Source organism: Hordeum vulgare, chromosome 6H (genome assembly GCF_904849725.1).
Source record: "Hordeum vulgare subsp. vulgare chromosome 6H, MorexV3_pseudomolecules_assembly, whole genome shotgun sequence".
Taxonomy (NCBI): domain Eukaryota; kingdom Viridiplantae; phylum Streptophyta; class Magnoliopsida; order Poales; family Poaceae; genus Hordeum; species Hordeum vulgare.
Genome location: NC_058523.1, coordinates 401421991 through 401481795, shown reverse-complemented (window position 1 = coordinate 401481795; position 59805 = coordinate 401421991). Strand labels below are relative to the sequence as shown.

Genomic DNA, 59805 nt, shown 5'->3' with positions numbered 1-59805 from the left:
CTCTCTATCTGCTGCCGTGGTCGGCGACTGAGTCTTACTCAATCTCATACCTTGCAAAACTGGCAAGAACCCTTTCTTTGAGTTTTCCATATTGAACTTCTTCAATATCTTGTCAAGGTATGTGCTTTGCGAAATACCTATGAGGCGTCTCGATCTATCTCTATAGATCTTGATGCCTAATATGTATGCAGCTTCTCCAAGGTCCTTCATTGAAAAACTCTTGTTCAAATAGGCCTTTATGCTCTCCAACATCTCTATATTATTCCCCATCAATAATATGTCATCCACATATAGTATGAGGAAAGCTACAGAGCTCCCACTCACTTTCTTGTACAGACAGGCTTCTCCGTAAACCTGTATGAACCCAAACGCTTTGATCACCTCATTAAAGCAAATGTTCCAACTCCGAGATGCTTGCACCAGCCCATAGATGGAGCGCTGGAGCTTGCACACTTTGTTAGCACCCTTAGGGTCGACAAAACCTTCTGGTTGCATCATATACAACTCTTCCTTAAGGTTCCCGTTAAGGAACGTTGTTTTGACGTCCATTTGCCAAATTTCATAATCATAAAAGGCGGCAATTGCTAACATGATTCGGACTGATTTCAGCTTCGCTACGGGAGAGAAAGTCTCTTCGTAGTCAACTCCTTGAATTTGTCGAAAACCCTTTGCGACAAGTCGAGCTTTGTAAACGGTTACATTACCGTTCGCATCAGTCTTCTTCTTGAAGATCCATTTATTTTCTATGGCTCGCCGGTCATCGGGCAAGTCCACCAAAGTCCATACTTTGTTCTCATACATGGATCCTATCTCGGATTTCATAGCCTCAAGCCATTTGTTGGAATCTAGGCCCGCCATCGCTTCTTCATAGTTCGAAGGTTCACCGTTGTCTAACAACATGATTTCCATCACAGGGTTGCCGTACCACTCTGGTTCGGAGCGTGCCCTTGTGGACCTTCGCGGTTCAGTAGTAACTTGATCCGAAGCTTCATGATCATCATCATTAACTTCCTCTTCAGTCGGTGTAGGCGCCACAGGAACAGCTTCCCGCGCTGCGCTACTATCCTGTTCGAGAGGGGGTGTAATTACCTCATCAAGTTCTACCTTCCTCCCACTTACTTCTTTCGAGAGAAACTCTTTCTCTAGAAAGGATCCGTTCTTGGCAACAGAGGTTTTACCTTCGGATCTAAGATAGAAGGTATACCCAATAGTTTCCTTAGGGTTTTCTATGAATATGCATTTCTCCGCTTTGGGTTCGAGCTTTTCTGGTTGAAGTTTCTTCACATAAGCATCGCAGCCCCAAACTTTAAGAAACGACAACTTAGGTTTCTTGCCAAACCATAGTTCATAAGGTGTCGTCTCAACAGATTTAGACGGTGCCCTATTTAAAGTGAATGCAGCAGTTTCTAATGTGTATCCCCAAAATGATAGCGGTAAGTCGGTAAGAGACATCATAGATCGTACCATATCTAATAAAGTGCGATTACGACGTTCAGACACTCCGTTGCGCTGCGGTGTGCCAGGCGGCGTCAGTTGTGAAACGATTCCACACTTCCTTAGGTGTGTGCCAAACTCGTGACTCAAATATTCTCCTCCACGATCAGATCGTAGACATTTAATTTTTCTGTCACGTTGATTCTCAACCTCACTCTGAAATTCCTTGAACTTTTCAAACGTCTCAGATTTGTGCTTCATCAAGTAGATATACGCATACCTACTCAAATCATCGGTGAGAGTGAGAACATAACGATAACCACCGCGAGCTTCAACGTTCATTGGACCACACACATCAGTATGTATTATTTCCAATAGGTCGGTTGCTTTCTCCATTATTCCTGAGAATGGAGTCTTAGTCATCTTGCCCATGAGGCACGGTTCGCATGTGTCAAATGATTCAAAGTCAAGAGACTCTAATAGTCCATCAGTATGGAGCTTCTTCATGCGCTTAACGCCGATATGACCAAGGCGGCAGTGCCACAAGTATGTGGGACTATCATTATCAACTTTTCATCTTTTGGTACTCACACTATGAATATGTGTAACATTACGATTGAGATTCATCAAGAATAAACCATTCACCAGCGGAGCATGACCATAAAACATATCACTCATATAAATAGAACAACCATTATTCTCTGACTTAAATGAGTAGCCGTCTCGCATTAAGCAAGACCCTGATACAATCTTCATGCTTAAAGCTGGTACTAAATAACAATTATTAAGGTTTAAAACTAATACCGATGGTAGATGTAGAGGTAGCGTGCCGACGGCGATCACATCGACCTTTGAACCATTCCCGACGTGCATCATCACCTCGTCCTTGGCCAGTCTCCGCTTATTCCGCAGTTCCTGCTTTGAGTTGCAAATGTGAGCAACAACACCGGTATCAAATACCGAGGAGCTACTACGAGCGCTGGTAAGGTACACATCAATAACATGTATATCACATATACCTTTAACGTTGCCGGCCTTCTTGTCCGCTAAGTATTTGGGGCAGTTCCGCTTCCAGTGACCCTTTCCCTTGCAATAGAAGCACTCAGTCTCAAGCTTGGGTCCGTTCTTTTTCTTCTTCCCGGCATCTGGCTTACCGGGCGCGGCAACAGCTTTGCCGTCTTTCTTGAAGTTCTTCTTACCCCTGCCTTTCTTGAAACTAGTGGTCTTGTTGACCATCAACACTTGATGCTCCTTCTTGATTTCTACTTCTGCAGACTTGAGCATCGAGTACAACTCGGGAATGGTCTTCTCCATCCCTTGCATGTTGTAGTTAAGCACAAAGCCTTTGTAGCTTGGTGGGAGAGACTGGAGGATTCTGTCAATTATAGCATCATCCGGAAGTTCGACTCCAAGTGAAGTCAGACGACCGTGTAACCCATACATTTTGAGTATGTGCTCACTGACAGAACTGTTCTCCTCCATCTTACAGCTAAAGAACTTGTCAGAGACTTCATATCTCTTGACACGGGCATGAGGTTGAAAAACTAGCTTCAGCTCCTGGAACATCTCATATGCCCCGTGTTGCTCAAAACGCCTTTGGAGCCCCGTTCCTAAACTGTATAACATGCCACACCTGACCAGAGAGTAGTCATCACTCCGCGTTTGCCAGACGTTCAGAATGTCCTGGGCTGCTGCGGGAGCGGGAGGGTCACCCAGCGGCGCATTAAGGACATAAGCCTTTTTAGCTGCTTCAAGGATGCGCTTCAAGTTGCGAACCCAGTCCGCATAGTTGCTACCATCATCTTTCAGCTTGTTTTTCTCTAGGAATGCGTTGAAATTGAGGTTTACGTTGGACATCTACAATATTTATAAAGACAACTTTTAGACTCAGTTCATGACAATTAAGTTCATTTAATCAAATTAAGTATGAACTCCCACTTAAATCGACATCCCTCTAGTCATCTAAGTGATACATGATCCATCTTGACTAACCCGTGTCCGATCATCACGTGAGACGGACTAGTCACCATGGTGAGCAACTTCATGCTGATCGTATTCAACCATACGACTCATGTTCGACCTTTCGGTCTCTTGTATTCGAGGTCATGTCTGTACATGCTAAGCTCGTCGAGTCAACCTAGGTGTTTCGCGTGTGTAAATCTGGCTTACACCCGTTGTATGCGAACGTTAGAATCTATCACACCCGATCATCACGTGGTACTTCGAGACAACGAACCTTCGCAACGGTGCACACTTAGGGGAATACATTCTCGAAATTTTAAGAGGGATCATCTTATTATGCTACCGTCGTTTTAAGCAATAAGATGTAAAACATGATAAACATCACAATGCAATCATATAGTGACATGATATGGCAATTATCATCTTTGCTCTTTCGATCTCCATCTTCAGGCATCGCATGATCATCATCGTCACCGGCGTGACACCATGATCTCCATCTTCATGATCTCCATCATCGTGTCTCCGTGAAGTCGTCACGCCAACTACTACTATCGCTACTACTATAGCTAACCGTTAGCAATGAAGTGAAAGTAGTAAGCACATGGCGTTGCATCTCATACAATAAATTAAGACAACTCCTATGGCTCCTGCCGGTTGTCATACTCATCGACATGCAAGTCGTGAAACCTATTACAATAACATGATCATCCCATACATCATACATGCAACATCACAACTTTGGCCATATCACATCACATGTCAAACCCTACAAAAACAAGTTAGACGTCCTCTAATTGTTGTTGCAAGTTTTACGTGGCTGATTTGGGTTTCTAGCAAGAACGCCTTCTTACCTACGTAACAGCCACAACGATGATATGCCAAAGCTATTTACCCTTCATAAGGACCCTTTTCATCAAATCCAATCCGACTAGAGTAGGAGAGACAGACACCCGCTAGCCACCTTTATGCACGATGTGCATGTCTGTCGGTGGAACCAGTCTCACGTAAGCGTACGTGTAAAGTTGGTCCGGGCCGCTTCATCCCACAATAGCGCCGGAAAAGAATAAGACTAGTAGCGGGAAGCAAATTGACAAATCATCGCCCACAACTTTTGTGTTCAAATCGTGCATAGAATCTACGCATAGAAAACCTGGCTCGGATGCCACTGTTGGGTAACGTAGCATAAATTAAAAAATTTCCTACGCATATTCAGATCTTCCTATGGAGAGACCAGCAAAGAGAGAGGGGTAAGAGCATCTTCATACCTTTGAAGATCGCTAAGTGGAAGCGTTGCTAGAACGCGGTTGATGGAGTCGTACTCGCAACGATTCCGATCTAGTGCCGAACAACGACTCCTCCGTGTTCAACACACGTGCAGCCCGGTGACGTCTCCCGCACCTTGATCCAGCAAGGAGGAGGGAGAGGTTGGGGAAGAACTCCACCAACACGACGGCGTGGTGTCGATGGAGAGACGAGGTCTCCTGGCAGGGCTTCGCCAAGCACCGGCAGAGAGGAGGAGGGAGAGGAGCGGGGCTGCGCCGAGAGAGAGGAAAAACCGTGTGTCTCAATGGCCAAAAGTGCCCGATATATATAGGGGGAGGGGAGAGGGGGTGCCACCCCTAGGGTTCCCACCCTAGGGGGTGCGGCAGCCCCCCCAGATGGGAGGTGCGGCGGCCAGAAGGGGGAGGAGGGGGTGGCGCACCATCTGGTGGGCCTTAGGCCCACCTGGCCTAGGGTTTGCCCCCCCTTTTCTCTCCCTTGCGCTATGGGCTGAGTGGGGAGGCGCACCAGCCCACCTAGGGGCTGGTTCCCACCCCCACTTGGCCCACCTTATCTCCCGGGGTCGTTGCCCCCCTTCGGTGGTCCCCCGGGGCCACCTCCGGTGGTCCCGGTACGTTACCGATGACGCCCGAAACACTTCTGGTGTCCGAAACCATCCGTCCTATATATCAATCTTTACCTCTGGACCATTCCGGAGATCCTCGTGACGTCCAGGATCTCATCCGAGACTCTGAACAACTTTCGGTAACCTCGTATAACAATTCCCTATAACCCTAGCGTCATCGAACCTTAAGTGTGTAGACCCTACGGGTTCGGGAGACAGGCAGACATGACCGAGACACCTCTCTAGCCAATAACCATCAGCAGGGTCTGGATACCCATGGTGGCTCCCACTAGCTCCACGATGATCTCATCGGATGAACCACGATGTCAAGGATTCAATCAATCCCGTATACGATTCCCTTTGTCTGTCGGTATAGAACTTGCCCGAGATTCGATCGTCGGTATACCTATACCTTGTTCAATCTCGTTACCGGTAAGTCTCTTTACTCGTTCCGTAGCACGTCATCGTGTGACTAACTCCTTAGCCACATTGAGCTCATGATGATGTTCTACCGAGTGGGCCTAGAGATACCTCTCCGTCACACGGAGTGACAAATCCCGATCTCGATTCGTACCAACCCAACAGACACTTTCGGAGGTACCCGTAGTGCACCTTTATAGTCACCCAGTTACGTTGTGACGTTTGATACACCCAAAGCACTCCTACGGTATCCGGGAGTTGCACAATCTCACGGTCGAAGGAAAAGATACTTGACATTAGAAAAGCATTAGCATACGAACAATACGATCTAGTGCTAGGCTTAGGATTGGGTCTTGTCCATCACATCATTCTCCCAATGATGTGATCCCGTTATCAATGACATCTAAGGCCCATGATCAGGAAACCATGATCATCTATTGACCAACGAGCTAGCCAACTAGAGGCTTGCTAGGGACACATTGTGATCTATTTATTCACACATGTATTACTGTTTCCTGTTAATACAATTATAGCATGAACATTAGACGATTATCATGAACAAGGAAATATGATAACAACCATTTTATTATTGCCTCTAGGGCATATTTCTAACACCTATAGCCAGTAATAATCCTTTGTGGGATCAACTCATCCTTATCATTAGGGACAACGGTAATGCCTCCCTTCTTAGGAATGCAATGCACCGGACTCACCCAATCTCTATGAGCAACAGGATAGATAATACCCGCTTCCAGGATCTTTAGTATTTCTTTTCTTACTACTTCTTTCATCTTAGGATTCAATCTCCTTTGATGATCAGCAACTGGTTTGAAATCAGGATCAGTTTTAATCTTGTGCTGGCATAGAGTGGGACTACTGCCCTTAAGATCATCAAGAGTATATCCAATAGCAGCACGATGCTTCCTCAGAGTTTTTAGTAACTTCTTTTCTTCATGCTCTGAGAGGCTAGCACTAATGATAACAGGATATATCTCCTTTTCATCAAGATATGCATACTTAAGAGTATTAGGCAACTGTTTAAGCTCGAACACAGGATCACCCTTTGGTGGGGGAGGATCCCCAAGCAGTTCAACAGGCAAGTTATTCCTAAGGATAGGATATTATTCTAAGACAACTCTATCTATTTCATTCCTTTCATCCATATGCATATCATTTTCATGCTCAAGCAAGTATTGCTCTAAGGGATCAGTAGGAGGCACGTCAATAGAAGCTAAGGCAATAGTTTCATCCCTACTAGGCAACTCCTTTACGTGAGGTTGTCTACCAAACTTAGAGAAATTGAACTCATGTGACACACCTTCAAAGCCAACAGTGACAGTTTGATTCTCACAATCAATATGAGCATTGACGGTATTGAGAAAAGGTCTACCAAATATGATGGGACAGAAGCTATCTTGTGCGGTAGCAAGAACGAGGACATCAGCAGGATACTTCGTTTTACCACACAAAACTTCAACATCCCTAACAATTCCCACAGGGCAGATAGTATCTCTATTGGCAAGATGAATAGTGACATCAATAGGCTCTATCTCAACAGGTGCAATCTCATCTTTGATTTCATCGTATAAGGATTGAGGTATTGCACTAACACTAGCACCCACGTCACGTAAACCATGATAACAATGATCTCCTATCTTAAAAGAAACCACAGGCATGCCAACAACAGGCCTATGTTTGTCTCTAACGTGAGGTTTTAGCAATTCTAGCAGCATCTTCACAGAAGTGAATATTATGTCCCTCAACTTCTTCAGACAGAAGATCTTTGATAATAGCAATGCTAGATTCAACTCTAATTTGCTCAGGGGGTGTAGGTGTTCTAATGTAGCCTCTACGTATAATAGTTGAAGCTTTAGAATGATCTTTTATCCTAACAGGGAAATGTGGTTTCTCAATGTAAGCACTGGGTACCACAGGATCATTATAGGCAATGACTTTCTCTTCAACTGGAGTGGGTTTAACTACATTGACTTCTAACGGAGGATGATATTTAAACCACTTCTCTTTGGGAAGATCAATATGAGCAGCAAAAGATTCACACAATGAAGCTACTATCTCAGAGTCAAGTCCATACTTAGCGCTAAAGTCACAAAAAGTATTTGTCTCAACAAAGGATTTAACGCAATCAAACGTGAAATTTATACCTGACTCCTTACCTTCTTCAAGCTCCCAATCTTTAGAGTTGCGTTTAATTCTCTTCAATAAATTCCACTTGATGTCAATATCTCTCTTCATAAAAGAACCGGTACAAGAAGTGTCAAGCATGGTGCGATCATCATGAGAAAACCGAGCATAGAAGTTCTGAATGATAATTTCTCTCGAGAGCTCATGATTGAGGCATGAATATAGCATTTATTTAAGCCTCCCCCAAGCTTGAGCGATGCTTTCTCTGTCACGATACCAAAAATTATAAATATAATTCCGATCACGATGTACTAAGTGCATAGGATAAAACTTTTGATAAAATTCGTATTTCAATCGATTGTAGTCCCATGATCCAGTATCATCACATAGCCTATACCATGTCAACGCCTTATCCTTCAAAGATAAAGGAAAGACCTTCTTCTTGACATCATCCTCGGGAACACCTGCAAGCTTAAATAAACCACAAACCTCATCTACATAGATTAGATGCAAGTCTGGATGTGATTTTGCATCTCCTGTAAAAGGATTAGCCAGCAGTTTCTCAAGCATACCAGAAGGAAATTCAAAGAAAATATTTTCAGTAGGTGCAGCAACTTGAGGAGCAACTCTTTGTGCTTCCGTTCGAGGTGAAGATACCCCGAACAAGCCCCTCAAAGGATTAGTATCCACAGTGACAAGCGACAATAAATTTCAGCACACTATATGAATGTTTCCTTACCAAGTTCCACTTACCAAAGGCGGTTCACTCCCCGGCAACGGCGCCAGAAAAGAGTCTTGATGACCCACAAGTATAGGGGATCAATCGTAGTCCTTTCGATAAGTAAGAGTGTCGAACCCAACGAGGAGCAGAAGGATCTGGCAAGTGGTTTTCAGCAAGGAAATATCTGCAAGCACTGAAATTATCAGTGACAAGTGATTGTGTGGTGCGATGATTCGTAGCAAGCAACAAGTAACAAAAGTAGCAACGGTGCAGCAAAGTGGCCCAATCCCTTTTGTAGCAAGGGACAAGCCTGGACAAAGTCTTATAGGAGGAAAAACGCTCCCGAGGACGCACGGGAATTTCTGTCATGCTAGTTTCATCATGTTCATATGATTCGCGTTCGTTACTTTGATAGTTTGATATGTGGGTGGACCGGCGCTTGGGTACTGCCCTTACTTGGACAAGCATCCCACTTATGATTAACCCCTCTCGCAAGCATCCGCAACTACGAAATAAGAATTAAGACAAAGTCTAACCATAGCATTAAACTAGTGGATCCAAATCAGCCCCTTACGAAGCAACGCATAAACTAGGGTTTAAGCTTCTGTCACTCTAGCAACCCATCATCTACTTACTACTTCCCAATGCCTTCCTCTAGGCCCAAATAATGGTGAAGTGTTATGTAGTCGACGTTCACATAACACCACTAGAGGAAAAACAACATACAACATATCAAAATACCGAACGAATACCAAATTCACATGACTATTATTAGCATGACTTATCCCATGTCCTCAGGAACAAAAGTAACTACTCACAAAGCATAATCATAATCATGATCAGAGAGGTAATGAGTAGCATCAAGGATCTGAACATAATCTCTTCCATCAAATAATCCAACTAGCATCAACTACAAAGAGTAATCAACACTACTAGCAACCTTACAAGTACCAATCGGAGTCGTGGGACGAAGATTGGTTACAAGTGATGAACTAGGGTTTGGAGATGAGATGGTGCTGATGAAGATGTTGATGGTGACGAGTCCCCTCCGATGAGAGGAGTGTTGGTGATGACGATGGCGACGATTTCCCCCTCCGGGAGGGAAGTTTCCCCGGCAGGATCGTCCTGCCGGAGCTCTAGATTGGTTCTGCTCAAGTTCCGCCTCGTGGCGGCGGCGAAACCACGAAAAAGCTCCTCTGTGATTTTTTTTTCTGGACGAAACCCTCTATATAGCAAAAGAGGGGGCCAGTGGGCCAGTGGGCTGCCCACAAGCCCCCATGGCGCGGCCTGGGGGGTGGCCGCGCCGTGCAGGCTTGTGCACTGCACTCCCCCTGGTGCCCCTCTGGCACTTCTTCGGCCGAGTATTTTCGATAAATTGGGAAAAAAATCCCCGTTGATTTTCACGGCGTTTGGAGTTGCGCAGAACACGTATCTCAACTTTGCTCCACTTTTAGGCCAGAATTCCAGTTTCCGGTATTCTCCCTCTTCATGTAAACCTTACAAAATAAGATGGAAAAGGCATAAGAATAGTACCGTGAAGTGAAATAACAGCCAAAGAAGCGATAAATATCAACATGAAAACATGATGCAAAATGGACGTATGAGACTACTTCGCGAAGAATCCGACATATTCTCCGCATCTCTTTCAGAGAAGGTATCATATGCGCCGATCCCTCTTCATAAAATTTGTGCAAGCTTGCAAGGCAAATTCTCGGTTTTTTACTCAAAGGAGAAACACCGCTGGCATGAAGGGTTTAGAGCATATCAAAAAATCTTGGCAGCTATGCGAGTGATTGCATATGGCGTTCCGGCTAACTATGCCGACGAATATCTTCGCATTGGCGAAGATACTGCAATTTCAGTGTGTAGGTTCGTCAAAGTGATCGTCCGTGTCTTTGGCCATGTTTATCTTCGTGCACCCAACGAGGTAGACATAAAAAAGTTGATGGCAGCAAGTGAGAGGCGAGGTTGGCCTGGCATGCTAGGAAGTGTTGATTGCATGCATTGGACTTGTAAAAACTGCCCGAAGGCATGACACGACAGTATTGTGACAAGTCTCATGATGCAATAATTGTGCTAGAAGCCGTAGCATCCGAAGATTTCTCGATTTGGCATTGCTTTTTTGTATGTCGATATTCTCAATGATATTAATGTGTTGCAATGGTCTCATTTGTTTGTTAGATTTGCTAGTGTTGATGCTTCTGCTCGCAATTACATGGTGAATGGACATGAGTACACAAAGAGATACTATCTTGTAGATGGTATTTATCCTCCTTGATGTACATTAGTCAAGAGCATAAAAAAACAAGCACTAGGAAGCATATTGAATTTGCAAAGATACAAGAGGCTGCCCCAAAAGATATTGAAAGAGCCGTTGTGGTTTTGCAATCAATGCTTGTCATTGTTCCTGGTCTTGGTCGTTTATGGAACAAACGAACCCTGAAAAACATCTTGAACTATTCTGTGATTCTTCACAACATAATCCTTGAAGATGAGAGAGACATGAACTTGGAATTCTTATAAGACAATGTCGGTAGCTGTGTCAAGCCAGTTAAAGACCCAGATCGCTTACAAGCATTCCTTCAGACATATCGATAGATTAAGGACGCAAACATCCACTATCAATTTCAGAAGGATCTCATTGAGCAATTTCACAAGGATCTCATTAATCATCATTGATAAAGGATGGACAATAGTTACTGTCATTTTTTCCCCTTCATTCCATTTAATTCATGTGTAATTCGTATCATTAGTGTATTCAGAACAATTTATGTATTGAATTATTACTTTAATCCTATGATTTCAATAATTATTGCAATCTCAATGATTGTTATATTATGATTTGGATAATTGACATAGATTTATTTGATCTTATGTTTAATTCATACTACTTTTGTGTTATATAGTTTTGCGATGTGTGGTCTCCCTAAAATATGTTTTGCGCAGACCGTAAATTTACGTGCGATACGGTCCACGATATAAGGGGTATGTTAGAGTTGCTCGTACACCTCACCTCAGAGTAAAGAAAACATTTTTTTATTAAAAGTTCCATCTATAATCAATTAGAATACCTGCGCATTTCTGATTTGATGTGGCAGGGCGGTCGCTTTCTGGGTGAGAGAGAGTCGTTTCCACCACCCCCATTCGGCCGCCGGGCCACGCATCCACAACTTCCTTTTCTCGCCGAACCGTCCTCTCCCCCGGCGACAGCCGCGCCTCCCGCGTCATTTTCCCGCTGCCTCTTTCTGGTCTCTGCGGCCCGCGCCACAGTGCCTAGACGAACGAACGGTCGACACGCCGGGTAGCGTCCAAAGCAGCAACAGACGATACGAATCACCCCGTCTGGTACCGCGACAGCGACGCTCCTCTCCTCTCCGGTGCATGCACGTTCTGGTTCGATCGGTCGCTCCCCTGCCAGAACACAGGAGCGGATGTATATGGGTTCTAGAGCGACATGGGTAACTGGTGAAAAACGTTCTCCATAGGTAACAGTGATTCTTTCTGTTTTCGTTGGCGACGGCGCGACGGGAACCACATGAGTGACAGCCGCCAGACACGGTTTCACATACATGAATCCCAGAGTCGACGGAGCAGATCGTCGGCCGGGCGGCGGGAGGATTACTCGCGTGTACATTTCGTGGGTGCTTGCATGTGGAATCCCTACCTATCTGTTCTACGATTCTACCTGACGGCCCGATCGACATGAGCGATCTACATGGTCCGGACCAAGCAGCTAGACAAGCCAGCAACATCATCGACGTACACAGATGTAGTATTTGCAACCTTGGGTCATGCCACTGAGTTCCACTCCACCAGCGGCCATGACGTCTCCCACAGCTCCGGGGTGGCGCAGAACGGCTCGTGCAGGTCAACCGCATACGCCAGGTGGTCGTCATACTCGTACCACCCTGGAGTTGAGCCGTCCGAGACGTCTCCCGCCGGCGCCGCGCTCTCATCCTTCTCCACGGCGCAGCTGGTAAAGCTATTCCTCTTGTCGTCCACGTCGGCGACGGCGCAAGAGCCGCCGCAGCTGGCGCTCTGGTCATGCCGCTCGTTCAACTTCTTCTTCAGCTCTTCCAGCTGCACATCGAGCAGGCGCCATTAGCATGCATGCGACTCACGTACTTGTATTGTAATGGAGAATGTCCGTGTGCTTGCTGATTAACTACCTGCGCGGCGAGGGTGAGCTTCTCCTGCTTGAGCGACTGGACGCGGGCGTGGAGGGCGTCGTAATGGGCGCGCAGCTCCGCGAAGTCCTGCTCCAGCTGCTTGGTGCGCCACCGGGCGCGCTTGTTCTGGAACCAGATGGCCACCTGGCGCGGCTGCAGCCCCAGCTCGCGCGCCAGATCCGCCTTCTCCCGGGGCTCCAGCTTGGCGCGCCGCGCGTGGAACGTGCTCTCCAGCGACCGCACCTGCTCCTCCGTGAACCGCCGCTTCCTCTCGCCGCCGCCGCCGCTCAGCTGCTGCTGCTGAAGGAACTGGCCGTCGTCCCCCGCCGCGGCGTACATGCGCGGCGGCGGCGGCAGCAGGAACTGGCAGTCGCTCTCCATTTCGGAGCCGTCGCGGGATCGAGATCGAATCGTCACAGACAGAACTCCACTGGAGCAAGCTATAGCTAGCGCGTGCACCTGTGACATTTGGAACGTGGTGCGCCGGCCCGGTTTTATACCCGGTCGATGCACACACGTGGCGCGGATCAAGGCCCGCCGTCGCTTTATCGGGCCGTCCAGGTGTCGCGCAACGGGCCGGTGGCCCGCGGGCATATGCACGGAATGGTTATCCGTCTCGAGATCGACTTGGGCCTCGCCCGGGCGGGACACGTGGTGTGCGCGCATGGCTGGAGTGCGAGATCATCTCTCTCGTTTTGCACACTTTTGTTCGTTCAAGAAGAAGGAAATGTTGGAGGATGCCACGGTTGTAGGGAGGGAGGGAGGGAGGGCCAATCGCTGGAGGCTGTAGCTAGGTCGACAGCGTCCACGTCAATCGGCCCAGGGGTCGTACGGCTTCTCCCGAAAGAGATGCCGAGGTGGCAGGTGAGGATGTCCGTCTTCTCGCTGGCTAGGCTCCCTAGGTCTGGGTAGGGCGTCGCTGTGCAGGCGACGCGCTCACGGCTCGAGAGAAGAGTTCCATTCCATGGACATCTTCTCTTCGTCTTTGGATCGTTAAAGCTAGACGAGCTTATCTCCAGTTCGATTGGCGTTGCGCTACGTGCCCCTCCAGCTGCTCGCCGTCGACCAATTGATAGATGCCGACCGATTCATCATACATGTGCGTTGTGCTAGAAAAAAAAATCGTTCCTGTCAATGAGGTCTTGTGCTTGTGACGTTATCCAGTTTTATCTGTGGACAGAGTTGCTTAACGCCGGATCCTACACTCGATCAGTTGGACTATTAATCCGCTTATATAGGTAGTACAAGGGGCAAAGCGGCGAATGAGTCGCCCCGGACGCAGTGACCGCTGCTCGTGTAAGGTGTTCCTTTGCTCAAGAACAATGACGTCCCATCTGCAAATAACAACCTAGCTGACGTTTCTTTTTTGTCGATCCAACCCTGTTGTCAAGTTTTGGTAAGCGTTCGCTCGTGATCCGGTCGGCCAGGCAGGCTGAGTATATACGTTGAGTCATCGGGGCGCACCTATGTCAGTACAGTACGTAACGGGAGGCTCGATCCTTGTGGGCGCCTTCTGCAGGCAAAGCTACAGGTCCAAACCAAACCCTGTCTTAACTCGCTACAGTTAACTCCGTACTAGGGACCGTAAGAGCATCTAATGAGATTACCGTACATGCAAGCAAAACGAACGCAACCCCGTGTGTGATAAGCGTGCCAGACCGGACCTGCGGTTCGGATGGCTTGGGCGCCGACACGTCCGCGTCCTCCATAGCTCACGAGCAGCGATTAAGGATGAGCTGTCGCGGGATTTGACGTATGGTTAATGGCGACAGATATGGTGGCCGGGTCAAAGTCGATTGGGCCTGGAAGAGGGAGGGAGGGAGGGTGGGAGGCTCGCTCACACGCGCGACTTCGCCGACGCGTTGTGCGGCGGCTTTGGCATGCGTACGTGGCGGAGAGCGGTGGCGCGGCGGAGGGTCTACGTCCCGCGCGTGGTCCTCGTGCGGGTGGTGCGGCCGTCGATGCATCGGCGGCGCGGGGGACGGCCGCCAGGAGCCCTCGCGCTCCGGCGCGTGGCCGCGCGCCCGCCAACTACTTTAGGGTGCGTTTGGTTATGTTGCGTAGCTAGGTAATAGATCGGATAGCCCATCTAACCAGCTTACATTTTGCCAGCCTTGCCTCGTCAACCAGTTTGGTTGATTTGCTTTACCCACCTTTGTCAAACAAAAAAACCGTTCGCATGATTGAGTCACCGGTTTTCTCGCACGAGAAGTTTGCCGTCGAAGCGAGCCGATTTGGCTCTCCTGAGCTAGCAAGGATTTCCTAGCCCACCCAAGGTAGCTCGCCCACGAAAACTAGAATATTTTAACAGTTCCAAACACCTAGCCTTGCCCGGCAGGGCTATAACTAATTTTGCCAAGGATCCAAAAACCGCTCCCCCTCGCTAACGAGAAATGCTACTGTAACCCTCCCCTATGCTGGAACCGCTCCCGACGTCGCTCGGTGCCGCCCCCGCCCCTGCGCGCTCGCCGCCGCTCCCGACGTCGCTCGGTGCCGCCCCCGCCCCCGCCCCGCCCCACGCGCTCGCCGCCGGCCCCATCCCCTTCGAGATCCGACAAGGACCAACATGCACGAACCACCAACCATGGACGCAAGCTGGAGCGGCGGCGTTAACCTGAACGCCCCTCCGCCCGCCGGAGGCGACTGGCGCGCCGAGCTCCAGCCCGAGGCGCGCAGCAGGGTCGTCAACAAGATGTATGTAGGGACTCTCGCCGATCTACTCTGCTTTCCCCTTCATCTAATCCATATTCATTCGATCCTTCTTCCGCGTCTGCTTTCGGTCTCCCCAGGGAATTTCCCGCGTGTTTGCGGGTCGATTTCCTCGTCGATCCATCCGATAGAGCTTCGATCTAGCCATATATCCTCCTTAGCGGCAGCAAAAGGTCAACTTCCTACTGCACCTGCTCTGCTTTCAGTCCAGCCTAATAATTACAGTACTTCATTTAACTAGCATTGAGTTATGTCTGAACAATTTAGCGCAAGTTTACTCACCAAGAGGTGCAAATTTTTTCATTGCGCACAGCAATTCAGTAGCATGACACACATGTCACAGCTTTTGATCTCCTAGGGGAAACCATGCTACATTAGAATTAGTACTGTGTCGGGATACAATTTTGTTCTGAAACTAGAGTTCCTCGTACGCAGCATGCATGCTTCCCCAAGTGGATATATACTCCTCACACGATCACACGCCATGATCAAATCGATCCCCGCAGCACCTCCTTGGTCTTAGCAACGTCGAAAATTACGCCTTGCCCATAGGAATGGAGCGAGCATATGATTGATTGGGGATTGGAGATCTACCTCAACCGGCTGCTCTTCCCGCTCGTTCCACCTTACTCCACGCCGTTGAAAGCAATGCATGCCAACAAAGTTATTCACATTTTGCATCATACGCGCAAAATGGAATCTCTGAAGAAGCATCTGCCAGTTTTGGTGCCAGAGGGGCTGAACAAGCTTCAAATCATCGTTGTGCGATTCGAAGAGAAGATGTATGCTGCAGCGACCAGCCAGGTAATATAACCTATCTTGGTGGCAACTCGGGGCAGAGCACATTTTATTTATTTTTAGTTATGGAGGTCATACAAGGTTTATGGGTTAGAAATAGAGCATAACCGTTTCCAAATGTCGTACTCCCTCTGATCCAAATTATTTGTGGCAGTTGTGACAATTAATTTGGATCGCAGTAGATGTATTTTCGCCCCGAGTGGCCTCAGAGCCCTTACACACACTACATTCCAGAATATAACCCAAAAAGTTATATGCGGAATATGGAATTGAGCAAGTATATTTTTAATCTTTTTTGTCACTATTTTGATTTGTATTTTCTATTCATATCGCTTATTTGGGGCCTATTTTGATTTGTATTTTCTGTTCATATCGCTTATTTGGGGCAGTGTGTTTTGCTACTTAGATGGCCTTTTATGTATAACTATGATTCAAATATTTAAAGTTGAAGCACCTTCTTGAGCATGCTAAACTGCTAATCAACCAGAACTGTTGGTTGCAAGCTACTATTGGTAATTTGGTATAAAATTTACATTGTTTTCCTTTGTATTACCCAACCTGATTATTTACAGAAGATCTCTCTTAAAATGTTATCTATGGAGACGAAGACACAGCAGGCTCCTGGAAATGCTCAAGTGATTCCAAATCAAAACAACCCCGGTCAAGGTACCATATGTAGTAAACTGAGTGTTGCACATTTTATCATTTTCGCTTGGATATTATTTTTATCACATCAAGCGCTGAGATTGTGTGCTTATGCATTAAATCAACCCCCACCCTCTGTAGCATCATGTTTAAGAATGTCCGACGGAACCCCCTGACGGCACACCCAGGGGTCAAACCCCGCTGTAGTCGCCACTGCCGGTGCAAATCATGACTAGAGTTTCTCATATGCTACCCACAGTGATATTCCTCACATGATCACAAATCATGACTAATCAACCGACGCAACACCTCCTTGGTCTTATCAAAGCAAAAATTACGCCTTGGCTAGAGGAATGGAGGGTGTATATGATTGAGAACTGGCTGCTCTGCCTACTCATTCCACCTTATATCTCAGATGCCAGATATTTTATTGCACACAACCGTTGAAAGCAATGCCTCTCCCAATTTAGTAGAATTTTGCATTATACGTGTAGAATGGTATCTCTGCAGATATTTCATTGCACACAACCGTTGAAAGCAATGCCTCTCCCAATTTAGTAGCATTTTGCATTATACGTGTAGAATGGTATCTCTACAGATATTTCATTGCACACAACCGTTGAAAGCAATGCATCTCCCAAGATGGATGGTTGTTGTAGTATCCTCTCAGACAATATAAAAGCTTTTGCTATGATATTTCTTTCTGCAGCTTCATACAACATTCCAATATGAAAGCTTAATTTTGTATGTTGTTTCCATGTTGAAACTTCTCCACCAGCCTTATATCATAAAGAGAATAAGTTCGGTGGGAGAATCCGACTGACATTCAGTTAGAAGTTAAAAAGCATAGAAAATTTGGCACATGAAGGAGCCAGAATAAAAGCATCGAGACTTCGTTCTAAATTATGTGTCCATACAACAGAATTTCAGGAGAATTGTGTGATTTTTTTGTTATTTATACACGCATTGTTTTAATTGTTTATTTTCTATCATCACTAATTTGAATAATTCATGTGTGCATTGTAGCTTTTTCCATCATGTCTAATCAACATTTGGTTGCTTATATTACCGAAGAGAATAGACGAAAAAAAGAAAGAGGATATTATTAGCAAAGAAGTATTTTGAAGTGTCATGTCTAGCATTTGCTTATCTTAGTTCTCATCAGGCACCGAGGAACCTTGGATGCTTCGATGATGACGAGGAAAGAATTGCATATCGGAAGGTGCTAGGACAGGAAATAAGTGTGCTCAAGAACCACAAGACACGCCCGCTGTTGAAGGAACTCCTGAGTTGCCTCCAAAAAGGCAACGCACAGGGGATGCTATCTTGTCAATGATGGGAAAAATGCAGATGTCCTTTGATGATGCTTTGAAGACAACCGAGCCAACTCCGATGCCAAAGGTGACTCCTACAACTGAAATCCTTGCTGCACTTAAGAAAGTACAGGGTTTGGAGGATAAGGAACTGCTGAGAGCTTATGGGAAGTTGATTAAAGATGAGCGCATGTTTGAAGCGCTCATGGCACTCCCCGAAGATTTAAGGAAGCCATGGCTCTTGACCTTGGAGTGATGGTTGCTATCGTGTTTGGTTGATGTATGAACTTCTATGTACTTTTATGTTTGCGAACTATAAGCTTCTGCTATGTGTACGAGACATAAACTATCCACCGATGCTATATTTTAGAGACATAATTATTATCCATATCATGTTGTTGGTACTTCTAAATTATTTTGTCTCATGCTTCTCGGACGTGTTTTGCATAGTTATTCGTACTTATGTTGTTAATACTGACCTTATTTGCAATATTTTATATGTTATTATATCTGCAAAATAATATATAAACACTCAAATATACACGTACTATTTTTTTTTTCATGCATGTGCATATGTTTATATTGTCCAAAGTCGAAAAAACACCAAAATCCATGTTGTGTACATCCAAACAGGAATTGGAATTGGGTCACACCCTTTGATTCCATCAGAAAATTCCAGGCACAACCAAACAGCAGAATTGGAATTACATCTCATTTCCTTTCCAGCTTGGATTTGGAATTCACAGTCCAATTCAATTCCAAGTAGTTTTTCCTACATCCAAACAGGGAGTCAGTGAATTGGATGTGGCCTGGGTCATGTGATTCAGTAAGTTTCCGAGCAAGCTCTCTTGTTTTCCTTTCATATTTTATATCCACGAGTCACATGGACTGCTGAGTAGCCAAGTCTTTCTTCCTGGTTCATATTGACATTTATATGCATTGGTTTCACCTTTTAGTATCAACATTGCCTTTTTCAAATTCAGAGACCATTCCTATTAAAACAGCGGCCAATTGCATTTCCTTCTAGAATGTAATTATGCACCGTGCAGTACTAGCTTAATTATGATAGATGTACTGGTCACAGAAAATAGTGAAAAGCATTACAAATTAAAATTTACAAGTGTGAGTAATCTCATCTCTATTATTAAAGGAGGTTTTGCCGTCGTGATGGTTCAACCAGGGATGGTTCGACCTCTAGATACGCTAACGCTGGCAACCCTTCCATCCATGTACCACCATCGATTTTTATTCAACCCTTCAAAAACCAGTCGGTTTAATTAAAAAAATCGCCAACCCCAAAGGCGAATCGACCCCCCACTCCTAATCGCCGCAACCGCACCACCAGCGCCGCCCTGATTCGCTAACCCCAAAGGCGAATCGACCCCCACTCATAATCGCGGCAACCGCACCACCAACACCTCCCTGATCGGCACCGATGGCGGGCAATCCGACCGGCGGCGGCGGCGGTGGCTCCGCGGCGGGCAAGGGTCCCCGCTCGTCGACGCGCCACCAACAGTTTCGCGACCGCGCCAAGACCCGCGTGAACGACCTCTAGGAGATCTTCTTCGGCCTCCAGTCCGCCCGCAAGGAGAGCCGCTCCGCCGACGCTGCCGTCCTCAAGGAGCAGGTCCAGCGTCGCCTCCCCCACATCCTCCCTCCAGGTGGCCCCACAACATCGCGGTCGCGCGTAGCCATGATCGGCGCGGGGGCGGCCGGCCTGCTGGCGGCGTGGGAGCTGCTGCGCGAGGGCCACGCGCCCGTCGTCGTCTTCGAGCGCGCTGCGGCCGTGGGCGGCACCTGGCGCTACGACGACGCGGCGTCCGCGGACCCGCTCTGCGCCGGCGGCGTCCACGGGAGCCTCTACGCGTCCCTCCGCACCAACCTGCCCCGCAAGTGCATGGGCTTCCTCGACTTCCCCTTCCTCCCTGTCCCCGGCGATCCGCGAAGGTTCCCCGGCCACCGGCAGATGCTCCGGTATCTCGAGGACTTCGCGCGGTGGTTCGATCTCCTCAGGCTGGTCCGGCTCGAGATGGAGGTGGTCGGCGTCCGGCGCAGGGGCGCGAGTAGCTGGACCGTGTCGTACCGCTCGAGTAAGCTCGCCGGCGCCGGCTGCGACGGACTGGAGGATGAGGTGTTCGACGCCGTGGACGTCTGCAACGGCCACTTTACTGAGCCCCGCCTCGTCGACATCCCTCGTAATTGCTCCATCCATCTCACCTAATCATCTTTCATATGTGAATATATTATGAATATTTTACGTGGATAGAAATTATGAACCTTATATGTTTTCTCAAGACAAGGTTATAACTTTGTTGAACATTCCCATGCTACTTCTGCTCATTTTGTTTGCTTAGCTACACTTAAGAGTTTCCTGTTGTCATGGGGTTACTCAAAATTTCACAAAGATACCAGTGACTGAGCACCTATGTGCACCCAAGATTTGAAAAAAATGCTTACCTCGTTCGTCTTGTTTACAACATCGAGGTCGGGCCTGGCGCTAAAGCACTCCATCGACGCCGACTACCGGGCCCGGTGGGCATCGCGCTCTTCAACCTCTTGGAGGCGGACTTTGCGGTGCGGTCGGGCGACCGCGTCGTGTAGATGATCGTCCAGGTGATTGCAATGCCCGAGGTCACCGAAGTGAAGGACCTCGACGCCACCCTTCGCGGGGATCAGGGAAACGGCACCAGACTGGCAGAAAAAGGGCGCCCTCTTGATCGATCACGGAAGGACGAGGTGCTATGGTCGACATTCTTCTGAGTACATCATTATTCTGTCTCTATCATGAAATTGATTAAGCTTCCATATCAAATTGCCTTAAAACAGATATATTTCCATCATTAGATTGCTTTGAAACTGATACATCTTAACTTCCATCAGCAGTTGATATTATGTCTAGGGGAAAAGGGCAGTTGTCTGAAGATTACAGTTTCAGAATGCTGCTCTTTCTATTAGTACAAAAGAGTGTCCAAAAAAAAAAGTTCAGAAAAGCGGGTCAGCCACTAGCCCCTCGGTACACAATCCAGATCATAAATAAGTATTGTGCTCACAATTTGACAAGCATCAATGATAAGCTCTTACATTGGTATCATTCATATACAAGATAAGCTTTTACATTCATATACAATCTTCAGTTTATTCTGAGTTCTAGATTCATGACAGAAAAGAAATACAGTTTCAACATCTGAAACTTTAGTTTGGGCTCTTGCTAGCTCATGCTGCTCAAGTACTGTCTGGCTCCTCCAGCGTTGCAATGCAGGCCGTGTCTATGTGGTTGTCGCCCTTCATCCTTGGCTGCTTGCGCTCAGCAACGCCACACTCACTTGGTACGTCCCATAGTGGCAGCGAGCTCAACGGTGCGCTGGAGTCATGCGGTGGTGGCGGCCATGGCGTTGCTAGCCACTCTCTCTCTGTCTCTTGATGTGACGCTGGCGGCAGCTGTCGTCACACTCCCACGCTGGTGCGACGATGGTAGCGGTGTTCGCCTTATGGCGAGCAAATGGCGATAGGGAGTAAACAGATCGGTGATTTTTTTTTCTTACTGAACTGAGCCGGATCTCTTCACGGCTCATGGCTGCACGCTGCTCCGCATCAGTGTTTTCGTCGTTTCTGGCTGCTGCCGTCGGATGCCCAGCGAACGGTGATTCTGGAAGGACGTCCCTCGGTAGTACTTTGAAGTACGTTAGAGGATCGTGTTCCGAGCTCTTAACCTTGTTGTTGATGGATTGATCTAGATAAGTTAAGAGTATCTGTTTAGTCTATGACTCATGTCACATGACATTTTCTTTGATAGGAGGATAAAAGGTCGTGCAAGGAGGTTGAGTGTCCTCTCGAAAAGAGGGAGGGGAGAGGATACCACTTTAGGACCATGAGATATCATCACATGTGAATAGTCTATGACTCATGTCACATGACATTTTCTTTGATACACAAATTTTGTTATCTCGCGGCAACGCACGGATATCGACATGATGTCTTTGCCCTACTACACTCCGTTCAACGGCATCACCGCAATTATGTGTGGATACAACAAGGTTAGTATGCGTACAAAGATGCATTGGAGAAATGGTTAGGCAAGCTCGAGGGGTTGAGCGTGGGAAGGCAACCGGAGAACGGCTATGGTTGATGTTCCACTTAGAGGTTCAGGTTGTGGGGTCATGGTAAAATTCCTCCCTTATTTTAAAATTTGTAGGAGATAAGAAACAAGGCTATCTTGTATATATGATGACACTTGGTACTCCCTTGTTATGGTTACTAAAGGTGCCGGTGCTCCTGCTTGTGTTAACAGATAGTTTTGTCGGAGGGGAAAGCAAATCTGTTTGAAATGAACCTGCATATTGTAGAGTTTCATTTTAGTTCTTATTTTGTTTAATTTTTTTAGTTGTAGCTAGCCAGATGTAATCTTGCAGTTCCCTTTTTATAATATTGAAATAAAGCCATACTTTAGATAAATAGTTTGTGTATCACTGACTCATTTTGTTGTGTGATGTTTGTTGCATAAGCTTAATCTCCATTAGACAATCTTCTTGTGAACTAATAAATGATTGCATGGTATCTTTTTATATGTTGCATGACATTTTGTTGTATTTGATGTGCATGATGCAAAGAGAAAACTAAAGCTAAATAATGGAGTTCTTTTTTTTACACTCAAGAGGAATGCATTAGGAAGTAAATATTTTTTGTTTGAGTAACAATCATGTGAAGAATCGAGCACAGTTTCCATCTTTAATTTATCATGACCATTGATACCAATCGTGTAGAAGCAGATGTTGCCGTCAGATGTCTAAATTTTCATTATCCATGTTAATGTAAGGATTTTAGCATGATCATATTGTTTGTTTCCTACCTCAATACTCGAATGAGAGCAGAGTTTAAGAGGAGATGACACACGATAACTGTCATAATTTAATCGCTTATTGCCTTTATAAATGTTTCTGTCCCGTGACAACGCACGGACAACCAACTAGTACACCTAAATGTCAGAATAGTTCAAAAACTAAACCATACCTTAACCGACAGCAATAAACGTGGCAACCCAAACCAAACTAAACCGAGTTGATATTTATGTGAGCCCAACCAAAATCAAACCAACTCGACTTTGTATCCGAATTAATCTGAAACTGAGTGCTTACCCGTGGTTGAAACCAATTGCTGAAATGGTTTGAAAAACCATTCGAGTAGTGATAACAACCATCCTTGTATGTCATATCCCTTATATCTCACTGGTACTGACAATCTTGTTGTTTCTCGCTGAAAAATGAAAATCGCAGCTGAGCAGCCACGCGGTTCACGCCCAAACTTGTCCAGCGAGCAGTGGTTGCCGAACCTGGCCAGAGAGCCGCGGAGGCGGAGCCGACGGGCAGCCGTGGAGGCACGGAGGCTAGTCTGACAAGCGGCACGAGGGTAGTGACTGCAGAGGCGGGGCCGGGGAGCCGCACGTGAGCAACGCCTGACGACAGCAGCTAGCCACGCGGGGCGATGGCGGCCACGGAGGCAGGCCCAGAGAGCCGCGTGCAAGCGGCGCTCCACGATAACGGCCACGTGGGCAGGCCCAGAGTGTTGAATTGTAACGTACAGTATTCTGTTGTAACTACTAACCCTAGTTTGAAGGAGTGACCCTAGTTTAACGTCACCTTCAAGGGTAGTGCCCTCCATGTAGGGACTTTCCCTCTATTTATGTAACCAAGTCCATCAAGGCTAAACACACAATCAATACATTGTTCAGCTTGGTAATCAGAGCCAGCATGTCCGCTCCTCCCTCCCCTAAGCGCGCGGCTGAACCGGATCTCGCCGCTGCTGCTGACGCCGCCGCGGCTCCTGCCGCCGCCATTGCCGTAGACGCCTCTGGCTCCACTGACCTGCGCTCACGCGCTCCTGCCTCTTCTGATGAGGGTCCTGGCTCCGGTGATCTCCCTCTGGCCACGGCCGCACCACCCATCGCGGCTCTGCCATCCTCCTCCACTCCTCCACCACCGCTTTCGGCGAGCCTTGCCGGCATCCTCGACTTCAAGCTCTCCCTCGACGGCACCAACTTCACCCGCTGGCGCAACTACATCCATATGATGTTGGCGCGTCACCACGCCGAAGACCACATCTGCGACGTCTCCCCACGCCGCATGGCCGATCCTGCGTGGCACGACGACGACAACACCGTCGTCCTGTGGTTCTTCACCACCATCGCCGGGGACCTCCTCAACATCGTCGCCCCGGCTGACTCCACCGCCTACACCATCTGGACACGACTGCACGAGTACTTCCTGGCTAACGAGGCCGAGCAAGCGATGCATCTTGGCCAGGAATTCCGGACCTGCGTGCACGGCGACCTCACCGTCAACGACTACTGCCGCCGCCTACAAGGTATCGCCGCCGCTCTCGCCGACGTCAACGAGCCGGTCTCGGATCGCACCCTCACCCTGCAGATGCTCGACAGGCTCGGACCACGGTTTGCGATGCAGGCCGCCATCCTCCAGTCCAACGTGCCGCTGCCCACTTTCAGCCTGGCCCGGTCTCGGCTCGTCCTCGCCGAGCTCTCCATGGATCGGCGCGCTCGCACGGAAGGCGCCCAGGTGTTGGCCGTCCACACCGACGACCGTGGTGCCGATCGTCCCAACGATCGTGGCGACCGCGGGGATCGCGGCGGTGATCGCACCGGTGACCGTGCTCCTGCCGGCGGTGGTGGCCGCGGTGGTCAGCTCGGAGCCGGCCGCCATCAGCGCGGTGGGCGCGGTCGCGGGCGCGGCCGCGGGCGCGGCGATGCTCCCGACGGGCGCGGTGCGGGCAACCAACCATGGCTGGGCTACTTCGCCCCCATGGGAATGCCCTTCCCCCCGCCGCGCGCTCCCTGGATTCCTCCCAACTCCAGCGGCATCCTCGTCCCTCGCCCCGGTCTACCGACGCAGGCCTACCCCGTCCTGTACTCGACGCCTCCTCCGCCTGCTGCTCCATCGCCCTACGCTGCACCACCAACCGCCTGGGATGCCTCTGCCATGTTCCACGCTGCCCCCAGCTACGGCTCCGCGTTCCCCACCGGCGCCGATTGTATCATGGACACCGGCGTGGCCTCGCACGTCACCGGCGACCCAGGTACCTTGTCCACGTTTCGTCCCTCGTTAGCTCCTTATACTCGTCACATTATCGTCGGCAATGGCTCTCGCCTCCCTGTCCTTGGCACCGGTACTGCCGCCCTCCCCCCAAAACCCTTTTATATTCGCCACATTTTGCTCTCCCCGAACATTGTTAAGAATCTTATTTCGGTTCGCAAATTTACTCGCGATAACTTGTGTTCCGTTGAATTTGACCCACTTGGTTTTTCCGTGAACGATCTAGCTACAAAGGAGGTTCTTCTGAGGGTCAACAGTGATGGCGATCTCTACCCCTTCACTTGCAATAACGGAGCTTCCCACGGCGCCTTCACGATTTCCACGCATGATCTCTGGCACCGACGGCTTGGCCACCCCAGCTCATCGACTTTTTCTCGGTTTTCTTTAGATTTTCTCTCCACATGTAATAATGAACCTCGCCCCTCCCCCTTATGTACGGCGTGTCAGCTTGGCAAACACACTCGCCTCCCCTTTCCCACCTCTACCACCTACACTAGTTCTCCTTTCCAGTTAATTCATTGCGACTTGTGGACCTCGCCTATTGTTAGTCACTCTGGTTATAAATACTATCTTCTTGTTATGGACGACTACACTCATTACTCGTACACCTTCCCTCTTTGTGCTAAATCTGACACATGTGACATGCTCCTTCGTTTCTTTCGCTTTGTGCATACTCAATTTGGCGTCCTCATCCGGTGTGTTCAATGTGATAACGGTGGGGAATTCCTCACCACCGCCCTCCGCACGTTCTTCTCCTCCCATGGCATCGCTCTCCGCCTCACATGCCCTCACACCTCGCCTCAAAACGGGAAAGCCGAACGCCAATCCGCACCACCAACGACGCCGTCCGTACCCTCCTCCTCCAAGCCTCTCTACCCCCTCCTTTTTGGGTTGAGGCCTTGCACACCGCCACCATGCTTCATAACATACGCCCGTCCCGCGCCATCCACCACTTCACGCCCCACTTCCTTCTCTATGGTGTTCATCCCACCTACGATCACCTTCGGACTTTTGGCTGTCTGTGCTTCCCCAACATCTCTGCCGCCGCCGCCCACAAGCTATCTCCCCGCTCCGTGCGCTGCGTCTTCATCGGCTATCCCCGTGAACAGAAAGGCTACCGCTGTTTCGATCTCTCCTCTCGCCGCGTGATTGTCTCTCGCCACGTCACCTTTGATGAAAATTTCTTTCCCTTTTCCACAACCACCGATCCGCCTGCCACAGAAAATCCACTGCCACCCTAACCGTCCCGCCTGATCCACCTCGATAGCCGCACCTCGTACCCACCTCCTGCGACAGATTCGGTCGCCACCTCTCCCCACCCGCCAGCTGTGCCTGTTTTCCCGCACACACCCGCCGCTGCCACCCCTGCGGGCCCCGCCACCACCTCTCCCGCTCATTTGCATGCAGCCAGCCCAACCGCGCCCTCGGGATCGCCCCGGTCCCCCTGCCCCCGCCTACGTCGCCTGGCTCCGCCTCGGGATCTCTCCCACTACCCGACACAACCGCTACCGCTAGCTCGCGTCCCTCTCTGTCACCCTCCCTCGCACCCGCTTCCGCTCCTCCCCCTCTGCCCGCTCATGCCGTTCCCATCACGCCGCCTGCCAACCCACACCCCATGCGGACTCGCAGCAAGACTGGCTACGCCATGCCACACCAAATTCTTGATCTCCACGTCTCCGACGCCCCTCTCCCATTCCATCTTCGTACCGTGCTGCACTCCAGGACCCGCATTGGCGTGCCGCGATGCTTGACGAGTATAATGCGCTAATTCGGAATGACACGTGGTCTTTGGTTCCTTGTCCTGCAGGTGTGAACGTGGTGACTGGGAAGTGGATATTCCGCCACAAGCTTCATCCCGACGGTACCCTCGCCTGGTACAAAGCTCGGTGGGTGGTCCGTGGCTTCACTCAGCAGCCGGGCGTCGACTACGGCGAGACCTTCAGCCCCGTCGTCAAGCCGACCACCATCCGTGTCGTCCTCAGCATTGCCACGGCCAACGCTTGGCCCATTCGGCAAATGGACATCAAGAACGCGTTTCTACATGGAGATCTTGCTGAAACCGTCTACTGCCAGCAACCTTCCGGTTTCTCTGATACTACCCACCCCTCCCATGTTTGTCGTCTCCGCAAATCTCTCTACGGGCGCAAACAGGCCCCTCGCACGTGGTTTCTCCGGTTCACCAAGTTCCTCCACTCCGTGGGCTTTGTCTCCTCCCGGTGTGACACCTCTCTCTTCATCCTACAGCGCGAGGGTGCCCTTGCCTATCTCCTCGTCTATGTTGACGACATCATCCTCACCGCCAGTACTCCCGCTCTCCTCCAGTCCCTCGTCGCCTCCCTCACCAGTGAGTTCTCGATGAGTGACCTCGGTGACATCCACCATTTCCTTGGGGTCAACGTCCACCGCACCACCACCGGCATCTTCCTTTCCCAGGAGTAGTACGCCCTCGAGATCCTTGACCGTGCTCGCATGCTTAACTGCAAACCCATTTCCACCCGTGTCGACACGAGCTCTAAGCTCTCTAGCTCCGGCGACACACCCTACTCCGATCCCTCCCACTACCGTAGTATCGCCGGCGCTCTTCAGTATCTCACCCTCACCCGCCCCGACATCTCCTACGCCGTGCAGCAACTCTGTCTGGTCATGCATGCTCCGCTGGATACCCACTTTCAGCTCCTTAAGCGCGTCCTTCGCTACGTTCGCGGCACCACCCACTTCGGGCTACAGCTCTATCGCTCCTCCTCCCATGATCTTCTCGCTTACAGCGATGCTGATTGGGCGGGCTGTCCCGATACACGCCGATCGACCTCCGGGTTCTGTGTCTTCCTCGGCTCCAACTTGATCTCTTGGTCGTCCAAACGCCAACACACTGTCTCCCGATCCAGTGCCGAGGCCGAGTACCGTGCAGTCGCTAACTGTGTAGCAGAATCTTGCTGGCTCCGCCAGCTTCTCGCCAAACTTCACCGCCCTCCTCGTCGAGCTACGGTCGTGTACTGCGACAATGTGAGTGCTGTGTACCTCTCCTCCAACCCTGTTCAGCATCAGCGCACCAAGCATGTGGAGATCGACCTCCATTTTGTTCGGGATCGTGTGGCTCTCGGTGAAGTCAATGTGCTGCATGTCCCAACCACGTCTCAGTTTGCCGATGTCTTCACTAAGGGTTTGGCGTCTTCGGTGTTCTGTGATTTTCGCTCCAGTCTGAACGTCTTACCAGGCGCCATTCGGACTGAGGGGGGTGTTGAATTGTAACGTACACTATTCTGTTGTAACTACTAATCCTAGTCTTAAGGAGTGGCCCTAGTCCAACGCCACCTCCATGGGTAGTGCCCTGCATGTAGGGACTTTCCCTCTATTTATGTAACCAAGTCCATCGAGACTAAACACACAATCAATACATTGTTTAGCTCAGAGAACCGTGTGCGAGCGGCGCTCGACGACAGCGGCCGCGGAGGCAGGCCGAGAGAGCCGTGTGCAAGCGGCGCTCGACGACAACGGCCACGGAGGCAGGTCCAAAGAGCTGCGCGTGAGCGGTGTTCGATAGCAGTGGTCGTGGAGGCCACTCCAGCAAGCTGCGGACGATGGTAGCTCCGGCGAAGGCGGGGCGATGAGCCACGCGCGAGCAGCTTCGGGGAAGGCGGGCACGACGATCCAAGGGCGAGCAGCTCCGGCAAAGGTAGGGCAGACGAGCCATGCGCGAGCGGCGGCGTTGAGGTCTGATGTGTGGAGAAGAATAGTCTTAAGAATTACGTAATGGAACCAACGTTGACAACGGGCCATGAACTGCGGGTCTGAACTTTTTGAAGCTCGACCTGTTCACGCCTATAACCGACCATACCCAACCATTTTCTATAGCAAACCAAACTAAACCAAACTCTTGTAAGAGTCAACTTATTAACACTTGAACCAACCAAAACCGTCATCCCAAACGAGACCGATACACCCGGTTAATCCAAAACCATTCTCAGATTTAGTTACACCATATATGAAGAACTTTTTATAATTAAATAAAAAGTCAAAATGGTTTCAATGTAATTTTGAATTAAAATTGACTTTGCTTTGCACTAGTATATTAATTTTCAGAAAAAGACCAACATTGACTTCAGGGTAAAGAGACAAAATTTTATTCGCTATTTTAGTTCATATTCACACTATTTGATTGAATATTTATCTTTTTAGAAAAGAAGTTGAAGGGTGATTTATTTGTGTGAAAATGCTCTCGCAAGTATATTAGAAGTGTTGGAAATATGCCCCACAGGCAATAATAAATTGGTTATTATTATATTTCTAATAAATTGGTTATTATTATATTTTCTTTTTCATGATAATCGTTTATTATCCATGTTACAATTGTATTGATTGAAAACTCAAATACATGTGTGGATACATAGATAACACACTGTCCCTCGTGAGCCTCTAAGGACTAGCTCCTTGATCAAAGATGGTCAAGGTTCCCGACCATAGACATGAGTTGTCATTTGATAACAGGATCACATCATTAGGAGAATGATGTGATGGACAAGACCGAAACTATGAACATAGCATGTGATCGTGTTAGTTTATTGCTACCATTTCGTGCATGTCAAGTATCTGTTTCTATGACCATGAGATCATGCAACTTCCGCACACCGGAGGAATCCCTTCCGTGTATCAAATGTCACAACGTAACTGGATGACTGTAAAGGTGTTCTACAAGTATCTCCAAATGTGTCTATTTGTGACACCCTCGATTTGATCGTACGCTAATCATACACGCAAATGCGTACGACCAAGCTCAACGACTCACGGGAAGATATCACAACACAACTCTAGACACAAATAAAAACATACAAGCTTCATATTACAAGTCAGAAACCTCGAGGGCTAGAATACAGAAGCTCGATAAACACATGAGTCAGCGGAAGCAACAAATATCTGAGTACAAACATGAAACACGATAAGGCCTTAGAGAAGGCTAGCACAAAAGATACAACGATCGAACGAGGCAAGGACTCCTGCCTTGGAACCTCCTAACTACTCCTGATCATCAGCGGCCTCCACGTAGTAGAAGGCACCGTCGGGGTAGCAGTCGTTGTCGGCGGGATACGCCATCTCCTAGGTTCCATCATTTGGTCGCAACAACAGATCAAGGGGAAAAGGGGGAGCAAAGCAATGGTGTGTACTCATCCAAAATACTTGCAAGACTCACATCAGAACTATGCTAAGTATGCATTAGTATCAAAGGAAGGGGTTATATGTAGAGTGACTGCAACAATGCGAGAATAGAGAGAGAAGGCATAGTCCTATCGAAGACTAGCATCTTCAGGGGTCTTGTAGCAATAGACGAGAGTAGAGCAAGTAACACAATTAATAGTCATATTGTTGCAACAATATTAATTAAAGTCACGCCCAGAGATTCTCCCTCGACTCCCTGGGAGGAAGCAATCCCGAAGCAAACATTCCAGTTAAGTAATAGTTGTAGTCGTATAAGATCGGGGCACAACTCCAAGTCGTCCTGTAACCGTGGACACCACTATCCGAATAGTTAATTTCCATCCCTGCAGGGGTGCACCAAGTTTCCCTTCACGCTCGATAAACTCTGGTCGGACACACTTTCCTGGGTCATGCCCGGCCTTGGAACATCGACCCATCGCAGCCCCACCTAGACTCAACAGAGAGGCCAACCCGTCGGTCTAAATCCTAAACGCGTAGGGTTCATGGGCCCATCACCCATTGCGCTCCTGCATGTTGCGAGGGTGGCCGATGTCAGTCCTGACACCTCTTATACAAGAACGGTGATAATCCAGACCATCCGGGCACGCGCCGCTCCATTGATGACGTTTGAAGAGCTTCGACTGATACCATGACGTCGAGTATCCATAACTTCTCCCGCGTAGTCGGTTAGTGCGAAAAGGTGTCCGACCAACCCATATCAAATACCCAAATACTTAGCATTTTAATTAAGTCATCGACACATCCACGCGGGAATCCACCCGCTTAACATTTAATTATCAATGTTCCCGGTAACACGGTCAAGTAACTGTGTGGTTGTAACATCAGGGGGATTCGAGGTATCACCCTCGATGGATTCCGAACGATGTAACCGTTAAGGTGGCCAAGGAGGAATCACCCTCGCTGGGCCAGCTTGATGGGTTGTACGACAGAGTCGTTATCAGAAGTGGTGAACGAGGAATCACCCTCCGAGAATCAACGCCGATCAACTACACTACAACGCTAACATCGGAGTACGTAACGAGGTCTCACCATCGGTTAGGGCTGGGCCAAAAGCTCGTAGCTCGCGAGCTTAATGAGTGCTCGATAGTTCGGTCGTTGAGCTCGTGGCTCGCTTCTTAATGAAGAAGCCGATCACTGATTTCAGCTCGTTAAGCTTAACGAGCTTAATGGACGAGCTAACGAGTTTCATGAGTAGCTCGTTAAGCTCGTTAGTAACTCCACAACACATATTTTTATCCTTCGCGACGCATTTTTCATAGCACATCAGTCCATCTATTCAATCTAATCTACATAGGAGGCAACAAACTAGTGCATTTCTTGTTATAGTCACCATTTTTCTTCTTATAAAATATATCCACACACTCATCATGTAGACAGTAACACATCAGAATGTGTTAATGAGCGTTCGCGAGCGCTCACGAGCTTAACAAGCTTAAAACGAGCCGAGCCGATCAACGTTTACTGCTCGTTAATCTTAACGAGCTTAACGAGCCGAGCCTTAACGAGCACGAGCTTAATGATCACGAGCTTAACGAGCCGAGCAGCTCGTTAATCCACCCCTACCATCGGTACTCGATAGTAGCTCTGCAGCGTCGTACAACTAAGGGGGTGTGAGTGCTGTGTCGGGTCTTGACTCGTCGATCAGTTGATCGAGACTTGACGATAAAGCGGGGGCAACTAGACTAAGGGGCATGGGGGATGACTGCTCCACCTATACTAAACAGTTTTAAGGTGTAGTAGAATAATGTAGCAATTTATCAAAAACAGGCTATGCATCAGATATAGGAGCTAACTACAAGAGTAGCAAAATTCTAATGCAAGCACGAGGGAGAAAGATTAGGCGATGTAAGAATGATCAAGGGGGTTTGCTTGCCTTGTTGCTCTGCGACAAAGGGTTGGTCGTCAGGGGCATAGTCGTACACGACAGGAGTGTCAGTCTCGGGGTCTACCGGTAAGAAGAGGGGGAAAGAAACAATAAATAACCGCAACAGATGCAACAAGATGCATGGCATGGCGAAATGCACGGCTAGGCATGCACAAACAGAGTATCATCAGTCATAAACGAATTGGGAAAATATGAGATGATATTTCCCGGGTCTCTCGCTACTAACGATCAAGAGAAATAGATGAAAAAGTTCCACGTTCGCTATTTAGGGACGCGTGCCACACGAACGGATAACGTATCCCGGTTTGTGTCATTTTTCTTATCAACTTTCATGTACAAATTATTTTCATTTGACTTACGGATTATTTTATATTAATTTTTAAAGTTTCAATAACATCCAAAAATTAAAACAAATTATTTAAATATAAAAATCAGGATTATGACATCCGCATGACATCATCAGTCAACACCACCGTTGACTGGTCAAACTGACCAGTGGGTCCCATACGTCATAGACACATTTTTAATTAGGGTTAACTAATTATTAATCAGGTTAATTTAGTGGAAGGACCCACTTTTCATTCACTGGTCAGATTAATTCATTAACAAAGTTAAGCTAAGAGGTTTAATTACTTATTAATGGGGCTAGACCCACATGTCATTGACATGTTAAAATTAGCACACTCTTAATTAGATCTAATTAAATTAATTAATCTAATTAACCGAGATTAAATTAATTAACTAATTACTTAATTAATTCATTTGACTAATTATATATATATTTTATTAATTTTTTTTGCACTTTTTTATGATGGGGCCCCACGTGTCATTTGGTGGGTGGGTGGGGGGGGGGGGGGGTGGGCCCCGTATGGCAATCATACCGGGGGCAAATCTTCCCTCAAGAGCAACTAACCAAACAAGGGGTTAATCCCCTTGTCAACAGAGGTGGCTAGGGAGCTCGGGGCCGAGGCCAACAGAGCCATGGCCGAGGTGAGTAGCAGCCGCAGCTGGTGGGGCCACATCGGTGGCGCGCACGGTGGGGTGGGCGGCGGTGCGCGGCTTGGGGAGGGGCACACGGCTGCGGGGCTTGGCTGGGGCGGCGGGGCACGAGCCAACAAAGGGGGTGGCGGTGGCATGGCGAGCCGTGGAGGGTGCGAATAGAGGAGCACGCCGGGGAGGTGGATGGCGGTGCGCGGTGGTGGGCACGACACCGGCGAGGCACAAGCACCAGCAGGCGCGGCCACGGGCGCTGGGGGGGGGTAGTGAGATGGTGGCTGGAGGGGCACGCCGGAGTAAGCCCACCGGAGGGAGGGGGGGGGGTGAGAAGGGGAGGAGCCTCAGGAGGCTCACCGATGTTGCCGGGAAGGAGGGTCATCGAGGCTCGGAGGGGCCGGCGTGGAGGATGATTAGTAGGACGCGGCGGGGAGGAGGAAGAGGCGGGGAGGGTCAGCATCGACGAGGAGGTGCAGCACCGGTGGGGCGGCGTGGGGCGGCACCGGCTCGGCCGGTTCGAGTGGGACGTCGAAGGGGCGATGGGGCATCCCGGGGAGGGCTGGCGTCGGTGGGGTGGAGCAGCCCGGCGCCGGAGAGGTCGGCCGAAGGCCTGTGGGGTGCCGGAGGTGGCCAACGGCCACTGGATCTGGCCGTCGCAAGGGGCAAGGGAGGGAGCCACCAGAGAAGGGGCTCAGTGAGGTGAGGGGAGAGAAGTGAGGTGGGAGAGAGGGTTAGGGATACAAGGGGTCTTTTATACCCGAGGGGAGTATGTGGGCCGGCTGGTGGCACGGCTGGGCCGGCCACTTGGGCCGAAGCCTAGCGGGGGGGGGGGGGTGTTTCATTTTTATTCTTTTTGTGTTTTTATTTTTTTATACATTTCTTGTTTTATTTAGTTTTAGTACCTTTTTTTGTAAAAATAGGTGACTTAGCCCAATATTTATAATGCAATATTTGGTATTGCCACCAAATGGTTGAGGGTTGCATGAGAATATTTGAAAACCACATAATTAAAAGGGCATTTAATTAAATGATTTGGCCTATGTTTTATATATTTTGAGGCACCAAGACACTTAAAAAATGTGTGTTGCAATTTTATAAAACGTTATGAAATATTTGCAACCCATTCTTGATTTTTCATTTGAAGTTTGCAGAAATAATTTATTTGACTGTAATTTTAATTTGAATTTAGTTTTGGTTTTTATCAAGTGTCAATCTAGCTTAGTTAAGCTTGATGACATGGCACCATTAGCGTGTGATTACTGTAGCATAGATATAGGGATTACTGTAGCATAATCCGGGGATGTCACAATATTGGGTTGGCGTGAATCGAGAATGGGATTTGTCACTCCGTATGACGGAGAGGTATCTCTGCACCCACTCGGTAATACAACATCACAATGAGCTTGGAAGCAATGTGACTAAGGAGTAGTCACGGGAACTTGTATTATGGAACGAGTAAAGAGACTTGTCGGTAACGAGATTGAACTAGGTATGGAGATACCGATGATCGAATCTCGGGCAAATAACATACTGATGGACAAAGTTAACAATATACGTGATTGATTGAATCCTTGACATCGTGGTTTGACCGATAAATATCTTCATAGAATATGTAGGAGACAGTATGAGCATCTAGGTCCCGCTACTGGTTATTGACCAAAGAGTGTCTCAGGTCATGTCTGCATAGTTCTCGAACTTGCTAGGTCTGCACACTTAAGGTTCAGTGACGATTTGGTATTGTTAAGTTATGAATAATGGTGACTGAAATTTGTTCAGAGTCCCAGATGAGATCCCGGACACGACGAGGAGCTCCGGAATGGTCCGGGGGTAAAGATTGTTATATGGGAAGTTCCGTATTGGTCACCAAAAAAACTTCGTGCATCACCGATAGTCTACTGGAAGTGCCAGAAGGGTTCCGGGGGTCCACCGGAAGGGGCCACCAGCCCCGGAGGGCCACATGGGCTGTGAGGGATGTGCACAAGCCCTTGGTCGGCTGGGCACTCCCCACCTAAGGCCCATGTGGCTGGGCTCGTGGAGGGCCAACCCTAGGAGGTGGCGCCACCCTAACTTGGGTGGCAAGCCACCCTATGGGTTGCCGCCCCTCCCTCTCTTGGCCGCCGCCCCCTAGGGGAAAACCCTAGGGCGAAGCCCTCCTTTCCCTTCCCCTTATATATATAGACGGGGATACTGGGCTGCAACACACCTATGCCACGACGCAGCCCTATCTCTCCCATAAATCAATTTTCTTCACTATATCAGTTTCGGTATTTCGTGTCGAAGTCGTGCCGGAACAACTCCACCATCACCGTCGCCATGCCATCGTGCTGATGGAGAACTCATCTACCTCTCCACCACTCGCTTACTGGATCAAGGAGGTGGAGATCGCCATCGAGTTGTACGTGTGCTGAACGCGGATAATACGTCCATTTTCCATCATGCTTTTATATCGATATTTATTGCATTATGGGCTGTTAATACACATTATGGTACAATACTTATGCCTTTTCTCTCTTATTTTACAAGGTTTACATGAATAAGGAGAATGCCAGTAGCTGGAATTCTGGACCAGAAAAGGAGCAAATCTGAGAGACCTATTCTACACAACTCCAAAAGTCCTGAAAACTTACGGATAATTATTTCAGAATTTATAAAAAATGGGCAAAAGAAATACATTAGGGGACCCACGAGGTGGCCACAAGCCAGGGGAGTGTCCTACCCCCCTAGGCGCGCCGTGCAGGCTGGTGGCCCCCCTGGCAGGCGTCTGATGTCCATCTTCTCTTATATGAAGGGTTTTGACCTGAAAAATAATTCATAACTCTCGGGACGAAGCGCCGCCGTCTTGAGGCGGAACTTCGGCGGAACAAATATAGAGCTCCGGGGGAGCTATTCTACAGGGGAACTTCCCTCCCGGAGGGGGAATCGAAGCCATCGTCATCACCAACGATCCTCTCATTGAGAGGGGGTCAATCTCTATCAACATCTTCATCAGTACCATCTCCTCTCCAAACCCTAGTTCATCTCTTGCATCCGGTCTGTCACACCCCAAAAATTTAATAATATTTTTATAAAATAAAATATTGCCTAGAATAAATGTTTTGAGAAATAATTTGCTTCATGACTCTTTCCAAAGCCTCTTTCCAAAACCTTTTCCTTCCAAGTGGCATTTTAAAGATAAATTAGTGCTTGAGCCCTTACTTGAGATCATTTTAAATTTCTTATTTAATTAAATGGGGATATTATTTCTAATTTGGCCATGTTTATTTAATATCTGAATTTCTGGGTTTTCAATTGATTTTTGAAACACTCCTTTTTTCCTTCTATAAAATTCTTCCCCAAGTAAATATGTTTGAAAATTTATGTTGGAACCTGAGTGCTTGCATCAAAAAATTTCTTTTCTTCTAACAAATTCATTGGAGATTTTCTTTTTAATATTTTTTCCAAGGTTTCTTTTATTCAAAATGACTTTTAATTCCTTTAAGGATTTGTTTTGCACTACAACCTTTTGATAATTTATTTAAAAAATTCTACAAAAATTTGTAAGTGACAAGTGATGTCGGGCATTGTGTCGAGCACCTGTTGTGTGTGCTCTGGGCGCGCCCAGAGCGCATGTTTTGCACACGTATGACGAGTCACCGCGTCCTCGCACCCCCTTGCCCTCTCGCCAGCCGCAGAGGCGCATCAAACTTCCCCCGACCGATGGTCGCCTGATGTCCACGCACGCTTCTATTCTTGTAGACTATGTTGGGCCTCAAAGCGCAGAGGTTTGTAGGACAGCAACAATTTCTCTCAAGTGGATGACCTAAGGTTTATCGAACTCAGGGAAGTAGAGGTTGAAGATGGTGTCTCTCAAGCAACCCTACAATTAAGAAACAAGAAGTCTCTTGTGTCCCCAACACACCTAAAACAATGGTAAATTGTATAGGTGCACTAGTTCAGCGAAGAGATGGTAAAATATGGGTGATAGATGTGGCTAAGAAAGGTAATATAAATCTGAAATAAAAATGGCAGCAAGGTAGCAAGTAACAAAAGTGAGCATAAATGATGTAACAATGGTGAGAAACAGGGCTGAGGCTTCATACTTTCACTAGTGGCAACTCCCAACAACATTAACATAGTCTAATCACATGACATTTCCACTAAAACATGCAATGGTGACGTACTTGGAGGTCATTCCTTTGTGATCAAGAGAGGACGAGAATTATGTAGGGTTACAAAATCACACCTCAGAGTTCGTAGTTCTCATATATGGATTTCCCAATGTCACCGCGGCCATCCAAAGAGAGTACCACAATCACCACAACATATCTCAAGGATAGTAAAAGACAAGCACCAAGAGACTCTCAATCTTCAATGAATTCACAAAAGAGGAAATCAGTCATGAAAATATTCTTCTAATCCATGTCCAATAGACCATTGTCACCATGGTCTCGGGGATCAAGTGAGTACATGAATCCACTACATAGAAGAAGGGGAAACATCATGGGATCACCCTAGATTAACATAGCCCATGATCACAATCAAGATCACATCATGAGAGAGAGAATTAACCACATAGCTACTATAAAAGACCTTAGCCCTGAGAAGGAACTACTCCCCCTTCATGGAGGGAGGAAGCAACGTCGATGGAGAAGAATCCGGGGGCACTTCCCCGTCCCGACAGGGTGCCGACGCAGGTCCCCCGAAACTTGTCGGCGATGGCGGCGGAGATCGGAATTGCTTCTGGAGAAAAGGGTTCGGGAATCATTGTTCCCTCCACGGGGGTAAAAATAGGAGCCAAAGTAGGGCACAAGAGGAGGTGGGGCCTGCCCAGGCAGCCTGGTGCCGCGGTGAGGGGTAGGTCGTGCCAGGAGGTCGCCTGGACGGCCCGTGGCCCCCCTCTCGCCCATCTTCGGTGATCTGGAAGCTTCCGTTATGCTGATTTTTTATATATTTTTCCTGGAATTTTTTGGGCTTCGGAAAATTGGGTAAAAGCCCGTGCAAAATAGACATCAGCAGACAAAAACTGCACTGGGTGCACTGAGTTAGTAAGTTAGTCCATATATGTGTAAAAAGATATAAAAGTGTAGCAAAACAGATAACAATGTCACCCAAAAGATCATGGAACAAGCAGAAATTATAGATATGTTTGGGACGTATCAACAACCCCAAGCTTAATTCCTGCTCGTCCTCGAGTAGGTAAATGATAACAAAAATAATTTCCGTGGTGACATGCTAATACACATATAAGAACTTCGAAGTCAAGCAAGTAAGATATACAATTCAAGTCAAGACAATAACAAGCAAGAGTCTATATCTAGTGTTGAAATTAGCAAAGTAAGAACATAAAGGTGCAAGAGCTCTCGCTGTCCGTGACTCGAATGTCTCCAAATGGTGTTTGCGTGCAAGAAGTGGGAGATGGGTTGAGATCATAATTTTTTTTATTTGAGAACTCAATCTACTAAAATTTCACACTTGGTCTCCTTTGGAATCTTATTTTGGCTCATCCCCAGACCACTAGTCAGGCACAAGTAAAAATGATCCTCTCCCCTTCGACTTTGAGCACACATGCAATGGATGAGTGTCACCAAGATATGTTGGCACTTAGGATGGCAAATAGAATAATGATGGGGAAGGAAGACAAAAAGGTGTGAAAGTCTCACATCAATGAGGACAACCATAGGCGAGAGAAAGCCAAATGATAGATATGATGTGTGGAGTAGGTATTGCCATGTAATAGATGCACATATGAGCTAAGGTAAGCTATCCAATCGAACTAGTGGGGTTGCATCCTACTTGTTTGCTCATGAAGACCTAGAGCTCATTTGAGGAGGCTCATCATTGGAATATACAAACCAAGTTCTATAGTGTAAGGGTCCCCACATAGTTATGCATGAATGATAATCTCTATGTAGTACCAATATAGCAATGGAGTACGAGTGTGGATCTTCAAAAGGAATAGTAGTGTTGCCCCCTTCTCTCTTTTTTGTGTGGCCTCTTTGGCTCTTTCTTTTTATCTCTCATTTGTCTTCTGAAAGGATCGATATGGTTGACTAGGGGGGGGGGTGAATAGGAAACTACCATTTTTTAGCTTTTCTTAAACAGTTAGGGTTAGCAACATAAAGGTTCTCTAAAATAATAACTAGGTGAGAAACCTATATGACGCTACCAACTATGACCACTAAAGCAAGTAAGAAATACCGTACAACAATAGCATACACAAAGTAAAGGTAAGAGATAACCACAAGTGGAACCGATGAAGACGAGGATGTGTTACCGAAGTTCCTTCCCTTTGATGGGAAGTACGTCTCCGTTGGAGCGGTGTGGAGGCACAATGCTCCCCAGTAAACCACTAGGGCGACCGTATTCTCCTCACGCCCTCACAAAATGCGAGGTGCCCTGATTCCACTATAGGTGCCTGATACGTCTCAAACGTATCTATAATTTTTAATGGTTTCACGTTGTTATCTTGTCAACTTTGGATGTTTTGTTTACCTTTTATATCTTTTTTGGGACTAACTTATTAATTCAGTGCCAAGCGCCAGTTCCTGTTTTTTCTGTGTTTTTGACTCCTTTCAGATCTGATTTTGGAAGGGAGTCCAAACGGAACAAAATCCCCGAAATAAATTTTGCCAGAACGGAAGAAGACCGGGAGGCTTGAGGGCCAAGCAAGTGGGCCCACAAGCCCTGTTGCCGTGTCCAGGGGGAGGCCGCGGCAACCAAGTTTGTGCCCCCCTGGCGCTGCCCTGCCCTTGGTCTTTGGCCTATAAATTCCCTCAAAATCCAGAAAAAATCAGGGCATCCACGAAAACACTTTTCCGCCGCCGCAAGCTTCTGTTTCCGCGAGATCTCATCTGGAGACCCTTCCCGGTGCCCTGCGGGAGGGGACTTTGGAGTTGGAGGGCTTCTTCATCAACATCATCGCCCCTCCAATGACTCATGAGTAGTTCACTTCAGACCTACGGATACGTAATTAGAAGCTAGATGGCTTCTTCTCTCTCTTGGATCTTCAATACAAAGTTCTTCATGATCTTCATGGAGATCTATCCGATGTAATCCTCTTTGGCGGTGTGTTTGTCGAGATCCGATGAATTGTGGATTTGTGATCAGATTATCTATGATATATATTTGAGTCTTTGCTGATTTCTTATATGCATGATTTGATATCCTTGTAAGTCTCTCCGAGTCTTGGGTTTTGTTTGGCCAACTAGATCTATGATTCTTGCAATGGGAGAAGTGCTTGGTTTTGGGTTCATACGGTGTGGTGACCTTTCCCAATGACAGAAGGGGCAGCAAGGCACACATCGTGTTGTTGCCATCAAGGGTAACAAGATGGGCTTTTATCGTAGATATGAGATTGTCCATCTACATCATGTCATCTTGCTTAAGGCGTTACTCTATTCTCATGAACTTAATACACTAGATGCATGCTGGATAGCGGTCGACGTGTGGAGTAATAGTAGTAGATGCAGAAAGTATCGGTCTACTTGTTTTGGACGTGATTCCTATAGATATAATCATTGCCATAGATAACGTCACGACTTTGCGCGGTTCTATCAATTGCTCGACAGTAATTCGTTCACCCACCATCTACTTGCTTTCATGAGAGAAGCCACTAGTGAACACTACGACCCCGGGTCTATTCACACCTATCGTTTCCACTTTCGCTTTTACTTTTCTTTGTTACTTTGTTGCTTTCAGTTCTCACTTGGCAAACAATCTATAAGGGATTGACAACCCCTTCATAGCATTGGGTTCAAGCTCTTTGTGTTTGTGCAGGTACTTGTGATAATCCTTCACTGGATAGATACCTTGGTTATCAAAACTGAGGGAAATACTTACCGCCGCTGTGCTACATCACCCTTTCCGCTTCGAGGGAACACCAACGCAAGGCTCCAAGGCCACGGGGGAATCCTTTGCATATTTGCCATGGAAGTCCGTAAAGGCGTAGCCGTAACAGAAGGATTCCTGGTGTCGTTGCTGAGGAGTATCAAGATGAGAATAGTCTCCCGTCAGCACGCTTGTTTCTGGCACCGTTGGAAGGTCTTTTGTTGCAGTAGCACAAGTATTTCTGGCGCCGTTGCCGGGGAAGGAGAGATCTATCCAAGTAGGTCTCACAAACTCATCTCTTGCATTTACTTTTTTGCGAGTTGCCTCTCGTTTTCCTTTCCCCCACTTCACATTTGCCGTTTTCATTTGCCTTTCTCCTTTGTCGTTTTCTTTTGCCTTTTGCCTTTTTGTCGTTTTCCTTTGCCGGTTTTCTTGCTTGCTTGTGTGCTTGTTTGTTTGTTGAAGTCATCATGGCTTAAAACACCAAACTTTGCGACTTCTCGAGTACCAATAATAATGATTTTATTAGTACTCCGATTTCTCCTGCCACTAGTGCCGAATCGTATGAAATCAACGCAGCTTTGCTGAATCTGGTTATGAAAGAGCAATTCTCTGGCCTTCCTAGTGAAGATGCCGCATCCCATCTCAATACCTTCATTGAGCTTTGCGATATGCATAATAAAAGAGATGTGGATAATGACGTGATTAAGTTGAAGCTTTTTCCTTTCTCGTTGCGAGATCGCGCAAAAACTTGGTTTTCTTATTTGCCTAAAAATAGTATCGATTCTTGGGATAAGTGCAAAGATGCTTACATATCCAAGTATTTTCCGCCGGCTAAGATTATCTCCTTATGTAACGATATCATGAATTTCAAGCAACTTGATCATGAACACGTTGCACAATCTTGGGAGAGGATGAAGTTAATGATTAGAAATTGTCCCGCTCATGGCTTGAGTGTGTGGATGATTATATAAATCTTTTACGCTGGTTTGTATTTCTCTTCTCGCAATATCTTGGACTCCGCCTCAGGTGGAATGTTCATGGAAATCACGTTAGGAGACGCTACAAAACTCCTAGACAATATCATGACCAACTACTCTAAGTGGCACACTGAAAGGTCACCTGCTAGCAAAAAGGTACATGCTATAGAAGAAATTAACTTGCTTAGTGATAAGATGGACGAGTTGATGAATTTGGTTGCTAGTAGAAACGCTCCTTTAGATCCTAATGACATGCCACTATCTTCCTTGATTGAGAGTAGCAACGCTAGTTTGGACGTTAATTTTGTTGGTAGGAACAATTTTGGCAACAACAATGCTTTTAGAGGAAACTATGTTCCTAGGCCTTTTCCTTGTAACTCCTCTAACAATTATGGCAATTCCTACAACAACACTTATGGAAATCACAACAAATTATCCTCTAATTTAGAGAGTAATATCAAAGAGTTCATCAACTCTCAAAAGATTTTCAATGCGTCCATAGAGGAAAAACTACTCAAAATTGACGATTTGGCTAAGAGCGTTGATAGGATGTCTTGTGATATTGATGCTTTGAAAGTTAGATGTGCTCCTCCCAAGGTCAACTTGGATGAAACTTTGAAAGCTGTGCGTGTCTCCATGAATGAGAGGAAAGAAAGAACCGCCCAAATTCGCGCTAGGCATGAATGGTTTAAAAGGGTGTGTTCTAGTGATGCAAATCACGAAGATCTTAAAGTGCTTGGTGTGACTCCTCTAGAATCTTTGTTTTTGCGTGTCAAACCTATTGATGAAGGGGCTGGATATGAATCCACTTTGGTTGAAAAATGCCCCAATGATTCGGAGTCCACCTATCTTGATGATAAAGCTGTGGAGTGTGGAGTAGAAGAAATCAAAATTTTGGGTAGTAATAAAACTCCCACTTTGGATTTCAAGGAATTCAATTATGATAGTTGCTCCTTGTTTGAATGTATTTCCTTGATGCAACCCATTACAAACTCTCCACATGCTTATAGCCAAAGCAAAGCCTTTACCGCGCATATCGTAGATGCTATGATGAAATCTCTTGAAGAGAAGCTCGAACTAGAAGTCTCTATACCTAGAAAACTTCATGATGAGTGGGAACCTACTATAAATATCAAGATCAAGAACTATGAGTGCAATGCTTTGTGTGATTTGGGTGCTAGTGTTTCCGCGATTTCAAAGTCTTTATGTGATATTCTTGGTTTTCATGAGATTGAAGAGTGTTCTCTTAATTTGCATCTTGCGGATTCTACTGTCAAGAAACCCATGGGAAGGATCGATGATGTTCTTATTGTTGCAAATAAGAACTATGTACCCGTGGATTTCATTGTACTTGACATAGATTGCAATCCTTCATGTCCCATTATTCTTGGTAGACCTTTCCTAAGGACTATTGGTGCTATCATCGATATGAAGGAAGGGAATATTAGATTTCAATTTACTCTAAAAAAGGGCATGGAGAACTTTCCTAGAAAGAAAATAAGATTGCATTATGAATCTATGATGAGGGCTACTTATGGTTTGAGCACCAAAGATGACTATACGTGATTCCATCACCTTTTGCCTAGCTAAGGGCGTTAAACAATAGCGCTTGTTGCGAGGCAACACAACGAATCTATCCTTTTTCTTTCTGTTTTGTGTTTTCCACACTTTCATAATTCTGTTATGATTGTGTTTTTTGTGTTTCTTTTTGCGTTTGTGCCAAGCAAAACCGTTATGATTAGTCTTGGGGATGATCGTTTGGTCATGCTGGAAAAGACAGGAACTTTCTGCTCATGAAAAGAATTTTCATTTTTTTTCTGTAAGAGATTTTGAGTTGATTCTTTTTGCTGCTGATTTCTATGCAAATTCGTCAGACTGTAGTAATTGTTCAGAACTTCTTAAGTACCAGAAGTATATGAAGTATACAGATTTCTATAGACTGGTCTACTGTTAACAGATTCTGTTTTTGTTGTGTTGGTTGCTTATTTTGAAGAAACTATGGATAGTATCAGGGGGTATTAGCCATGGAAGATTCAAAATACAGTAATCCAACATCAACATAAGTAGAATTTAAGTTTGCTACAGTACCTAAGGAAGTGGTGGTTTGCTTTCTTATACTAATGTTATCACGAGTTTCTGTTTAAGTTTCGTGTCGTGAAGTTTTCAAGTTTTGGGTGAAGTTCTTATGGACAAAAAGATAAAGAGTGGCAAGAGCTCAATCTTGGGGATGCCCAAGGAACCCCAAGTTGATTCAAGGATGCCGTAAAAGCCTAAGCTTGGGGATGCCCCGGGAAGGCATCCCCTCTTTCTTCTTCAACCCATCGGTAACGTTATTTGGGGCTATATTTTTATTCATCACATGTTATGTGTTTTGCTTGGAGCGTCTTGTATCGTAGGAGTCTTTTATTTTTGTTGTGTCACAATCGTCCTTGCTGCACACCTAGAGAGAGATACATGCACTCACCGTGATTTTTTCGAGCTTCACTTATATCCTTTGGTAGACAATTCAGCTCACATGTGCTTCACTTATATCTTTTGAGCTAGTTGATTTTGCTCTATGTGCTTCACTTATATCTTTTAGAGCACGGAGGTGCGTGTCTTGGTAGTTGATCTATGCTATGAAATTAGTCTCAAAATGGGTAGTTATCCAAAGGGATACGAAAACTTCCACCTTCATGTGCATTGAATAGTTAGAGAAGTTTGATTCATCTCAATTAGTTTTGAGTTGTGGTTATGGTAATATTGAAGTTATATTAGTAAGGTGTTGTGGATCTAGAAATACTTGTGTTGAAGTTAGTGATTCCCGTAGCATGCACGTATGGTGAATTGCTATGTGATGAAGTCTGAGCATGATTAGTCTATTGATTGTCATCCTTTATGTGGCGGCCGGGATCGCGCGATGGTTTATACCTACCAACCCTTCCCCTAGGAGTATGTGTTGAATGCTTTGTTTCGATTACTAATAGAAGTTTTGCAACAAGTATATGAGTTCTTCATGACTAATGTTGAGTCCATGGTTTAGATGCATTTTCACCTTCCACCATCACTATCTTCTTTAGTGCCGTGCAACTTTCGCCGGTGCACAAAACCCACCATTAGCCTCCCTCAAAACAGCCACCATACCTACCTACTATGGCTTTTTCAAAGTCATTCCGAGATATATTGCCATGCAACTACCACCATGACATGTGCCACCACGTCTACATTGCCATTAAATGATCGTAAGATAGGTAGCATGACGTTTCCATTAATGTCTATGCCATGCTAGATCATTGTCACGGTACACTGCCGAAGGCATTTCATATAGTGTCATCGTTGCTCTAAGTTTTGAGTTGTAAGTGTGATGATTATCATTGATGGAGCGTTGTCCCATGTGAGGAAATAAAAGAGGCCAAAATTCCCACCAAAAAAAGAGGCCAAAGAGCCCACCAAGAAAAAATAATGAGAGAGAAAGAGAGAAGGGACAATGCTACCACCTTTCCACACTTGTGCATATTAAGCACCATGATCTTCATGATCGAGAGTCTCTCATTTTGTCACCACCATATAGCTAGTGGGAGATTTTCATTATATAACTTGGCTTGTATATTCCAATGAAAGGCTTCCTCAAATTTGCCTTAGGTCTTCGTGAGCAAGCAAGTTGGATGCACACCAACTAGTTTTCTTTAAGAGCTTTCACATACTCATAGCTCTAGTGCATCAATTGTATGGCAATCCCTACTCATTCACATTGATATCTATTGATGAGCATCTCCATAGCTCATTGATATGCCTAGTTAATGTGACCATCTTCTCCTTGTTTGTCTTGCAACCTCCACCACACTCCACACCACTTATAGTGCTAAAACCATGGCTCACGCTGATGTATTGCGTGAGAGTTCAAAAAGTTTGAGAAAGTAAAGGTATGAAAACAATTACTTGGCCAATACCGGGGTTGTGCATGATTTAACTTCGTTGTGCAATGATGATAGAGCATAGCCAGACTATATGATTTTGTAGGGATAACTTTCTTTTGGCCTTGTTATTTTGAAAGTTCATGATTACCTTGCTAGTTTGCTTGAAGTATTATTGTTTCCACGTCAATAGAAAACTATTGTTTTGAATCTAATGGATGTGAACATTCACGTCACATAAGAAGAGTTACAAAGGACATCTATGCTAGGTAGCATGAAAGCATCAAAAATTCATTCTTTATCACTTCCCTACTCGAGGACGAGCAGGATTTAAGCTTGGGAATGCTTGATACATCTCAAACGTATCTATAATTTTTGATGGTTTCACGCTGTTATCTTGTCAACTTTGGATGTTTTGTGTACCTTATATATATATTTTTGGGACTAACTTATTAATTCAGTGCCAATCGTCAGTTCCTGTTTTTCTGTGTTTTTGACTCTTTCCAGATCTGATTTTGGAACGGAGTCCAAACGGAATAAAATCCCCGAAATATAATTTTCCAAAACGGAAGAAGATCAAGAGGCTTGAGGGCCAAGCAAGTGGGCCCACAGGGGGCCCACAAGCCCTGTTGCCGCGGCCAGGGGGAGGCCGCGGCAACCAAGCTTGTGGCCCCCGTGGCGCTCCCCTGCCCTAGGTCTTTGGCCTATAAATTCCCTCAAAATCTAGAAAAAATCAGGGCATCCACGAAAACACTTTTCCGCCGCCGCAAGCTTCCGTTTCTGCGAGATCTCATCTGGAGACCCTTCCCGGTGCCCTGCCAGAGGGGACTTCGGAGTTGGAGGGCTTCTTAATCAACATCATCGCCCCTCCAATGACTCGTGAGTAGTTCACTTCAGACCTACGGGTCCGTAGTTAGTAGCTAGATGGCTTCTTCTCTCTCTTGGATCTTCAATACAAAGTTCTTCATGATCTTCATGGAGATCTATCCGATGTAATCCTGTTTGGTGGTGTGTTTGTCGAGATCCGATGAATTGTGGATTTGTGATCAGATTATCTATGATATATATTTGAGGCTTTGCTGATTTCTTATATGCATGATTTGATATCCTTGTAAGTCTCTCCGAGTCTTGGGTTTTGTTTGGCCAACTAGATCTATGATTCTTGCAATGGGAGAAGTGCTTGGTTTTGGGTTCATACGGTGTGGTGACCTTTCCCAATGACAGAAGGGGCAGCAAGGCACGCATCGTGTTGTTTCCATCAAGGGTAACAAGATGGGCTTTTATCGTAGATATGAGATTGTCCATCTACATCATGTCATCTTGCTTAAGGTGTTACTCTGTTCTCATGAACTTAATACACTAGATGCATGCTGGATAGTGGTCGACGTGTGGAGTAATAGTAGTAGATGCAGAAAGTATCGGTCTACTTGTTTTGGACGTGATGCCTATAGATATAATCATTGCCATAGATAACGTCACGACTTTGCGTGGTTCTATCAATTGCTCGATAGTAATTCGTTCACCCACCGTCTACTTGCTTTCATGAGAGAAGCCACTAGTGAACACTATGGCCCCCGGGTCTATTCACAACTATCGTTTCCACTTTCACTTTTACTTTGCTTTGTTACTTTGTTGCTTTCAGTTCTCACTTGGTAAACAATATATAAGGGATTGACAACGCCTTCATAGCGTTGGGTGCAAGCTCTTTGTGTTCGTGCATGTACTTGTGATAATCCTTCACTGGATCGATACCTTGGTTCTTAAAACCGAGGGAAATACTTACCGCCGCTGTGCTACATCACCCTTTCCGCTTCGAGGGAACACCAACGCAAGGCTCCAAGGCCACGGGGGAATCCTTTGCATATTTGCCAAGGAAGTCCCTAAAGGCGTAGCCGTAGCAGAAGGATTCCTGGCGCCGTTGCTGAGGAGTATCAAGACAAGAATAGTCTCCCATCAGCACGCTTGTTTCTGGCGCCGTTGGAAGGTCTTTTGTTGCAGTAGCAGTGCCCTTGAAGGCTGTGACCGAACCTTAACAAACAAGGTTGGGGATATATCCACACAAAGCTTCGAGGCTCCCAACAAGACCACAGAGCTTCACCACAATGGAATGTGGCTCCGAGGTGACCTCAACCGTCTAGGGTGCTCAAACACCCAAGAGTAACAAGATCCGCAAGGGATTAGTGGGGGGAATCAATTTTCTCTTGGTGGAAGTGTAGATCTTGGCCTTCTCAACCAATCCCTAGGAAATCAACAAGTTTGATTGGCTAGGGAGAGAGATCGGGCACATATGAGCTTAGGGAGCAACAATGGAGTCTTGGAGGGTCAAAGGTTGGGTTCTTGAGGTAGGCGAACCCTTTACATAGTGGGGGAACAAGTCCAATCGTTACCCCCACTAACAGCACGCTTAGTGCGGTACTACCGCTTCGGGGAAGCGGTACTACGGCAAGCCCGAGCGGTACTACCGCCTGGTGGGAGCAGTAATATGGCAAGCCCCAGCGGTACTATCGCAAGACCTGGGCGGTACTACTGCTTGGTAGACTCAAAGCCACGGTAGTAGAAATACTACTACGAGCCTACCACCGCTGGAAAAGTATTCGCAAAAAGTCCGACGAAGTACAACCGCTCAGAGAGGGAGGTACTACCGTCCCTAAGCGGTACTACCGCTCGACTGGAGTGGTACTACCACTCAGCTTGAGCGGTACTACTACTGGACCCTTTGCAAATGCAAGGAAAGAACAAGCGGGTGCTCCATTGCTGCAAAGTGAAGGTGGTGGAAAGAAAATGTGTGCGTGTGTGAGTTGATTCCACCCAAACCTTTCCAACGCGAACCCCCTCTTAATAGTACGACTTTCCTACGACTCAAAACCACCAAAGAGAACCGTAAGAAACACCGTGCTTCAAAACGCCGAGGGGCGACGAATCATCTTGTGCCATTCTATGTATTATCTGAAATGCTCAATGCACACGATTAGTCCGCAGGGGTGGTGTCATCAATCCCCAAAACTACTTAGAATAAAATATGCCCTAACAATCTCCCCCTTTTTGGTGGATTGATGACAACACCGGATTTGCACAAAAACATATTAATGAAAACATAGGAAAATCCAGAGTTTATGAGTTAAGAGACTGGCTCCCTGTGGATGTGTGCATGTTTAAAATGGTGCTATGAACAACACAACACACAATCCAGAGGAGGGCACTCCCAAGGAGACATAGACGAACACTCCTTGCAATAAATAGGTATAACACTGATTAAGCAAGCAAGGTATAGACATGTGAGCATAAATATATAGGCACAAGATAAATGATCTCACAAGCTAAGCAAATAGAGAGACTATAGAGATAATATAAGGATAGCATATGTCTCACACCATATGAGGAAGAGTCTTCACACACATAAGAAAATATCCAACAGACTTAAACCAACCAAGTTTAGTAAAGAAAGACTCAAACACGAATGAAAAACCAAAGGCAAATCTCTAACACTCTCTCCCCCTTTGGCATCAGGACACCAAAAAGGCAGAGAGGATGCGAACACAAGTGGTGGCTCAGTTATCAGACACATTCGTAGCGTCCTCATCATCTTCACGCTGCTCCTCATGATCAGACCCTGCTGCATCTTCTTCTTCAGACACCTCCTGATTAGTCCCATCCCACTGGTTGTCTCTAGCCTGCATCCAAGAAGCCTCTAGAGTGATGACATCCTCAGAACCACTAGAGATGTGCACATCAAGCATCCTCATGAGGCGCTTATCCCGCTTATGGCTCTCCTTCTGGGCCACATGAGTTAGATACTGTCCTTTTGCCTGCATGCAAAACAAGGTCCTCATCTGGTCCTTCAAGGACCCCATCTGTTCCTTCAGCTTCTTGGACCAAGATGGCATGGGCAGGGTGGTAGTACCGCTCGGGCCTAGCGGTAGTACCGCTTGCCATGGTAGTACCGCTCTTGTCATAGCGGTAGTACCACTTGAGTCATGGCGGTAGTACCGCTCGGATCATTGCGGTAGTACCGCATGAGGCAGTGTTACCGCTCCCCCTGAGGAGGTACAGATGCTAGCCATAGTCAGCGGTAGTACCGCTCTGGTCATCGCGGTACTACCGCTTGGGTTATCGCGGTACTACCGCTCCCACTGACGACAGTACCACTCCCTCTGGCGGTAGTACCGCTTCCCCCTAGCGGTAGTACCGCTCCAGAACATATAGAAAAATTCCAGAAATTGCTAGAACAGCGAGAAAACACTACAAACACATATCAGTCAGTACCAGAGAAAAGACACAAGCAAATTATACTGACTCGCTATATTATAACCCTCCTTTACCAGGAGGGAGGGGCGGTGGCCGGAGCCACCTATGTTTGAGACAAAAGGTATGACACCGCGAAGAATTATCCTTGGGTTCATAACAAAAGCTCATCTTTGAAGCACAGGTGCTATCAATAATGGCCAATGTGAAAGACTTGATCGAGCTATGCATAATGGGGGGAGGGAAAGTTCATTGAGAGAACAACACCCCCCTATGTCCATGCCTACAACTAGAACTAGATATAATGCGTAATGAGGTGCATAGTGCCTAGTTTCAATCCACATTACTTGAATCAATGATATTTAGCTCATGCCTTAACTCCCGGAACCTTGCTTCATCTAGGGGCTTAGTGAAAATATCTCCAAGTTGCTCTTCATTGTTGATGAAGTGAACCTCAATATCACCACGCTTGATATGCTCACGGATGAAGTGATGGCGAATATCAATGTGCTTGGTCTTGCTATGTTGCACCGGATTGATGGAAATTTTGATAGCACTTTGATTGTGACATATAAGAGGCACTTTGTCACAAGTGACACCGTAATCCTTTAAAGTTTGCCTCATCCATAGCAACTGTGCACAACAACTCACAGCTGCAACATACTCAGCTTCGGTGGAAGATAATGCGACGCAGTTCTGCTTCTTTGAAGACTAACTTACGAGTGAACGACCAAGAAATTGACATCCTCCAGAAGTTGACTTCCTCTCCACACAGTCTCCCGCCCAATCTGAGTCAGAATATCCCACTAGGTTGAAGCTTGCTCCTTTGGGATACCATAGGCCAAAGTTTGGGGTATGAGCCAAATATCGAAAGATTCGTTTGACAGCCATAAAATGGCTTTCCTTTGGTGCAGATTGAAACCATGCACAAATCCCTACACTCAACATGATATCCGGTCTAGATGCACAAAGGTAAAGAAGGGATCCAATCATGGAGCGATATACCTTTTGATCCACTGCTTTACCATTGGGATCACTGTCAAGCTTGCATCTGGTTGGCATGGGAAACTTGACCGGCTTGACGTCCTCTAGCTCGAACCTCTTGAGCATTTCTTGGGTGTACTTGGGTTGTTTGATGAAGGTCCCTTCTAAACCTTGTTTAATCTCGAACCCGAGTAAGAACTTCAACTCACCCATCATTGACATCTCAAATTTCTCGGTCATTAGTGCATCAAATTCTTCATTGAAAGATACGTTAGGGGAACAAAAAATGATATCATCAACATATAGTTGGCATATGAACAAATCCCCTTTGACCTTGTTGGTAAAAAGAGTGGGATAAATCTTCCTAATTTCAAACCCACGATCTTGTAACAACTCGGTAAGGTACTCATACCACGCACGTGGGGCTTGTTTAAGGCCATAGAGTGCCTTATTAAGTTTGTATACATGATTGGGGAGCTTGGGATGTTCGATTCCCGGGGGTTGTTTGACATAAACCAACTCATTTAAAGGACCATTAAAAAAGCACTTTTCACATCCATTTGTTGTAACTTGAAATCATGATGAGATGCAAATGCAAGCAGCATGCGAATAGATTCTAGACGAGCAACACGGGCAAAGGTTTCACCATAGTCGATACCCTCGACTTGGGAGTAGCCTTGAGCCACCAATCGTGCCTTGTTTCGAACCACAGTCCCATTGGAATCTTTCTTGTTTTTGAAGATCCATTTGGTCCCAATGACATTATGTTCCTCCTTCGGTCTTGGCACTAATTCCCAGACTTGATTACGCTCAAAGTTGTTCAGTTCTTCATGCATGGCCATAAGCCAATCCTCATCATTGAGCACTTCATGTACCCGTTTAGGTTCACAATACAAAACAAACGCGTGATGCTCACAAAAATTTAAAATATGTTGACGAGTGGATACTCCCCTTTTTAAGCTTCCAAGCACGTTCTTCATAAGACGTGATTTGACTCTCTGCTTGGATGCAATCTTGGCTGCGCGATGCTCCAAGAGTTTCGCGCTTGTTAACTGGGGAGCATCAACTTGATCACGTTGCTTGGCCTTGGCTTTGAGTTTTGATCCTGCCTTGGCACCGCGACCCCTCTTAGGTGCTGCAATAGGAAATTGAGGAGCAACATCCTGATCAACTTGATTTTCGTCTTGAGCAGGCTCACTGGTTTTTTCTTGATCTTGTGGCTGCTCTTGAACTTGATCTCGTGGCTGCACCTGATCTTGATCTTGAGAAGATTCGGAACCTTGTGTAAGCACTTGGACATCATGTGGTGCATCACCATCTTCGTGTGGTTGATCTTGCCCTTGATCATGTTCAGCTGGTTGAGGGTCTTCTCTTTGTTCATCGGAAGCGTGTGGGGCTAGCGAGGATGATGGCTCCACTTGAGTAGATCACTGTCCTTCTCCTTCGGCCACAAGGGGTTCCTCAATGGGGAGTATTTGACCAATCCCCATTCTTCTTATGGCTTGGGGAGGACTTTCACCACCTACATCACAAAGACCACTTTGCTCCACTTGGGAGCCATTATTTTCATCAAACTCCACGTTACATGTCTCCTCAATGAGCCCACTTGACTTGTTGAGGACACAGTAAGCATGAGAGTTTGTGGCATAACCATTAAAAATGCCCTCTTGAGCTCTATAATCAAATTTAGCTAAACGTGCACCTTTCTTGAGAATGAAACACTTACACCCGAATACCCTGAAGTACTTGAGGTTGGGTTTGTTTCCGGTGAGGATATCATATGGAGTCTTGTTCAAGCCTTTGCGGATATAGAGTCAATTGGATGCAAGACATGCTGTGTTGATGTCTTCGGCCCAAAAGTTGTACGAAGATTTGAATTCTGCCATCATTGTTCTTGCCGCGTCCATCAACGTCAGGTTCTTCCTCTCCGCCACACCATTTTGTTGAGGGGTGTATGGTGCTGAATATTGATGCTTGATCCCCTCGTCACTAAGAAACTCATCCAAGGTGTAGTTCTTGAACTCGGTGCCGTTGTCACTTCTAATCATCAAAATCTTTGCCTCATGTTGACGTTGAGCTTCATTAGCAAAGTTGATGACGGTTTGTTGAGTCTCACTCTTCCTCTTGAAGATATATAACAAGTGTATCTTGAGTAATCATCAACAATCACCAAGCAGTACTTTCTGCCCCGAAGACTATCAAAAGATGGAGGGCCAAAGAGATCCATATGAAGGAGCTCCAAAGGCCTCTTAGTGTAAATGAGAGTCATGGGACAATGAGCAGTCTCATGAATCTTCCCTTCAATACAAGCACTGCAAGCACGATATCTGGCAAAACTCACATTCGTTAGTCCACGAACATGGTCCCCTTTGAGGAGACTTTGCAAAGATCTCATATTGACATGAGCTAGTCAGCGATGCCAAAGCCAGCCCACATCAACTTTAGCCATTAGACAAGTCATAGTCTTAGTGGGTTGCTGTGAAAAGTTCACCACATAGAGACCATTTTCGACATATCCAACATAGGCTACTTTAAAAGTCTTGCTCCACAAAAGGACCACAATATCAATATTAAAGAATGTGGCAAAGCCCATAATTGCAAGTTGACGAACAGAAAGTAAATTGTAAGCAAGGGACTCAACAAGCATGACCTTCTCAATAGATAAATCTTGAGAGATGACCACCTTACCAAATCCCAATACCTTGGACGTTGAAGCATCATCAAATTGGACATGGGTGGGCATAGATGGGGTAGGATGCACGTCCACCACTAAGTCCTTGCTTCCGGTAATATGATTTGTTGCTCCACTATCGAGCAACCATGACACCCCACCGGAAGCAAACTCTTGCAATAGATCAAGGCTTGGTTTTAGGTACCCATTTTTGAATGGGTCCTTTGATGTTAGAAACAAGGGTCTTAGGAACCCAAATAGCCCATTCAATGGACTCATAATAAGAACCAACAAATCTAGCATAAACATGCCCATCACCAGCACAACATAAAACATAAGAGGGATTAAATTTGCCGGCTGTGTTGGTAGGAATGATTTTGCCCTTCTTGACAATACCATCCTCTACCTTGTTCGTGTTCTCCTTCTGAGTCCCTTCGCCCTCTTTGACAAAAATGTCCATCAGGGTAAGAAATCACTTGTTCCTGTTCTTCCTATTTCTTTTCGACTTGGATGTAAGTCCAAGTCCCTCCTTTCCTACAACTCCCTTTTGATTACTCAAAAGGTCGGTTAGGTTCTTCTCGCCTTGGATGCATGACACAAGGCCCTTCTCAAGTTAATCCTTCAACTTAGAATTTTCCTCCACAAGATTTACATGCTCATAACAAGGGTTAGTTGCACAAGCATTATCAATTATAACAAAGGGAGGACAGGTAGAGATCTCCTCGGTAAGCTTTGCTTGGAGTTGATCATGAGACTCTTTCAGGGAGAAATGAGCACCTTTCAAGACCTCGTGGCCCTTGTCAAGTGTATCAAACTCCTCCTTGAGTCTATCATGGCCAACCCCAAGTGCAACCTTTTCAGACTTAAGCACACGTGTAAGTACAGTAGCGTGATCTAGGTCCTTTTGTAATTTAGCACAGTCATCGTTGTGTGACTCCTCAAGAGCCAAACAAAGACTGCGCTAGAGCAATAGATAATTCAGCGATCTCATCGGCATAGTCACGACTATGTCCTTGCATCTCGCAGATAGTCTCCTCACGAGACTCGATGAGGTCGCTAGCCTCACCTAGTTGTTCCAAAAGAGCAACAAAGTGCTTCTTGGATTCTCCTTTGATTTTCCACAGAAATTTGTCAAAATCATGCTCATTAAGTTCTACAACATCACTATCGTCAACATGGTTTAACAATGAAGGAGCAGTAGTGATGGTGGTCTTAATGCTGGGCGTTACCTGATCGATACCTTTGGCCATAAGGCACTTGGTGATGCGGTTATCGTTGGGGGCGCCAAAGAGAGACACCTTGGGAGAGGAGGTGGCAATGGCTACAGTAGCCGTAGCCACCGTATCATCATCGTCATCATTATGAGAGGTGTACTCTTCAAGTGCCACCATACCCTTTGGATGGGGTTTCTTGACAAAGTTGTTCTTGTTTGGGAAAGACTTGGCCTTGTCTTTGCGAATGAGCTTGCCACCGTTGTCTTCCCTCTTCTCATAGGGACACTTTGCCACGAAGTGACTCACATTGCCGTAGTTATAGCATGTCCTCACACGCTGCTTGGTCTTGAACCCACTTGAGTTATTCTTGTAGAAATTGGGCCTTGAGTTTCTCTTGTTGCCCCATAATTGCCTTGACGCAAGAGCCATGTGCTCGTGATAGGAATACTTAGTGTCTTCAGGGCAGCCGTCCTCTTCCTCTTCCTCTTCTTCTTCTTCAGAAGCAGCCTTGGCTTTTAAGGCAAGGTTGGGTGAAGCTATCTTTGACCGAACACGGGCAAGAGAATTATCAACAGTCTTGTTCATGATAGTCATCGCAATGGATTCATCTAACACCTCACTGGAGGACAAGGAGTGGAAATCTAGCCGTTCGCGAATGACGAAAGACATGGTTTTGTTGAACGGCATAATGGGCTTGAGAAACTTGTGCTTGATCCATGTGGCATCCACATCCTTGCTTCCATGATCCTTGAGGGCAACAACAATAACAGTCACCCTTCGGTAGAGATATCGAGGGTCCTCATCTTGCTTCATCACTAACTCATCGGCCTCATCAAGAACCACTTCATAGTTGGACCGTTGAATGCTTGAGCTTCCCTTGTACAACACCATGATGTGCTCCCAACAGTCCTTAGCCTGAGTGAAGGGGCGCAAGTGAGGAAGATCTTCACGAGGCACTGCGGACTGGAGAATGAATAATGCGGAGTAATTATATTGATTGTCCGCTTCTTCTCTTGGAGTGAGGTTGCTTGGGTCATGCGGATAGTAGCCTTGCTCAATGATTCTCCATAAGTTTGTTGAGCTGTGATTCAAATGAGACTTAATGCAAAACACCCAGTTATCAAACTCACCCTTAAAAAGCTTAGGAGGAGGACCAAGATTATTGATACACGGTGTAGGAACCGGTCCTCCATAGACTAGGGGAGGTGGAACAAAGGCAAAGGTTCCAGTCCTATTATTGCCGAGAGGGGAAGAAGGTTGCATACCTTTAGCCACATCCTTGGAGGAATTGGCCTCCGATTCTGTGTTGTTAGGTTTAACCACCAACACTGGTTTGGGAGAACTTTTAATCCCCTCAAGCAACTCTTTAAACATGGTCTTGACTTCGCTCGTCAAGGACGTCCTGAGGTTGGCCATAGCCGCATTCAAGTCGTCCCTTGTGACCGAAGTCAAGGCCACGACCTCGGGTGGTCCATGGACTCCCTCCTCATTGCCAGCCATACTCTTAGGGTGGTGAAACCCTTAATAAAGAGACGTGGCTCTGATACCAATTGTAAGGATCAATATGGTTGACTAGAGGGGGGCTGAATAGGAAACGGCCAATTTTTTTGCTTTTGTTAACAAGTTAGGGTTAGCAACATAAAGGTCCTCTAAAATAATAACCAGGTGAGCAACCTATATGATGCTACCAACTATGACCACTAAAGCAAGTAAGAAATACTCTACAACAATAGCATACACAAAGTACACGTAAGAGATAACCACAAGTGGAGCCGATGAAGACGAGGATGTGTTAGTGAAGTTCCTTCCCTTTGACGGGAAGTACGTCTCCATTGGAGCATTGTGGAGGCACAGTGCTCCCCAATAAGCCACTAGGGCCATCGTATTCTCCTCATGCCTTCACACAATGCGAGGTGCCGTGATTCCACTATAGGTGCCCTTGAAGGCGGCGACCAAACCTTTACAAACAAGGTTGGGGACATCCCCACACAAAGCTTGGAGGCTCCCAACAAGACAACATAGCTTCACCACAATGGAATGTGGCTCCGAGGTGACCTCAACTGTCTAGGGTGCTCAAACACCCAAGAGTAACAAGATCCGCAAGGGATTAGTGGGGGGAATCAATTTTCTCTTGGTGGAAGTGTAGATCTTGGCCTTCTCAACCAATCCCTAGGAAATCAACAAGTTTGATTGGCTAGGGAGAGAGATCAGGCACATATGAGTCTTGGAGGGTCAAAGGTAGGGTTCTTGAGGTAGGTGAACCGTTTATATAGTGGGAGAACAAGTCCAACCGTTACCCCCACTAACAACACGCTCAGTGCGGTACTACTGCTTCGGGGAAGCGGTACTACCGCAAGCCCCAGTGGTACTACCGCATGGAGGGGAGGAGTACTACCGCAAGACCCAGCGGTACTACCGCAAGACCTGGGCGGTACTACCGCTTGGTAGACTCAAAGCCACGATAGTAGGAATACTACTACCGAGCCTACCACCGCTGGAAAAGTATTCGTAAAAAGTCCGACGAAGTACAACCGCTCAGAGAGGGAGGTACTGCCGTCCCTAAGCGGTACTACCGCTCGACTGGAGCGGTACTACCACTTAGCTAGCAGTACTACCGCTCACCTGGAGCGGTACTACCGCTTAGCTTGAGCGGTACTACAGCTGGACCCTTTGCAAATGCAAGGAAAGAACAAGCAGGTGCTCCATTGCTGCAAAGTGAAGGTGGTGGAAAGAAAATGTGCGCGTGTGTGAGTTGATTCCACCCAAACCTTTCCGATGCGGACTCCCTCTTAATAGTACGGCTTTCCTACGACTCAAAACCACCAAAGATAACCGTAAGAAACGCCGTGCTTCAAAACGCAGAGGGGCGATGAATCATCTTGTGCCATGCGATGTATTATCTGAAATGCTCAATGCACACGATTAGTCCGCAGGGGTGCTGTCATCAATCACCAAAACTACTTAGAACAAAATATGCCCTAACATCCTCTTTGGGATATTTTGTTTGTCCTCTTCGGGATCTTTTCCTCACTTAAGGGCAACACTCTATGTTTTACATGAATAAAGAGAAGATCATCACACTTTATAGGAAGTACTCAACATAAAGACAAGTGAAAACTATCATGATGTATGCAAATGTATGCCTCTGCAAGTGTAGCAGGATATGCAGTGCTACTAGCGCGTCATGTAGCAATAGTTGGGGTAAGGCCCAACTATTATGTGGCTCTATGATCAAGCAAAAGCATGTATGACATGAAGATCAAGTCATGAGATGGTGGATGTTGCATGTCAATGTATCTCGGAAAGGCTATGGAAATGCCTTAATAGGTATGTATGGTGGCTGTTTTGAGGAAAGATATAACGAGGCTTATGTATGACAGAGCGTATCATGTCATGGGTTTGGATGCACCGACGGAGTATGTACCAACTCTCGATGTGAGAAAGGGAAATGCACAGTACCGAAGAGGCTAGCAAAATATGGATGGTGGAAGTGCCAAAAATCGAATACTCACATTAGTCCGAAGAACTCATACACTTATTATCGGTAACTATCTATCTAGTTAGGAAATTCACAAAGAGACAAGTACCCCGAGGAGGAGTGTTTGGGGGTTTGGTTATCCTTGCACATCCTCGACTCATGGTAACGTGAGGGTACTCTATATATTCCAACCCCTCGAGAGGTTAGCAATCAATTGAGTAGCTAGAGTTCTCAACTAATTGTTTTTTTGGAAAACACACGGATTTCCCAAAATATGACACCTATCACTAATAGGCTCAAGCTCTTGGCACCCATAGTCCAAACATTACTCAAATCAATACCTCAAAACTATTGCAGGTTACTACTATACTTAAATAGCAATCTTAATTACCTACTCATGCAAGACACACAACTCAGTGCAACAAGCCAAGTCACTAAACAAGATAAACATGATAACTCAAGAGAGTTCCAAAATCAACCTAAATAAAAGCTCTTTAAAAGATAAGCATGAAAACCTATGTTGTGTTCTAGAGTGGAATGGAGCGTGTCTCTCTCCCAAACAAGGTAAGCTATGTTCCGACGTGTTATGAACAGCAGGCAAAACTAAAACAAACTGAAAAGTAAATAGCGGGACGCTCCAATCATAGCACATAACATATTAAGTGATAAAAATATGGCATGGAGATGGACGAATTGATGATTGTTGATAGAGAAGGGGATGCACGGGGGCATACCCAAGCTTAGATGCTTGAGTCTCCTTGAATATTTCTTGGGGTGCATGGGGGCATCCCCAAGCTTGAGCGCTTGACACTCCTGGATCTTCTTTCATCATCTTCCATCGCATACTTGAAAACTCCCTTCATACGAAACTCATCATAAGCTGATTAGAGTGGTTAGTACCCATGATAAAATAATTCATTACCTACTGGAAATAAAGATTTTCATGAAAATATACTGTTTCTCATGATTTCCAAAAGGTTTTTGCAAAGGAGAAACAAGCTTAGGCGTTGCAAAATGATGAAAACGCAAAACGTGGCAGAATATGTGCAAAACAGAACATGAGGTAGTAAATAATTGTTTCGGGGCACTTATGCAACTGAAATCAAAAAAATTAGAACATATTCTAGAAATAAAATTATATATAGCATGC

At 46.5% G+C, this 59805-nt stretch overlaps 2 protein-coding genes across 6 annotated transcripts; one reads left to right on the top strand and one right to left on the bottom strand.

Annotated features, from left to right (window-relative positions):
- Positions 1-12042: 12042 nt before the first annotated feature.
- On the bottom strand, positions 12043-13194 carry LOC123406174 (homeobox-leucine zipper protein HOX24-like). The gene is made up of 2 exons (XM_045099649.1): positions 12734-13194; positions 12043-12644 (listed from the first exon to the last, which is right to left on the bottom strand). The coding sequence occupies exons 1-2, from the start codon at positions 13112-13114 to the stop codon at positions 12354-12356; spliced, it is 672 nt and encodes a 223-aa protein (XP_044955584.1). The 5' UTR covers positions 13115-13194; the 3' UTR covers positions 12043-12353.
- Positions 13195-15120: 1926 nt separating this feature from the next.
- On the top strand, positions 15121-18610 carry LOC123406175 (mediator of RNA polymerase II transcription subunit 15a-like). Of its 5 annotated transcripts, XM_045099650.1 has the most exons (4): positions 15127-15427; positions 15878-16246; positions 16813-16906; positions 18051-18610. In XM_045099650.1, the coding sequence occupies exons 2-4, from the start codon at positions 16010-16012 to the stop codon at positions 18077-18079; spliced, it is 360 nt and encodes a 119-aa protein (XP_044955585.1). In that variant the 5' UTR covers positions 15127-15427; positions 15878-16009; the 3' UTR covers positions 18080-18610. The 5 variants fall into 5 exon arrangements, 1 of the variants encoding a protein (XP_044955585.1); XR_006612025.1 differs by lacking the exon at positions 15878-16246 and having other exon boundaries at positions 15121-15615; XR_006612023.1 differs by having other exon boundaries at positions 15121-15615; positions 15878-16906.
- The last annotated feature ends 41195 nt before the right edge of the window (positions 18611-59805 follow it).

Coding starts and splice junctions, on each gene's coding strand:
- LOC123406175 (XM_045099650.1), top strand. CDS start 16,010: ATGATTGATTGGGGATTGGAGATCTACCTCAACCGGCTGCTCTTCCCG. Junction 16,247..16,812: donor ATGCTGCAGCGACCAGCCAG/GTAATATAACCT, acceptor GATTATTTACAG/AAGATCTCTCTTAAAATGTT. Junction 16,907..18,050: donor TCAAAACAACCCCGGTCAAG/GTACCATATGTA, acceptor AGTTCTCATCAG/GCACCGAGGAACCTTGGATG.
- LOC123406174 (XM_045099649.1), bottom strand. CDS start 13,114: ATGGAGAGCGACTGCCAGTTCCTGCTGCCGCCGCCGCCGCGCATGTAC. Junction 12,645..12,733: donor AGCTCACCCTCGCCGCGCAG/GTAGTTAATCAG, acceptor CTCGATGTGCAG/CTGGAAGAGCTGAAGAAGAA.